The 72,089-nt window shown below is 31.6% G+C and overlaps 1 protein-coding gene and 1 long non-coding RNA gene across 2 annotated transcripts; both read left to right on the top strand.

The window, feature by feature from the left end:
• The first annotated feature begins 11,473 nt into the window (after positions 1-11,473).
• Positions 11,474-18,261, top strand: LOC143046935 (uncharacterized). Its single transcript, XR_012969317.1, has 3 exons — positions 11,474-11,726; positions 13,676-13,932; positions 18,005-18,261. It is a non-coding gene; the product is annotated as an uncharacterized LOC143046935 (long non-coding RNA).
• An 11,446-nt stretch (positions 18,262-29,707) lies between these two features.
• On the top strand, positions 29,708-71,071 carry LOC143045186 (neuropeptide FF receptor 2-like). Its single transcript, XM_076217527.1, has 3 exons — positions 29,708-30,068; positions 67,276-67,375; positions 69,754-71,071. The coding sequence occupies exons 1-3, from the start codon at positions 29,717-29,719 to the stop codon at positions 70,508-70,510; spliced, it is 1,209 nt and encodes a 402-aa protein (XP_076073642.1). The 5' UTR covers positions 29,708-29,716; the 3' UTR covers positions 70,511-71,071.
• The last annotated feature ends 1,018 nt before the right edge of the window (positions 71,072-72,089 follow it).

Below are 72,089 nucleotides of genomic sequence, written 5' to 3'. Positions count from 1 at the left end.
TTATTTTAATTAATGTTTAAAGGTTTTCGGAAGAATGGAAGTATAGTTTTTTTGTTGTTTTTTTTTTTACTGTGGTGCAATACATTAGCTTTCTCCAGTCCTTCAACGGGCGTTGTAATATGTGTAGGTGTAAGACGCGAAGTACACACATTTTACTTTCTTATTTTAGGAGAAGGGACTTCCGGTTCTTGGCGAGGTAGCAGCACAAAATTCCGCTCTTCCGAATACGCAATACTCTTGTGCTAAAACTATTTTTTGTATACAGAAAACTTGCTTGGATGCAACTGTATGAACATTTCACATATCGGTAAGAAAATTTTTGCAAACAATTGCTTAGAAAATGCTTTTTCCAACAAGTTTAAAATAGTTTATCAACTTTGCTACATGTGCCACTGAGTGTTGCCATAACGCAACGTCATAGATAAAAAAGAACAATACAGAACAAAGGAAACAGATAGCAACCGCCCAAAGAAAACAAAATGAACGATATAACCGAAATATTCGATCTACAAAAGATTAAGTCAACATTAGTAGGAAACACTGATCAGATCGATACAAAAACGGTGATGATTGCAATACTGAATACTTTACTTCATCTTAACGAAAAAATCGAAGTAATCGAAACAGATGTAAAGAAAATAGAAGACATCAACACAAAAATGTTATCGGTAATAGCAAGAGTATCGGAACACGAAGAGCTGTTAAATGACATCCAAATCAACAGCAAAGTAGTAGAGGAAAGTGTAGAAAGTATAGGGAAAATAATCAATACTGCACTGAACCATTGTGACAGAAATACAGACTCGATTGAGAACATTGAAGAAAGAATCCAGGCTATAGAAAACGGAGGCAAATCAGCACAAAAAGAAACAATCAAACAAATGCAAGACACGATCACGGATTTGAAATGCAGAAGCATGAAAAATAATTTAATCTTTTCCGGACTAGATTTCCAACAAAATGAAATATGTGATGCAAAAATTCAAAACTTCTTAGAAGCGGAACTAGGCATAAACTACCGCGTATCATTTGGAAATGTTCACCGCTTCGGCAAACCAGGCCTAAATGGAGTCCGCCCTATAGTGACACGCTTTATTTATCGAAGAGAAATGGAACACGTCCTCAGCCGAACTTATAAGTTAAAAGGCAAAAAATTTGGTATTAGCGAACAGTTCCCACCAGAAATTGAAAATAAAAGAAAAGATCTCTACCCAATTATGAAAAAGGCAAAAAGTGAGGGCAAAAAAGTGAAGCTTGTCCGAGACAAGCTTTATATAAATGGAAAACTATAACACAACAGCCTCCAACGACCAAACAAAAGAATATAGGGATGTTCTTCTCAGCAAAAACCCTCCTCGAACAATTACTGGATCCCCGCCAATACCACCACGTCGATTTAAACGCTCGAGAAATGACTCTGTCGAAGATGAAAACAAGGAAATTACTTTGTCAACCCATATGTAGAATGAATCGAGAGAATCCTTGAATGAGGAATTCCATATAGAAAATGAGCAGAACATTTTAAATATACTGTGTATTAACTGTTGTGGTCTAAAATCAAGAATCAATTATCCCGAATTTAGTGAACTAATTTACAAAAATGACATTGCTTGCTTTGTAGAAACTAAAACTGATGATTTGGATGACATTCGGCTTAAAGGGTATAACTTTATTTTGAAAAATAGGAAAAAAGTAAGTAGAATAAAGTCCGGGGGTATAGCTCTGTGTTTTAAAGAACACCTTCATGAAAATATTGAGGTTATAAAAACTGATTGCAAATTTGTTTTGTGGTGTAAAATATCAAAAATTATATGTTCTAACCAAGATGTTATACTAGGTATTATCTATATACCACCGGAATACACATCATACTCTTCGTCAAGTGCTCTCGATGAAATTGAAAACGAATATTTAGATCTCTCAAGCAAATTTGAAAAAGTATTTTTTATCGGTGACTTTAACGCGAGAACAGCAGAAGACAGAGATTTTATTTATGTTAATGAAAATGAAATATGTACTTATGATGAGGGTGTGACTGTAAACATGGTGTGTGAATTAAACGAAAAAAACTTGACCCGGAAAAGGAATAATAAAGACAAATGCAAAAACCGTTTTGGGAATCAGTTATTAGATTTCTGTAAAGGTAATAATCTTTTTATCATGAATGGCAGAACAACAAAAGATAGGGAAGGTAAATTAACATGTCGAAATGCTAGCGTAGTCGATTATTGCATCAGTAATGTATCTTTTTTACAAAATTTTTTAAACTTTGAAATTTTAGATTTTTCCAGTTTATATTCCGACGTTCATTCCCCTTTACTGCTATCAATTAAGTGCTTAATTTTAGATAAGGAAACACATAATGGCATTGATAATGGCAAAGATGAGAAAATAAAGAAATGGGACCCTTCAAAATCATTGCTTTTCCAAGAAAATATTGATACTGAAATGATAGCTATCTTAACGAAAGAAATTGAAGACACTAAGAACTTGACCCAATTAAGTATAAACTCAATGGTACATAAAATAGGAAATAGTCTATTAGATTCGGCTAAAAAGACTTTTGGCACTAAAAAAACTGTTTCTAAAGCTAGTATTATAACAAAATCGCAACGAGGCACGCAAAACAAACCTTGGTTTGATTTAGATTGCTCAAAGGCAAGACAACAATTTCGGAAATTTAAACGCAGAAAAAATCTGTCTACACATTACTGCAACCTCGCAAAAAGCAATATAAAAAAGTAATGAATAAAGCGCAAAAGAAATACAGGAAAGAAATCAGAAATAAAATGAATTCACTGAAAACTAATGATACGAAAGAATACTGGAAAATTTTGAATAACCGTGATGGCACAGTACAACCAAAAATAGATTTTGAAAATTTACTTACATTTTTTAAAGAACTAAATACAGCCAAAGACAATATAAACGATACAAAAGACACTTCTCAAGCTCATTGCGATTTCGATAATAACATCAATGAAAACCTTAATGTGCCGATAACTGAAGATGAAATTTTAAAGTGCGTAAAAAAGCTGAAAAACAACAAAGCCTGTTCAGATGATAAAATTATCAACGAATACATAAAATCTTCGCTTGGTCAGTATATGGAACTTTATGTCAAATTGTTCAATCTTATCTTTGAATCGGGGACAATTCCTGAATCATGGGTAATTGGGACCATTAAACCATTTTACAAAAATAAAGGTGATAAATACAACCCTAAAAATTATCGCCCGATTACAATTAAGAGAGTCCAAAATAAAAAAGGAAAATCCAAGAATGTCCTTTTTAGAGGTCGAAATTCGCTGTTATTGTGAATATACCTAATTCTGCAATTTCATATGCTAATATTCTGCTTTTGATTGGTATTTTTTTGCAAACAAACAGAGTTAGAAGAAATTTCTTCTCTGGCAAAGGAAACACATGGAGAAAAAAACATCATTAGTATGATTATTTTATTGGATATATATATATTAAATTTGCATTCATATTTTACAAAACATTAAAATCACAATGAAATGAAGAACAGTAACCTATAAATTAATAAAATGGAAAGCAATATTCGTTCTCTATATTTTTTCATAAAACTTTCCTGTCTTCTTGGAAGAAATTTCTTCCAACAAATTAGAAAATGTATCTCATTCCAATAAAATATACAATTTTAGTTAATAAACTCAACTTGTTCACTTCATTTTCATCCTCTCTCAAGTTGGAAAAAATTTCTTCCAAGTAATATCAAACATTCAAAATTTCTCCCATCAAATATAGAAACATGTAATACATCTACATATTAATTTCAATTTGTTTAACACAGATAGTTCACTTCATTTAATGTTCCTTCTTGGAAGAAATTTCTTCCAACTAATTAAAAAACTCATTTCTAATAAAGTGGGCAATTTTTGTTAATAAACTCAACTTGTTCACTTCATTTTCATCCTCTTTCAAGTTGGAAGAAATTTCTTCCAAGTAATATCAAATCTTTCAAAATTTTTTCCAACAAATATAAAATTAAAACTTGTAATATATTTACAATTTTTCTCATTTGTTAAACACAGAAAGTTCACTTCATTTAATGTTCCTTCTTGGAGGAAATTTCTTCCAACAAATAAAAAAATATAATTCATTACTTATAAAATTTAATGCAATTATAGTTAATAATCTCAACTTGTTCACTTCATTTTTTATCCGCCTATCCTCAATCAATGCTACAGTCTACGAATCTCCCCCAGTGTATTGCCAGACCCTCCTATTATGCGATTGCAGAGTATGAATCCTTCAGTTTGTTGCGTAACCCTCCTATTTCCTTGATGCAGGCTATGAATTATCCAGTTGATCATATTTCGTTTGTACACTACATTTACAAAATTCCAAGCTCTTTCACGATGACAGTCTGTCTTGTAATTATTAAAAAAAAAACACACAATATAAAAGTTATTCACAGTGTTCAATTTTTTTTTTCTTTTATCTAAATAATTTGTAATGGAATTAACAATTGACAATTTCTGTTCCTCGGGTAATAATATTTTACCATTTTAACATGTCCTTTAAATTCGGATATCAAATAATTTTAAATATTTCAAGAACATCATTGCTGTCCAGCTGAAGAGATGAATCTAACATTTTCTTCTTGCACAGCTGGTTGGTCAGCTTGCCAAGTTTTGATATAGCTAATGTCATGGTCTTTTCTCTTATTGTTCCCAAATAAACGGTCAAGTTATTGTATTCTAAACTTAAAGTGTCATTGCCACTGCCACTGCCACTGTCACTGCCACCTGCAAAAGAAATATATACATAAAATTGAGAATGGAAATGGGGAATGTGTCAAAGAAACAACAACCCGATTATAGAGCAGACAACAGCAGAAGATCACCAACAGGTCGTCAATGCAGCGAGAAATTCCCGCATTCGGAGGCGTCCTTCAACTGGCCCCTAAACAAATAATTACTAGTTCAGTGACAATGAACGCCATACTAATTTGAAACTCTAAATTGTACACAAGAAACTAAAATTAAAAATTACAAGAGTAACAAAAGCAAGAGGCTCCTGACTTGGGACAGACGCATGAATGCGGCGGGGCTAAACATTTATATGAGATCTCAACCCTCCCCTATACCTCTAGCCAATGCAGAAAAGTAAACGCATAACAATCCAATACGCACATTAAAATTCAGTTCAAGAGAAGTCCGAGAGAATGTCAGATGATGTAACCAAATAACCATGAAAAGAGGTCAAGATCAAATAACACCAGCCATGGCCAGTTAGAGATGTACACCTTTCAATCATTGGATACCATTGCTCAAAGTATCTGAGAAATAGACTTGACAACGAAAAATTAACCATATTCACTGATCCATGAAATGACGTAAAGGTGTAGTGAAAACAGTCTGGCGGGCATGAGGACCTTTAATGTATGCATAAACCAAATATAGTTATATATTTATAAAATGATATTACTAACAAGAATGCGTCCATAGTACACGGATGCCCCACCCGCAATATATTTTTCGATGTTTAGTTGACCGTGAAATTGGGTAAAACACTTATTTGGCATTTAGAGTAGAGAGATCATAGCATAATCACTAGGGAACGTGTGCACTAAGTTTCAAGTTGAATAGACTTCAACTTCATAAAAAAAACTTAGCTACCTTGACCAAAAACTGAAGCGGGACAGGCGAGCGGACGAACAAACAGACACACAGACTCGAAAAAAAATAACGTGCGTTAAGTGAAGCATTATAAGAGGGGCACATTAAGTCTTTAACTTTTTTCAAGTAGTCAATGAAACATGAAAACGAGGTCAAGGACAATAGATACCTAAGACTGACAGATGGACACTTTATAACACAAGGCATCTATATATAAAGTATTAAGGCTTCTACCTTCTGAAATATTAAGTTTTTGATAAGTTTTATTAAACCGCTACCGCCGAAGCCGCCAGATTACTTTATCCATATGTCAAGCTTTCTGGGACAGAAGTTACAGGCTCGATAAAAAATGGTGTGATTCAAGTGTTAGTGCTCTTGTCATAAGACAAGTTCATTGAAAGCAGCAGGTAATGGTTTGATCCTTGCCCATGTAAAATTAAAAACACGAAAAATTGGTATTTGCTGCCTTTCCGCCAATTCGAGCAGACCAACATGGTGTCAAGGCAAGTTATTCGTATCTTCTAACTTCTGTTACCTTGTGAAAAAGCATGTCAAATATCTGGCTCATGATGCCAGTTAAGTATAAAGCATGGCTTATATTTAGATATCATAACAGCTCTTCTATAGAAATATGCAAAAAAAAGACTTTGATCAACTTGCTTGCTATGTTTGCTTGGATGTAAACAATAGGTAGGTGGAGTTTCAATATATACTGGGATTTGATTGGACATGAATTGAATTTAATGTTTACTGCCCAATCAAATTCCAGTATATAGTAAACACACTACATACCTGTTGTTTACAAACATCCAAAAAAATACAGCAAGCAAATTGATCAATGGTTTGCTTTGCATGCTTTTATAGAAGAGCTCTAACATGTTCTCATTCTTTCATATTCATGCAATATTTGTCAATGAAGTTTACATACTTATCAGTCATCATAAATCTTAGAAGAGAAAAACTGTGACGGAGAGATCTGGCTAAAAAAATACATTTATTGTTCTTCACAAATAGATGTGTGTCCAAATTGACTGACTATCTTATGTAACAATATATATATTGAACAGGGTTGGCAAGTATTACGAAGTCCAGAGGGAAATATTATATGTACTCAGAAAACCAGGGTTTTAGTAATAAATACAGAATAATATTAAATATTAATATGAAGAGGAATCAGCGAGCATTTAGAAACGCACTGATAAATATACAATTTCTTATATGTACATGTATGTATATGACATAATAATCTTATTTTTGAGAGAATATATCTAAAGAGTATAAACTGGAAAAAGTAAAGATTCAGCAGCTCTTGAGACATACACAAAGACATGTGCGAGGGGGCGGGCGTACTTGAGGTTCCTCTTGTTTAAAACGGTTTTCTTGGTCTTATGCACTGAGCCGTTACATTCTTTCTTAATTTAATCAGGATTATTGATTTAGAAGAATAATTAAGAAAAATTCTTTTACTTAGGCACGACATTTTTTTGTATTTTTCATAATTCTATTACTAAATCAAAGAATGGAAGTATTATATTGACAGGAACTCCAACGAAACACTGGCACATTCGCATCCCCCTGATTTCTTTAAGAAAATTTAAGGTTTCGACTAAGTTTTTCTAGTACGTGCTAACTCCTTTGTGGGGTATCTGCGATGCCGCCTTCGCCTGTTCTGTTAACTGAAGCTAGTCTTATCTACATACCAATGTAAATAAACACGGAAACTCCCGTGGTCATTTGTGAATCGCCACATGAATAACGACATCTGTTTTTATTTTATAAACATGTCCAAACGTATTTGATGTTTGGGAATAACTAATTAATGGATATATTCAAAAGTTCAAATTTAATTTAAATACAGTCTTATTTGGGATATTAGAAAAAAAATTGTGGAGGTAATAACAAAAATGCAATGTAAACAAGTAAATATAGTAGCCTTAAAAAATTATCTAAAAGAAAATTTGTTAATTGTTTTTTTTATATATAAAAACAAACCATTGTGCACAAAGAGCGTACGACTGCTGGAATCCCTGCCACTATTAATAAAATGGCTATACAAGTATTTTTTTACGTAGTAAAACTATCTACCTAATCAATGCTGCCTAGGTTAGCTTTTCTTTTTATACGATCACAATTATTTACTTATAAGTTTGTCAAATGATTAAAAATATCAACCAAATGAACTCTTCTCGATTTTGCTATATATACGATATGGACTTAATACTTACTATGAGTATTTATACATATAGTTTTTGACAATAGGTCCGAGACCACAATTGTCGTCCCTTGATTATCGCAAATATAGTCCCTAGTGTTGACAGTGGGTAACTTGCCATTAATTTTCATACCTCTTCCAAATTTATTTCTCCATGTTTAATGCCTCAAATTGCAAGTAAGGGGGCGGGGAGGGGGGGGGGGGGTGGTGAAATTACACTGTAAAAAATTGGGTTCAGAATTTTAAAGGAAAGTAGTGATTTGGTCCAGCTGAAAAAGGTTGAAAATTAGCACTTCGGAAGCTTTCAAAAGATTTTAAGACGCACTAAACATAAAATTGTCCATATTTTGAGTTAGAGCCGATGAAGTTTTCTATAATTTTGATATAATTTGTCCCAAAAGTAGTACAACACTGTAAAAATTTCATTGAGAAAGCGCAGGTTGGAATTTTTTTAAATTTTCGTTAATCTTCTGAAAGAAATTTATGCACTACGAAATAATTGTGGTCTCGGACCAATAAACACAAAGCACAAAAAACACTGTACAGAATCGTGGGATCGCTGAGTTAAAAATTAAGGTTGTACATTTTTATCGAATTTTACAAGAATATATTATAAGGTTGATAATATTATATGCACGTGATATTAAACCTCTTCATAGCGTGTATCTGGTTACGAGACAGATGAATTGTTACACCTGTTATAATAAAAATCTGAGACTATTATACTCAGTAAAAGCTGAAAAGTTAAAACCCACTTTCAACCTTTAACTTTATTCCGAGATTGCTCGAACTAACGTCTGAAAAAAAATTTTTTTTGTTTTTTTTTGGGGGTGGGGGGGGGGGGGTATGAATTGTTTCTTCAAAGTTGTTGAATTGTATGAAATATTTGCCATTAGACTTCTGTTAACAATTAAAATTTCTGAAATAAAGGTTCTTCCGTTTTTTTTTGTTAAGGGGTCGTTATCGTAAAAATTAACATATTGTCATTTAGTGAAATGGTCCCTTGATAATAAAGTAATGTAACACATCCGGTTATTTCGATATATTCCGTAATTACGATCAATTACGAAGTTAAAAAAAATGATTGAAAGAAATCTTGATTTATTCGCCTGCTTATTATGATTTTCATTTTCATTCAAAGTGTACGTAGTTAAGGAAATTAGGTAGAGCCACACTTACATTGAAACGTGTTAATTAAGAAAGAATCGTGTTACGCTCGTAAATGCTTAAGTTGATGCAAAGAGTTCTTACTAAAAACCAAACAATTAAGATGTTTTCGAGTTATCTGAATTGATAAGGGAATGCAAAGAATTCCCTTAAATCCGTAAGAAACTGAAAATTGTCTTTAGGGTTGGTAATCATTCTAAGTGCCTTTTGTTACACTCTTAGTCACTAAGACAGTATTAAGATACTAAAAGTTAAATTAATTAAAACATGTATTAAATATTAGACAGTTTCGGCGATCAGTGCAATGTTGTCATGGTAGTCAAGAGAAATTCACGGAAAGTTGAAAGTATGACTTAACTTAAAGTAAAATATTCTGAATGTCCAAGCTTGGACTGAAACTTTTATCTATTGTAAGTTCCAGGTCTAAGATTCTAAGCTAGTGATTTTGCCTACTCCAATAATCTAATATTTTCTTTTGAACTTTTCCTTCTCTTTTCAAAATCATTAGATTGATAAATAAGTTCTCGTGTCATAATGAGACAAAAATACAATAGCATGTCGTAATAATTTTTACGAATATGTGAATGTTTAATATGAAAAACGGCATCATTGACCCCTCGGAGCTTGACTCCTATAATTTATCCATCTATTTAAATTATTGATTTAACGACTATTTGTTTGACTACATGTATATATTCTAAAGCTACGTGTGTTTACATACCTCTACACGTCTAAGTTTCGAAGATTCCTTCAAACATTGTATATTGCTATCTTCAGAGTTTTGATGTTTTACCAAGTGTCCTTCAATTTTCCACGAAACCATTGATATTGTAAATTCTCTAAATTCTTGTGAATGATCAAATAACACAACTGATTAAAGTCTTATAAATCAATTATTCATAACACCAAATCCAGTGGCCAAGTCTCAAGATATCACTCAGCTTGACGCTTAGATTTTATAATTTACGACATGTCAATATGCGACTTTGATGTACATATTCTAACCATGGGTGTACAAATTTTTTTATACACCTATGTTCTAATTTAATTAGACGAGTACGGAGATCAGAACAGCAAAAAAATAAAATAGAATTGCTGGGTATCGGGTTAGGTTAATTTATTTTTGTTTAATGCAAACTGCTGTTGATATTTAAGGGTTGTACGAATTATTTATCTGCTTTCAGTAGATATTAACAAAATTCGATGTTAATTTAAGAGATATATAAACGGAATTCATTCCGACGAAATCTTTATATAACAGTAATTAAAACAAATCGATCATAGTATTACATTGACATTGCAAAATAGTGCTTGGAATCGGAAGCGACAATGTGTCTCCTTTACAAAATTATTCCCCTATTTTTTTTTTATTTTTTTTTTTTGATAACTGAAGTAATAGATATAAACATGTAAAGCCTGGGGTCCTGGCTAATCTTGTCCTTACGACGCGCAGCTAGATATCGGGCCGGGATACCAGGCTATAAACATGTAATGAGAGAAAGTCTAGATAAAAGCCAAAATGCATTCTTTCAAGGTCGTCGGATCTTTAGGAAAACACGTACAAGATGAGCTTATAAAAAATAAACAGATACCGGATACATAATTGCGTGCGGCCAAGCAGCTGACAAGCTTTTAGTACAATGCCGAACGTCTGATAGCAAAAGTATTCTTTCAAATAAAAATAATGGCTCGCCTTTACTTTTCAAACTTCGCTTCAAAAAATTTGCAAAATTATTTTTTATTATATTAAAAATTTCAAATCGTTCGCTCGCTCTCCCCAATTTTTGGAGTCGAAAAATTCCGTAGATGTTCAACATGAAATTTAATTTTTGTGACCTTATCTATAATTTGTAGACATGTCTTTTTATGAAATAGATGATCGTAACAAACTCATGAATATGATTTACTTGTGGCCAAACCATTAATTACTTGTGGGTAAATTAATTATTTTTGAATATATATAGACAAAAGATCCAGAATTTGTTGTTTATAATACGGCCATCGTGCATGCAAACAAATGGAAGTTTTTAATGACCTTGACTGGCTAAACAGCCCTTGCACGGTCTGTTAATCCGTGCATGCATGACACTTATACGAGCATGTTTGACTTTCATCTTTAAGTTTCTTTATACCAATTAAAGAAATTTCATATCTCTTCTATTGTCATATAGCCAGTCAGATTTTGATTCGTTTATTCAACGGAAAACATCAACGTAATGTGTATAAATGAAATTCACGAGTTTGGTTATGCCGTATGGACAGTTTTACTTAGATGATAAGGATTTGATTTTGTCAGATTTGTCAAGTATGACAAGGAGATGAAGACATATATTACTTAATAATTATTTTAATAACAATGGGAAATGCATGCCCTTTTTTGTTACATATTAACAGAACTAATATGTTAATTGACCCTAAGCTAGTCTTATCATCAAACGCATCACACTGTGCGCAAAACACATCACACTGGGTGCACAACATGCGTCCTAACTGTATTTGTTTCATTTAATAGTCGGGTGGTATGAAACAGTCCATTTGTAAGCAATATTTAATTATTAACACATCATATGTTTGAACAGAAATATTTAAAATTTAAAATTTGTGTTAAAAATCGGGTGTTTCTTTTTATTGAGGAGAATATATCATCGTTTCTGGACGTGGCTATGAACGCACTTGTGGTTGCACCATATACTGACTCGGTGAGTAGAAATTTCAAAAACAATTGGATACAAATAATATCTAAAGTATTGTTTATTTTGTATGCGTACGTAACATCTGGGAACCATATATCTAACATATAAATACAGTGTATGTTCCTGGTAACATGGATATGTTCCTCACGTCGTAACTACAATCCCCTTCCCTTTCATGAATTTGACCTACCGAATTAGACTATTTACCGGATTTGTAATCACATAAGCAACACGACGGGTGCCGCATGTGGAGCAGGATCTGCTTACCCTTCCGGAGCACCTGAGATCACCCCTAGTTTTTGGTGGGGTTCGTGTTGTTTATTCTTTAGTTTTCTATGTTGTGTCATGTGTACTATTGTTTTTCTGTTTGTCTTTTTCATTTTTAGCCATGGCGTTGTCAGTTTGTTTTAGATTTATGAGTTTGACTGTCCCTTTGGTATCTTTCGTCCCTCTTTTATCACATTTCAACTGAATGCGATATATGGTCGTTATAGTTTTAATTCTCGACTAAGAAGCATCAGATCGATTATTCATGTCATTCATGTCGGATTATATTTTTTAATTAAATTATTTAAAAAAAAACATGTTCACGATTTTGACCGGGCTTTTTTTTTTTTGGTAAATTTAATTCAAAGTTGAAATTTTGACTTCATCTTTATATTAAACAAGGAAGACTTCCGGTCAATTCCCCCCCCCCCCCCCCCCCGGTCAATTTTTAACCCTTTTTACGTAATGTAAATACATATTATACATTGTATATTTCTTTATATCATATTATTTTACATAAAATTATCTTTAAAATCATTTTCCAGATTTTGATCAGGTCATATGCTTTGATAAATTCGTGAAATTAAGATTTAATTAAGGTTCCAAAACGAATTGCTATGGTCACGCTAAGAGAGACTAATTCCGGTCAACTTTTCGGTGAAAATGCATACCATTTTTTCCGCGTTTTCCACTTCCGTGTTTTAGGCCCTGAGGGCTCCCCTTTTTATACCTGTTACCTAGTCTTTATCTCCCTCCTCTAGCAGGAGCTTCGATTCTAAAGCGTACTTCTTATTTGCACCCTAACCCTTACACACGGGGCACTCATAAAATCAGTTATGCAATATTGTACACGCTCGTATACGTAGTTATTAATATATTAACAGTAACATATATAGAGCACCTTAAGGATGTACTTAGGTGAGGTTAGGTGAAAATTAATAAATTAAGAAATTAAAATTGATACTATAAGTTGGTAGAGCATTCTTGAAGGATGATAATAAGCTAAAAATATTGATATGTCATGGACCTCCTTTTCGAGATATTTGAGATTTAAAATATGGCGGGAAAAGTCTGACTCAGATAACCTTATATTTGCATTGGTATTATTTGGGTCTCAAAACAAAAGAAAGAAAATCAAGAATCTTCTTAAATTTTGGAAAATGACCTTTCATGAGCTATAAAGTCTTGTATGAAAAAATAAATGGGTGTTATGGGACAAAATACCTTGTATTGTATGGAAAAACACCAAGGAGTCCGAACATTTGACACAAATTCCAAAACTTCACCTTAGTACATCCTTAATACCGTTGTATATTTAGGTTAATTAAAGGATTTCAGATCATGAGCAAAGCAATGCAAAATAACATTTAGGTCCATACCTCTTAACAGTTTAAGCATTTCACTTATAAAACATTTTTGTCAAATAGAAAAGGGCATAACCCCAATTACTGCATAAGTAATTTGACATATCAAATTTTCTTTTTTGTTTTATCAAATTGATAAATTGTTATATCAAATAATTATAATCTGTTATATCAAATTGATAATCTATTATATCAATTAAACAGATAATTTGTTATATCAAATTGTAAATAAAGTAAATAAGCACGACGCTAAAAGGCTTCCGTAAAAAATAAATGAAATAAAATATTTTGTCTCTAAAAGTAAAACAAAAATGATTTTTTTAGGTGGAAATGCTAGAAGAAAAGAAAAGGACGAAAGCACACTGACAAGAGAAACGGAAACCAGCCGCCTTAAATGGCCCATCATGCTCATCTGGAAGGAAAAAACACAAAAAAAAGCATCCTCAAAGAATAAAACCAAGCAAAACAGTACTTTAAAAGTTAACAAAGATCTTGGAAAGAAACCAACACATCAGCATAGGAAAATAGTTTCTAAATCAAAAAGAAATGGAAAAAACCGAGCAGCTCAAGAAAAGATTCTGGTAGGAATATAATTATTCTTTTTTTTATATTTTATATAATGATCTGATTTTTAGCTCACCTGGCCCTATGAGCCAAGTCAACTTTTCTCATCACTAGGTGTTCGTCGTCCGGCGTCTTTCGTCCGTCGTCCGTCAACTTTTACAAAAATCTTCCCTGATGAAACTTCTGAGCCAAAATTTAAGCAAACTTGGCCACAATCAACATTGGGGTATCTAGTTTAAGAAATATGTCCAATGATCTGAACAACCAACCAAGATGACCACCATCGCTAAAAATAGAACAAATGGGGGGGGGGGGGGGGATTTTGGCTTATATCTCTGAATCCAAATCATTTAGATCAAATTTGACAAGAAACAATTGGTTTTCATGTCTAGATCTATCTGTCCTGAAATTTCAGACGATCAGACAAGCTGTAAATTGCTTGGTTTTTGTCCCTGAATAAATAATTTTAAGGACATTTTAGTTATTATCTTGAATATTATTATTGATAGAGATAGAACTGTAAACAGCAATAATGGTCAGCAAAGTAAGATCTACAAATGAGTCAAATGACCAAAATGACTAATTGACCCCATAAGGAGTTATTGCTCTTTAAAGTCAAATTTTATATATTTTTTTCGAAATCTTTAACAAAAGTCTTCTCCTGAAATAACTGAGACAAATTTAATCAAACTGGCCAAAATCAGCATTTTGGTATATAGTTTTAAAAAAAATGTGTCCGACGACCCTGCTAACCAACCAACATGGCAGACATGGCTAAGAATAGACAATAGGGGGAAATGAAGCTCTTGACTTGTATCTCTGAAATTAAAGCAAAAGTTACAACGGTTGCATTACTTCATGCATCAATTGTAAATAAAAATCTCAATGTGAGCAATGGAGCATCTTGTTCTATCTTACAATCACCTTTTACTAAGTGTTCCGAGCGACTGAACCGAACCCATCTGGTTGAGTTGGATTCCTCAATAGATGTCCTCTATACTGTCTGTTTTAGCAGTATTGACTCAACACATGGAAATATTTTGCAATAATACTTCAAAGAAACTGGTCCGTAACGGAATTTCACACTTCATTTACACCTTAAATGCTGGTTTACCTTTCTACAAACACAATTCATATAAATTGATTCCCTACGAAATCAACAGTTGCTGTTATTAAAAAAAGTTACACTTGTTTTTATTTAGATTGATATTTTATAGTGTGTGTTTCTAGGTTGTGATGTTATGCTACTGTTTCTGAAAAGGGAGAAGATTTGGTACCATTAAAACGTTTAAACCATGAATCTGGAATCTGATGTTAAGTGGTTGACGTTTATGTATGTGGTACATTTCTAGTTTTTCTTTCTAATAAGACCACAAAAGAAATTGGGATCGTATAATACTATGATGTTGTCGTCAACGTGGTGGTCGTCGTCCGAAGACACAATGGTTTCCGGACAATAACTTTAGTTTACGTAAAAGGATCTTTATGATTTTTGTTAGAAGGTTCAATATCACAAAAAAAAGCCTGTGATAAACTTTGGGCATTAGTGTCCCAACCGTTTAGGAATAAGAGGCCGAAAAGGGTCCTAAACAAGCATTTTTCTAGTTTCAGGATAATAACTTGTGTATGAATATTTCTATTGGTTTGAAATTGTACCAAAATGTTAAATACCACAAGTAGAAGGTTAGGATTCTGTTTAGAGGTTATGGGACCAACCATTTAAGAATGAAGGGGTCCAAAACCAGTCTTTTCTAGTTTCCAAATAATAACTTGTGTGTAAGTGTATGGATCTCTCAAAGAGAATGATAAGATTGAGTTTGGGGTTTATTGCCCCAAACATGAAGGAATTAGGGGCAAAAAGGACCAAAAAGAAGAATTTTTCTAGTTTCAGACAATAACTTGTGTTAAAGTATATGGATCTCGCTGAAATTGTACAGTAAGGTTCCAGATGAAATCTTCAATTTGCACACTGACAGTAACGAGCAATAGCTATAGATTTGCAAGATTTTTGACCAAATTTATTTTGTGTCAAAACCTATATTATGTCAAACATTTGACCACATTCCAATTTCAGACAGTACCAAGCTTGAATGTTGTGTCCATACTTGCCCAACTGTTCAGGGTTCGACCTTTGCGGTCGTATAAAGCTGCACCCTGCGGAGCATCTAGTTTATGTTTTTACACCAGTAATTTTTGGGCCCTTTATACCTTGCTGTTCGGTGTGAGCCTAAGCTCTGTGTTGAAGACCTTACCTTGACCTATAATGATTTACTTTTATAACTTGTGACGTGGATGGAGCGTTGTCTCATTGTCTCATTGTCACTTATACCACATCTTCCTATATTTATTATCATTTTACATTACTGTGTTATTAATGATTCGATTCATGCATAATTTTGATTTTTTTGTCTGTTGTTTCTTACACTTTATCATCTTCGCTTGACAATGGTTACAATGTTATGCCCATTTCAACTACACAGCGATTTCTTTTAAGATGGTACTCTGACTAAAATCTTGTATAGGTTCTAATTGGACGATACAGGATTGCAATTACTTCTTATTGAAAGCTTATCCAATTTGGTGTAAAAAAATCCAGAAAATCAAAATAACATTTTACAAATTATATAAAATATGTTTAAAAATCTTCACCTCAAGGTCATTAAAATTTACTTTTTTAAGTAACTGAAAGATTACATGTAGTCGATGTTTTAAGCAGCATTTTAATATCACCGTACGGCCTTCAACAATGAGCAAACCCATACCTAATAGTCGATCAGCTATACAAGGCCACGAAATGACAAGTTTAAATCAATTCTAACAAGAAAACCAACGGCCAAATTCATGTACAAAACAATTAACTAAAACAAAATAAAAATATGTATCGCATCAACAAACGACAATCTCTGAATTACAGGCTTCTGACTTGGGACAGGCACATACATACAGAATGTGGCGGGGTTAAAAAGTAAAATCACAAAAATATAAAACTCTGAGGAAAATTCAATCGGGGAGTCCCTAATCACATGACAAAATCAAATGACAAAACACATCACAAACGAATGGACAACAACTGTCATATTTCTGACCTGGTACAAGCGTTTTAAGTGTAGAAAATGGTGTATTGAACTTGGTTTTATAGCGCTTAACCTCTCACCTAAACATGTTAGCGGGATCCAAACCTCTCATAACCTGGGAAAGTGGCACAACAGTACAACATACATTTGTAAGAACGAACTATAAATTCAGTTGAAAAAGCCTAACTCATCAGGTGGATAAATAGAAATACATATAACAAAAACACACTGTGGACGTGGCCGGTTACTTGTATATCCCAGCAACAAAAAAGACGCTATCCATTTTTGCTGCATACCATGTATATGGCTTTGATTGTTATGCAACACGGACATATCTAGTAACAGGAAATACTACCTATTTTTCCTGTATTGTCTTCGATGAGAAAAAATGAAGAATATACCACTGGTACCCTATGGGAATTGCTTTATAGGAATAATATTGTTCTTTTGTAACATTCTTGACCAACGGAAACACTTGCACTCTCTGAAGTGTTGAGGTTTTAAAAATGATTTTGTCCACTAGTATAACATACATTCCTGGAAGCAGGAACCAGAAGGATACGTTGATATTCAAACATTTGCGTGTGAAATTAACATATAGGAACTTCAATTCGTTGATTAAGAACTTTCAAATTGTCACTCATTGTTGTCTTATAATGTTTTTGGGTTTCAGACTTGATGCATAATCACCACATGGCAATCGTTTATTATTTTTTCTACATTCACACATGCTCATTAAACATGTTAAAGACTCTTCGAATCATTTTAATTGAATGCTGCAAGTTACAAATGGGACCAATATAATCATTACCTCACTGATACAAACTTCTATCTTAAACAGCATAGAGTGGAGAGGATGGGACTTGGTCATATCCCTTAGCCAGATTATATAACTTAAAATAAATTTATTTTGTTTTTATGAATATTGGTGTATTATTTGAGTTAAGTTCATGCTATTGATACATCTTCATGTTTTAGACAGAGAACATAATTATGCGGTACTTTATTTTTTCAGATAAAAACAAAGGCAACAAAGAAACAGAAACAAAGTACATTCTTGTGTGAACTAATAATACTATTACCAGAGAACTGCAAAAAGAGACAAACTAAGAAATTTCTTAGAACTAATTTTGGTTTTTGAACTTAATATTATGTTTTGTTGATATTGTATTGCAATGCATTTATCTGTTGTAGAATTATTATTTGTGTTCAATTAATTGATCATATTTCATCTTGAAGTGACTTTACATAGTCTAATTACTACTGTTATTACCGGAGAAAGGAATTGCTTTGTTTAACAATATGCCAAAACCAGCTAATAGTAGTGTACTGTTAAACATTCTAGTTAGTGGTTGTGGTGCATAAGGTAACAATTAGTACCTATTTTGTAAAATCACATTCTCTTACTTTTGAAACCTCTATGTTAAAAAAAGTCGAACAAATATGTAAGCTTCAAATCTATGGCCAGCCTCAAATCTGTTTTCTATAGGAATAAAATATACTGTGGGAAAAAAATGACGAAATAAAAAAGATATTCCAAGAAATGACGAAGCCTTTATAGGAAACGAAATGACAATTTTTCTCATGGCTATAAATGCACTTGGAAGAAATTTCTTCCAACCTGTATCACTGACAACAAATTTGTACACTAAACAAACAAACAAATTCTTACGGGTGTAAATGAACTTGGAAGAAATTTCTTCCAAGTAGTGGTGGAGACTTTATACAGAATGGAATGATTTTTTTCTATCTGCTGTAAAAGTTCTTGGAAGAAATTTCTTCCAAGATTGAGTCTTGAAATGGAGTGACTTATTTGTTTTATAATATAAATACCAAATATAAATATGTTTCTTTGTTTAATATGTTAAAAATTATGTTGAATAATTAATAATGTATTGGCAATTTTTTGCTGTTGCTAAATTCAATTGAAACTTCTGCAGTGCACTGTGGAAATATATTTTATTTAATCTTTAAAGAAATTTCTTACTGTTGTAAAAGTAATTGGAAGAAATTTCTTCCAAGAAGGAACATTGAATAAGTGAACTATCTGTGTTGAACAAATGGACAATAATTTGTTAAAATATTACATGTTTCTATATTTGTTGGAACAAGTTTTGGATGATTTAAATTTACTTGGAAGAAATTTCTTCCAACTTGTCAGGGGATACAAAATGAAGTAAAAAAGTTGAGTTTATGAACTAAAATTGTACGATACTTTATTGGAAATGAAATAAATTTTCTAATTTGTTGGAAGAAATTTCTTCCAAGGAGACGGGAAATTTATATGAACAAGATTTATTGAACAAATTATGGCTTTCCATTTTATTAATTTATAGGTTACTGTTCCTTCATTTCATTGTAATTTGAATGTTTTGTAAATTATGAATAGTAATTTAATATATATATCCAATAAAATTGTCATACTAATGATGTTTTTTTCTCCATGTGTTCCCTTTGCCAGAGAAGAAATTTCTTCTAACACTGTTTATTTGCAAAAAATACTCATCAAAAGCAGAATATTAGCATATGAAATTGCAGAATTAGGAATTTTCACAATAACAGCAAATTTCGACCTGTAAAAAGGACATTCTTAGATTTTCCTTTTTTATTTTGGACTCTCTTAATTGTTAGCTGTTTTGGAAAACTATTTACTTCAATCTTAAATGCAAGACTAATAAAATTTTCGGAAGAAAAATTGTTGATTAAGGAAAATCAATTTGGTTTTCGTGAAGGTTATTCAACAACTGATTGTATGTTCGTTTTGCATTCATTTTTTGAAATTCTAAGAAATAAGAAAAAGAAGCTCTTTTGTGCATTTGTTGATTTTGAGAAGGCATTTGACACTGTTCGACGGGATGCACTGTGGTATAAAATGCTTTCAAGTAATATAAGTGGCAAAATGTACAACATTATCTTTAATATGTATCAAAATATCAAATCATGTTTAATATTGTAAAAAGTCTGATTTTTTCCCATGCGTAAATGGTGTTCGACAGGGTGAAATTCTATCACCCTTTTTATTTTCACTTTTTTTAAATGACTTAGAAGATTTTCTATGTCAAGAAAATGTGATTGGTCTACAAACAGTAAGCAAAGACATTGAAACACAGTTAGATATTTATTTAAATTTATTTGCTATACTTTATGCTGATGACACGATCATACTTGCCGAAACGGCGACTGATCTCCAGGCCTCCTTAAATAAATTCAATACGTATTGTAACATATGGGGACTCAAGGTGAACGTTGAAAAAACAAAGATAGTAGTTTTTACAAAGGGAAGATTACAAAAGAATTTAATGTTTAAATACAATAACTCAAATATCGATATTGTTAAAGACTTTAATTATTTAGGGGTATATTTTTCAAGAACTGGGAGTTTTAAAACGGGCAAACTTCATTTGGCAGAAAAGGCTACTAACGCAATGTACGATGTCTTACGAAAAGGAAGAAAACATAACCTTTCTATTAGCTGTCAACTTGATCTTTTTGACAAACTTGTTAAACCAATTCTTTTATATGGCTGTGAAATATGGGGATATGAAAATATTGATATCCTGGAAAAAGTTCATTTAAAATTTTGTAAACTCCTTCTCCATTTGAAACCTACTACACCTAACTATGTTATATATGGGGAACTCGGTCGATACCCTCTTAATATTGATATAAAAATCAGAATGATATCATATTGGATAAGAATATTAAAAGGCAAACAAGAAAAACTATGCTTCATTGTGTTTAAATTACTGCTGAAATTAGAAAATGATTCCACTTTAAGATCTTCATGGCTAAATTATATTTCCAACATTTTTAATGAATGTGGTCTCTCCTATTATGGAGTTATCAAAATTTTTACAATTATGATTGGCTAAAACATACGATTAGAACTAGTCTCCAAGACCAATTTATTCAAACTTGGAGTTCAAATATTAATAACAGTCCTAAAACGGTTAACTATTGCATTTATAAAGAAAGTTTTGCCTTCGAGAACTATATCAACAAGCTAGACGATAAAGACGTTTTCACTCTTTGTAGATTTAGAACCGTAAATCACAAGCTCCCAATAGAATCTGGTAGATGGAAAAACATACCCAGAGAAAATCGAACTTGTAACTTATGTAATAGTAATGAAATTGGAGATGAATTTCACTATATTTTAGAATGTACATATTTTTCCGAAGAAAGGAAAGAATGTATAGATGAAAAATTCTGTACCAACATTAATACTCTAAAGTTTAAAGCAGTTATGAATTTTTCAAAACAATCAAAACTTAAAAAGCTGTGTAAGCTCATTAGAATCATTAATACAAAAATGGATTCTCTCTGATAAAATGGAATCCTCCAAACCTATGCATTCTTTTCTTCTCTATTTGCTGTAACCTCACCATGTTTTATAGTATTATTATGTATGTCTATGTATTTCTGTATACCATTGTATCAACATAGGTTCTTCAGAATAAAAAATATATATATATATATCCTTTACTTATATAAAAAAAAAACACCTATCAATTAAATCATGTAAGTATTAGTTACAAATTGAAATAAAAAATTATCAAAAAAATATATCAGACAATATGTCTCAAATATAAGGTCATGTGAACTAATATCTTTTTTTCCTTTTTTTCCTTTTTTTTTTTTTTTTTTTGTCTTAAAATAAATATTACTTTATTTAAGGAATGACTGTGATATTTTTTCTCTCTATGAAGAAATAACATTAAAAATTTGGTGCACACTGAATAACGCGCGTAGCGGGTTATTTAACAGTGTGCACCACATTTTTTATGTTATTTCGAATAGACAGAAAAAATATTACAGTCATTTCTTATAATTTAATGCTAAATTCCATTTTAAACCGCAGAAAACCACGAAAAAACGTTGATGACGTCATGGTCACATGACTAAATTATGTCTATGGGCTCATAACAAAATAACGTTAGCCAATCAGAAAACGCGTTACATCCAAAATTAAATTATTAAATTGTGTACATTTGTACGCAGATCTTTTTTCAAAAAATTTTATCATATCAAAAAACTGCAAAATTGCAACAATACTTGGATTGTGGATTGTCTGATACAAAAAAAAAATGATTACTTATCGGGGGAAGTAATATGGACACCATTTATCATAACTCTGCGTGATCTGACAATAAATCAGACAAAGTCACACGTAATCAGACAATATCACACGTTTTGCTTCATCTAACGAATGATTTCTTGCCTTAAAGGGACATAATTATAAAATGAAAATAGCTACAGTTTAGTTTAACCTCATAAAAGATTGACCCTCTCCTTCTCCGTTTCAAATCAAATCAAAATGAAATCAAATACGACAAACACAAACAAAAAAAAACAGAATAACTAATTTTTATCAATAATAGATTATTTTGAAATGCGTCGTTCTAATAAAATAAAATGAAAGTTCGCATACAATTAGTTAAAATCAAATCTTGAAAAATAGATTTCCTTATCTTATTATAATCCCCATTTGACTAGAACAATCTGCAATTTTTATTTAATTTCCTGTAAATTTTGAAATTTAGCATTCGTCCGCAACTATCATCATTCTTGTCATCTTATCATTTCATCAGCATGTTTTACACGAGGTTAATCAGAGGTGAATTTGTATGATAATATTTCCATGTGCATTCTCCGTGTAAATAAATAACTTGTCATAAGGAAAGGTAAAACCTGTTCAGCTGTTTCCGATCATGCAAACAGAAGATGTGTATTCCACCTGTAAGGGAGGGTACTAAGCTAATATCTGAGAATAAAACTGGACAGTTTAAAAACATTGTTGATAGATAAAACGGTTATTAAAGATTGGCGATAAATGTGATACCGTGTGTGTTTCGTTTCTCGTTACCTCGTTAGTGATAAGAATAAATAGAGAATATTAAGATTGTGAACTTGGGTGTTCAGATTTTAAACTTTTGAACTTCCAAATCTATAAGTTTTTTGTTGTTGTTAAATTATATTTAAGTCTGGTTATTTGTTAATCAAAACACGAATTTGATTCATAATGGAAAAAATGTATTATATCTATCGGTGATTCCCATTCAAGAGCAAATTTAAACTCTATTACAAATGTATGTCTATATGCAATGCAAAAAGGTTCTCTTGTGGACCAGAGGCGGATTTAAGGGGGGGCAGGGGGCCCGGGCCCCCCTTTTTTGGAAAAAAATTGGTTGCTTATATAGGGAATCATTGAAGCCTGACTGGAGCGGGACCCCTCTTAGGTCAGTCAGTGGGCCCCCACTTATGAAAATTTCTGGATCCGCCACTGTGGACAGTTGTCTCTTTGGCAATCATACCACATCTTCTTTTTTTATATTAAATGCTACGAAACACCTAGAGCAAACACAAAACACGTACTGCAAATCAATGCCCCATTAGAGGAGAGACAAAAGGCAACATTCTACACACTGTACGTTGAAATTCATTACACTCATTCGTGGTGTGATTCTCACGTGAACACAGAGTTTGGACATTTCAAAGTAAACTATTTTTTTTTTGTCTAGAATGAAATTGTCTGCACTTGTGTTTAGTCTTGATATTTAAAATATGTCGTACTTGATTATATTTCATAACATATATAATGGTATACACTGAAAACGAATGTGGCTACTTTAATTTTAAACAAAAACGATCTGAAAACTAACATTTCATAGCATATTTGATAGATTTATCATATTTCAGCTTGAATTTGAAAGTCTTCAATGGCCAGATCAGTTCAAAGATTTTACAAAAAAAAAGAATAAATCCACTGACGTAGACACTCTAAAAAAGTGTTTGAAAATGCAAAAAAAAAGGTCTTATCCGATGTACTTCAAATTTAAGGCCAAAAATAGCTCTTACCTGGCATTCGATTGTCGTTGAGGAACAATTGTACCCAATGAACGAGGAATTATTCCATCTTTTACATATTAGCAACATGAATATGAAACGTCAAGTAGACATTCTTAAACTTGTGAAAGTTGTCTATTACAATATATGTCTATCAAATCCAGTTTACAAAATTGTCGAATATTACAATTGTTTGTACCAGACATAAGCAAAGAGGTGGTAAACTTCACGCTTACCAGTCTTCATCATTTACGAGCACATTCAATTTAAATATTTTATTGGTAATGTCTAGTCTGCAATAAACAACACATTGTCAAAACTCGTATAGCATCAATTAATGTTACGATATCAATACAATTTAATAAATTTAAAGCTCTGAATCGCTTTGGCAACAATTCATGTGGAATCAGAATCTGTTACAACAGAACTAGGGAAACGTTATCTTTGAATTAGTTAAAAACACATTAAAGTAAAATTACACATACGAAATAGCTTATTTGCTTTATCTATATTAAAAAAGAGAAATGCAAATAGCTACATGTACCTATGGTCTTTTGCGTTTCACAAATTAACATTTACATGTTGCTCCTTGTCTCTTGATAAATACAAACAATTAAGAGATTTGGTATTGTCACCATTGAGAAAAGTATCTACCATCCCAAGAAATAGGAATGTAAACAATTATACTGGTTTTCGACAAACAAACTGGAAATATCAGTTGGAGGCGTTTGACAATAACTTAACCCCCGTAAACATCGTTTATATTCTCGTTGGAAACATAAGTTGACATATTAAAAATACTCGTTTCTTTTGTTTTGTTTAGATAAAACGATCTTTATTTGTTTTCTATTTTACTCTGATCATAAAGTCACTATTCATATGTGCTATAATGTTCTGTACCGGATTTTTCCTTTCTTTCGGAAATGGTGTTTTATTTTTATAGTCGATTCGTTCATTTTGTAAATGTCATCCTAGAAAATTGTTATCTTAATTTAATATAAGTTTCTTCTTTTCGATAAGGTATAATTATAAATCATTTAATAACATTTATCATTGATTGCTGATTATCTTTACGACTTTGCGTTTGCGACATATCATACGCATAGTACATGACGAATCGTTTATAAAGATAAAGTGAATACAAAATTAAATTATTATTTTATGTCATATTAATCGACGCTTTATACATGGATATAGTAGTATTATATTGTCCAAGGTCGGCCGTGCATGAACCCTAGACAGGTGAAGGAATTAAACTGATGAGCGCTGAGTGCATGTAAGGATATAAGTATTATTAGGCACCCACATTTTCACATATTTAATGTAAAATGACGGTGGACATGGCTACTATAAACCAGCTCCGTATGCAGATGTCATGCTACTACTTCTACTATTTGACTTGAAAGGCTATCATAAACAAGCATTATTTGAAGATGTCATATACATGCTTCGTTTTGTACCATTTGACTTCAATTTTAAAGTAATGATATCACACATAACTATTTTGTCATATTTTTTTTATAAAATAAAATGTACGTCTAGAAAATGTTAGGATTGGTGACTATGGAATGATAAAAACTACCGTTTTCCCTACACACCCATTCCCTTTTTATTATCATTTTCAATACTGTATTTTGTTCCGAGGTTAACCGAAATTTTATTTAATTTGATGGTGCAACTGATAGTTCTTTATAATGTGATATATTATGTACTGTAGTTAATAATAGTATTGGAGCCAAAACTTTCATTAAATTGATAAATTGTACATAACAACTTCAAACCGGATTTGATTATTATAATTTGATATCTTTAAAACTTTTTTTGCCAAATTAAAATAATATATAATGTACACCTGTCGAGATGCTAAGATAAACTCGCATGTGATAATTATTCGTCTAAGTTTAAATACAATTATAGTATACTAAGTGAAACTAAATATGTATCAAATTGTTATATAACATCACGTTTAAAGTGCAAATGAAACCAAATTATGTATTATATAATAATTTACAATAAGGAAGTATAAAAGGATTACATCTGCGATATATTTCATAAGAAAGCCTCTAAACTTTCAGATAATTGAGTTTGAATGATACGCCGTCATAAATGTTATGACAATCTCTTCCTCAGTACAAAAATCATAAAAAATAAACATGATAACTTATTCGTTACACAAAACAAATTATAGATTCAAATTCGTAATTTTAGATAGCACTGAAGCTTTGTTTGATTTCCTAGTTAAAAGTCGAAATAATTACTCGGTTGTCAGGTCATGAGTACCAAGTTCTTGATCGAATTTCATGATTGGAATTGTTTTCAGATGTTTGATCGGTTTATTGTTGCCTCATTGCGTAATACTTTTAAAATATTTAAGAAAGGAAACTATTACAATTAATGCAATGTATATAAGGTTTATGCAGCGTAATAAGACACTCGAGACGAAGTGCATAGAATGTGGACTGCTGCTAGGAAGTGAGTGTATGTTGGATAGAGACCGCATGTTGCCTTGCGAAGAGCCATCTATCCAGCTACCGACCCTCAAAGAGTTTTCGCAGTGAAGATTATTTCAGACAGTTAGTCTTCTCCTGTGCATTATTTTGCATTCATTTGTCATGGTGAGGCTTTTTTTAGCTTACCTGGCCCAAAGGGCCAAGTGAGCTTTTCTCATCACTTGGCGTCCGTCGTCCGTCATCGTTAACTTTTACAAAAATCTTCTCCTCTGAAACTACTGGGTCAGATTTAACCAAACTTGACCACAATCATCATTGGGGTATCTAGTTTACAAAAATATGTCCGGTGACCCGGCCTATCAACCAAGATGGCCGCCATGACAAAAAAAAATATAACATAGGGGTAAAATGCAGATTTTGGCTTATAACTCTGAAACCAAAGCATTCTGAGCAAATCTGACATAGGGTAAATTTGTTTATCAAGAAGAATGAAGATCTATCTGCTCTGAAATTTTCAAATGAATCGGACCGGTTGATTCGAAACCGGTTGTTGGGTTGTTCCTCTTGAATTGGTAATTTTAAAGAAATTTTGTCGTTTTTTTATTATTATCTTGAATACTATTATAGACAGAGATAAACTGTAAACAGCAATAAAGTTCAGCAAAGTAAGATCTACAAATAAGTCAAATGACCGAAATTGTCAGTTGACCCCTTAAGGAGTTATTGCCCTTTATAGTCAATTTTTAACAATTTTTATTAATTTGGTAAATTTTTGTAAAATAAAAATTTCCTCTGTTACTAATGGGCAAAGTTCATTATAGATATAGATAATTGTAAGTAGCAAGAACGTGCTGTGAAGTAAGAACTTCAAACACATCACCATCACCAAAACACAATTTTGTCATTAATCCATCTGTGTCCTTTGTTTAATGTGCACATAGACCAAGATGAGCGACACAGGATCTTAAGAGCCTCAAGTGGTTTTTTTTTGCTTGCTACACTGTATGTGGTATGGGTTAAACTCATTGTCAAAGTCAGGACGGTGACCTATAGTTGCCAACATTAACATCATTTGATCTCTGGTGGAGAGATACATATTTTCTACAGAACCTTGGTACAGTCTCTACTTAAAACATACAAGTTAACATGCCCGTTCTGACTGGAGAAAGAGAGTGTAAATGTATACATCCCATACGCCCATTGTTTGAAAGGGTCTTTCTCTTAGTCGGAAGATGGTCAAGATGATCATATGTATATGCCTCCGACACCCTTAAGGGCTTCAGATGTTTTATGTTCTTATTGTAATGTAAAGCCAGGTTTGGTAAAATAGGTTATTGGAAAATATGTATACCAAAGTTATTTATTATTTGTTGTTTATTGCCCTATTAGCACTATTATATATATTTGGTGGCGGTTAGTTTCATTAATAGAAAACACCTGAGTGTCCATAGAAAACCATTGACCTTCGGCAGGAAAATACTAGTCAATTAAGATTGAAGTCGAAAGCACCTGCCTTGTGTGGGGTTCCAACTCGCAACCGCAGTGATGACAGATTAGTGATACAGTAGTTGAACTAATAAGACCAATTGGCCACCGAGCTCCCAAGATACCAAAATAATAATCTACCTCAATTATAAACATCTGAATAACGTCGCCATTATTAAATAAAAAATAACTTACTATATATTGTAGATCTTTTTAAAGGATTATATATATAGGAAAGAGTTTATTTGGTAAATAAAACGATAGCAAACAATCACAGAGAACAAATTAAAGCAACATGATACAATTTTGTGCGCAAAGCTTGTTTCGTTAGTAACCTTTACCAGAAAAAAATTGAAAACAACAAGTTTAATAATTTCTTGCGTCCGAATCGCTTTTCATAAACCTTCGTTATTTGAAGTATGGAAAGAAACAAACAAGTTTAATGCTTAAACGTATAGCAATTAGCACAAAAGACATACATTATAACTATCATGCCATAAGTCTACTCGGTTTGAGAGAATTGCAACTTTGTTTTGAGGTAATAAATTTACATAATTCTAAAGGAAAATGTGTTTTCAAACATGAAGCATTATCAATGCAAAGTTGGTTTTTTTTTTAAATCTAACGTGATATCTTATTTTGCTGCAAGATCTTGTTTACACTAAATTGTGCTTATTTTTTATATTTTTTTTTTTTTGTTTTTTTTTTTTTGGTATCAACGTTTAAACCTCGATTTTTTTTACACACCTATAGATGCAATCACACGTACTAGTACACACGCAGACAATCGTGTCCATATATGGCGTCATTCCTCAACTACATTCCACATTTATCTTAAACGTATAGCTACAACATGCTATTAATCCCATGATGTTTTGGGTTCAAAAAGCTTATTTATTGTTTACAGTTCTTTTCATTTTAGGTTAACATGGTTTATACATTCCCTCTGATATGGCGCCTGCCATACAAATTATCGCAATGGATGCTTTGTGTTGTTTTCAATTAAAAGTGTTGTGTCACCAAGCACTTACCCAAAACGGCCTTTAATTACCTGGCCACAATAATGATGATGCAATACTCAACAGTGAACATGCGTATGACTAAGCAAAAAATATAGTTTCGTAAATAGCTGTGGTTACAAAAATACACGATCTTAATTTTATATATAGTATTTGTTTTACAAGTGATTGCAATTATGTAGAATTATAAACATTTTTAGCTAAGAGAGCGGAAATATGTGGTGTATTAAAACATCAATATAATGCTAGTTTTTCAAACTGAGAGAAAATCATATTTTGCTGTCTCATGTATACCACATGTATCCTTTTATTGATTTGGACCAGTAATTTCATCTTTAATTAGGTGGAAACACTTAATTAGCTGTTTAAATATTGAAATATTAAACTATTAAACTTTTCCGTCCTGATTCTTTAAGTTTAATGGTAAAATATCAACACTATTTAATATGTATACTCATTATGTATAAGATTTATTTACAACTTGGCAAATGTAGAGATTTGTTATACAAGAAAAAAACATAATTATATCAATAAAGTTAGATATGAAAAGGAAACAACACTGTAATTATTGAGATATGTGTGGTGTAGGTAAAAATAAAATAATCATTGTGGGATGGATGAATGGGCTGGCTGTTCGGGACAATCCAATCAGAAGAATTGATCGATAAATCTAGACGACGCGAACAAACGAACTTTCAAAATATTAACCTAACACGAAACATCATCAAGAAATTGTAAGGAGAAAAAAGTATATGAAATTGATAGTTTCTGTAGTTTTTGTAAAATTTACTTCGCTGTTTCACTATAGTTTTTACTGCAATGTAGGATGTTTGAACTTTTATTAATTAAAACGAAATTTCACACCTGAAGAAAATATAATTAATATTGGATTTTTATTGATAGTATTTGTTCCGAACTCTGCAGAAAATGTCATTTTTTTATAATGCAAGTGGAAAGAATAATGACTATGAAATAAACATGGTGAATATCGAGAATTCATACGCACAGGACAATAGTGGACTAAGCATAAACGACACTCAAAATTCTAGCTACGGATCCGAATTTAAACATCCTCCCGGTGTACTTGCAATTTACATCATAGCTTACAGCACTGCTTTCTTATTCGCACTTTTCGGTAACTTAGTTGTAATTGTTGTAGTACTGAAATACAAATGGATGCATACAGTGACAAATTTCTTCATCGTCAACTTGGCTATAGCTGATATACTTGTAGCGATATTTTGTGTTCCAATCACGCTGCTGACACATATATTTATTGGTGAGTACCATTTTGTTATCCTATTCATTTTGTTTGCGAAATGACTGCGTTAGTTACACTAGGGTTTTTGATTGAATGTGGTATTGAATTCTTAAAACTTTTGTATCACCCCCCTCCCCCTTTTTTTGTCATTTCTACTTCCCTCAGTGGTGATATACCGTGTGCTGCTTCTTATCGAGTGTACACGTTTTAGGTTGCTCGTTGTATACTTTAACTCCAACGTCTCATATTTAAAATTTTCTAATCTATGGTCATGGTATTTATATTATATATATGTTGTTACATTCATGATATAGAAAAACGAAATCGAAAACTTGCAAGTCACAAATATATGATTTTTCTTTCGGAATATGATTCCATCTTATATTACATTATTGTTGAAAGCAACACGTTGAGATCTTTTAATTTTTCTAAATTAGATGATTCAGTGAAAACAATTACTATGATTGTTATAATGTTTGATCATCTATTGAATATGGTGTTTTTGGAGTAATATCAATTCTACCAGTCTTTAGTTTGAAACGAGACTCAAATTCTATTTTTTCTGCATTTAAATTCAATAATCTTTCGGGAACGAACATCATCGTGCATAAATATTGGTGAAATGTACAGTCGCCTTCATGGTTTGGTTGGTATGTAGCATAAATTCTTAGCAGCGGGTTAAGAATTTATCGCATTTGAGCGTGTTTAACGTAAGGGAAAGCATCCTTTGATACGGTGTCAAATAACTTGATACAATGTTTTGTCGTCTGCGAATTGTTCTGTTACAGAATTTAATTTAGAACGCACTCTCTTGGTAAGCCTGTGCCAAACTTAATGCATGTTCGTAAAAAAAAGAGGGAATGCAATGTATCTGTACTTTACAGAGACATCACAACATGTTCGTGTGCACTTCTATAATCAAGATTTGTGTTGGGGTTGTCCGAAGTTAGAATTAAATGTTTTCTCATTTTGATAGATGGGTGTTGAAGTCAGATCTATAATAGATTATGTTAAGTTTGGTGATTTGTTGGACTTATACCTCGAAGACTGCATATTGACCTTGAGACATCTTTGGATTATTTTCAGTGTTGGGAAGCTGTTCCAAAGACGTTTACCAAAGTTAACATTCATTTCATTCATATCGTTTTTATTTGAAACATTTCTTTACACATGTTTACATGAAATGTACTAATGCATCGTGTTGCTTTTACTAAAAGAGAAGGATATTTTTACTATAATGGAGTCTAAATTTGGTTTCCATAAATAGTATTATAGTTGTAGTACAATTGGCCGAGTAATATGTGCATATGAACCATTAAATTGAACAAAAAGGCTTAAAAAGGTATAGGGGGAGGGTTGAGATCTCATAAACATGTTTAACCCCGCCATAAATGTTGCGCCTGTCCCAAGTCAGGAGCGTCTGGCCTGTGTTAGTCTTGTATGATTTTTAATTTTAGTTTCTTGTGTATTATTCGAAGTTTAGTATACTAGTATACATATTTTTTAAGGGGCCAGCTGAAGGACACCTACGGGTGCGGGAGTTTCTCGCTACATTGAAGACCCATTGTATTGGTGGCCTTCGGCTGTTGTCTGCTCTATGGTCGAGTTGTTGTCGCTTTTCCCCCATTTCCTTTCTCAATTTTATTAAAAGCCAGAAAGGAAAAATCAATCAACCTGGTACTGCTAACGGGTTAAAAAAATCATAGTTATAATTGATTCGAAAAATTATGAAGTTATAAATTTAAGCCTCAGTAAAATTACTGACAACAGAGAGATAACATTAATTTTCATAGAAAACTTAATATCCTCTGAGAAGGGTTACATTTAGATCATGGAATTTAAAACGTATCTTTTATAACAAATATTCTAACACTTAGTGTTATCTTTTAGGACGAATACTCCAAAACTTAGTTTTTGTTTCTTTTATATTTTTCAGAAATATTTTATAACTGTTACAGTTATTTGCCATACAATTACTATTTCTAAGAGATATAACTTTTGTGTTTTGTTGGTCGACTTTAATAGAATTGTAATGTGAGAGTGATTCAAAGACTTGGCCAACGTGTATGCCCGGTATTGATATGCCTCCCGCACCAGTTACTGAATTTCTGTAAACTAAAATTCTGTTTCGATAGGGTTTTTAAAGATACTGCTGTAAATAATACCGCAGTGCTAGTTAAGTAAACTTAAAACATGTACATAGACATTTAATGACAAGATGAGGTTGTAATATATTTTAAAGTTAAAATATTGTCTTATTCTAGAAGTCAGAGTGGATTTACATTGCCATCCTGTAATTTGGTTAAGCATGGGAGAATAATTAAAAAGATTATTAAAAATGAAACGGAAATGTATATTGACCTTTTTAGTGTTATATTTAATGTTTTTCTTAATGGCTCACAACTTATCAAATATGACACATAAATACAGTCGAAAACCAGGTTGAAATAGAACAAAAGAATCGAAGCTCTTTGTTAGAGAAGGCGATAAATGTTTACTGTATTGTTTACTATAGTGACAAAATTTTTAAAAGTTAATAGAAACAAACAAAATTGCAATTTTCTTCTCAATTGCGATGTGTTTTATTTTAAAAACACCATTTGCATAAGTTTTCAATTTATCTAGTACAAAGTTAAGCAGAACAATTAGATATCAAGTCGACGACATGGGTATCTTTCAAGTTGGATGAAAAAAATGCATAACCTTCGATTTTTATGAAAAAATTATCACGGACGGAAAACATATCAATCTATTAGTTCAGTAATTTTCGTGTCTGCCCTTCCATTATGTGACTGAAGAAAAAATTCCAAAAAATGGGTAACAATTGTATCAAAAAGAGAAAATCGAGTGCACCTTTTTATGTTAGGGCGTGTTTGAGATGAGTATTTTGTCTTGATATCGTACAAAGTAAGAATATTTCATACATCGTCTCGCTTCAGATTCTATCATTTTTATATATTAAAGCTACAGGTTGACTTTATAACACAAAAAAATCACAGTACTAAAAGATGAAATATATGGGTCAAGTGAAATACCTATCTAATGAGTCACAAAAACAGAGAAGGTGTGTTCGAATAGCTATTTTTTACTGAAAGTACTTGACGACAGTCTTTCAAGTTGGATGATGAAAATGCATATCTTCGAAAAATTCTAATTTTTTGTGTGTGATTACTAGGGGAAGGTATCAGGGTACTCTCCTAAATGACAGAACTTGTACTCGTTGTAACTCCGGAGATGTGGAGGATGAATATCATTTTTTATTCCAATGTGTTAAATTTAATGATGACCGCAATCATCTATTTCAAGAGATAACTAAAAGTTGCCCCAACTTTTTAACTCTTAACGCAAGAGATAAACTGATATGGCTTATGAACACAGAAGATAAGTCTATTCTCACTGCTGCATGTAAATTTATTTCGAAAAATTGTTAATTATGTGGCTTTCTTGTCTGCTTCAGACACGAGGAGGACTGTGTAAATACCACAGCTCCTTGAGTACCGCCCCTTGGTGTCTGTTGCAGTAGGGAAACCTACACTATTCTCAATACCTGTTTACTGCAGTATATGTTATTTGCTGTGAATAAACATAAACTTTTTTCATTTGTGTTTGTTTTTCTGCATCAGATACGAGGAGGATTGTTAGAGCTTTTAAGATCACAATCCTAGAGCATCGTCCCTTGGTGTCTGTTGCAGCTAAACAATCATTTTTTTTTATATTTTATATTTATACATTTTCAGCAAAATATTATAAAATCAAGTGAGAAAAAAAAGTAAATAAATAAATGGGGTTTGCCACATCTCTGGAGTAGCAACTCTCAAATACTTTTTTATTTAACAAATAATACCTGTATGACTATTTCAATAGTTTATTTTACAATGTTATATGTAAAATACTGTATGTTGTATCAATCATATATGTTATGTGTATATGCCCCCCTGGGGACCTAATTTGGAAAATAAAATTTATCTTATCTTATCTTATCTATAGTCTTCATTCACTAAAAAAATCTAGTCTGCCCTTCCACGAAATATTTAATTAGAATTTTTTTAAATGTTTATGAATTTTCGAAAATTCCACCTGACAACCGATCAGACAATAGTTTTAAGTTGAATCAATGCAGACAAGATTATTAACTGATGCTCATTAGCTAGTTGATACATTTGTCTTTTAAAATACAACTTACATATAAGGATCGTAATAGTGCAATGTGGATAAATTTATCGGTTTCCAAGAGCAATATTGGTAGCGCGTCATCCCTACAATGGCTTCCATTTCTACGATTGTGAAAATGAACTGGCGTAATGGGGAGATAATTTTGACGAAGTAGACTCCTGACTGAATAAGATGGTCTTTAATTAAAGTTATTTGGCTAGAATATGCAATTAAAATAAGCTCGTTGCAAATTGTAGTGGTAGTAAATATTTATTTATTACGCTGTATGATATACGAATCTTCCATCCGATAACATATTTTAAGTACGATATTAGTTTACTCTATTTAAGACAGATACTTTACAAAATATTTCAAATAATATGGTTTTATATTGCACATACATGTATATCGAACATGACTTTGTGCATTTCAAATTTTGGTAGAATTGGGATTATTTCATCCTTTTTTGTCACAGTCTCATCTTTTTACAGATTTGCGCTATTTTAACCCAGAACAGTTTAATATGCAAATCATTGAAATAATGTTAATAACAGTTTTCAAATAATCCTTCTAAATTGTTTCAGAAAATTAACCAACAATAGTTTAAAGTTCAAATTGTTTAAGATTTTTCCTTTTGTATTCACGTGTTGGTATTTTTATATCTTTACCCACTGCAATAACAGTGTCATGTGCCTCAAAATAAACAGCCATGAAAAAAACAAAAATATTATTCATACTGAAGATTTTTTACGAGGATACCAATATTGACAAAAACAATAACATTTCTATCAAAAATAAATACCATATATGGTTTATACTGTCTCAGCTGACAAACATCCATACATGTCTTTATACATGACATAATGAGACTGTCCTTTATTTTTATAGTTTTTGTCAGGTTCAATCTACAATCTTCATCATGCCATCTTGACAGCTTCTTAAACAAAATAATGTTACATTTAGGATAATTATGAATGTTGACACAATGTTACTAAGGCTTTCAACATGTCAACGATAAAGAAATAAAACGCTCCCAGCATGGTATGAAAGACATTTCGATTAATTAACTCAAATTTCATTTTAGTTAGAATATGGGGCAAAAGGCACTTCCGGTGATATTGTAATGCGTTGACATAGAATATAATACCAAATCTAATTATCCCTTTACTATCAATAGAGAGTTTATGGGCATTGTCGTTGTTTCTGTCTGTCTGTTTCATGTTTTATGCCGTTAACTCTTTTCTCATTTAATTGAATCTGTTTTCTCTTGCATGACATGCTATGATTCAATATTGAGATACCATCTGAAAATGGACAATTACAGAGTGTTACATTGCATTACATTTTGTCTACAGGATTTTAAATTAATAATGAAAAGGGTACCTTGTGTTAAAGAAGTCCTTACATATTTTGTTTTGATGGTTTATGGTTTGATCTCTTATTTTCTTTTGAAGTAAACGTGCATAAAAACATACATGTACTTCACGTAGTTACATTGTTTGGTGTTGTAAAGGTACAAAACAGTGATGTCGATATCATGGCTGATACAGCACGATTACATTTGTTGTATTACATAAACACTCTACATGCATTTCTTATATAATAAATGTAAGTTATCGTAACCTCAGTCAAAGCTACGTGACGAAATTCGAACAGAAAAAGGCTTTAATATTTCAAAGTATGATTGAGATTCACAGTTTTCATTGCTTCATGTTATAATGCAATGATTTCAGCAAGGGACTGGATTATCTCATCAACAGATGTGCAATTCTGCTTAAAAGTTTTAAAATACATGCAATGCATTTTTAGTTTGAGGGTATAAAAGTGTCAGAAGAAAATAAATATTACATAAATGTCTAATATAATTGTGTTATGGAAATATGGAATTCTCAATTTACATAGATTAATTTGTAGTATGTCCTAGTGTGCAATGAAGTTTCAGATCTAGAATAATTGGCTCAAATCAAAACATCAACACGAAATTGAAAAGACCCTCAAGTTGAAGATTAAAATGTTAACTTGTTTTGCACACCATGTTGAGTTTGCGTTTATGCTGAAGGAGGAATCAACATAATTGTAATGTTGTTAAAAACAATGGCTTATTAGTATTTATTGCTGATTTATATGACTTTTTCTTGAAATGTTTGTGTGTACTGCGGTCATCGAGTCTTACGCTAGACAGTTAAAAAAGTATTAATCTTTATAACATCTATCACAAAAGAAAATAAGAAAAAAAAAACAAACAGATATTCAAAGGTTCGTGGAATAATATTAATTCTTCTTCAATAATTGATCATTGTTCATATATCTGTTGATGTTTTCTTTTGTCTATATATTATATTATTCTACATTCAATAATTCCAAGTAATTGTCCATTTTATTTATTGTTCTTATCACATAAAACATGTGTTGTAATGTCGAACGGTTGTAGGCCGTTACATGCTTGTTGATCTTTTCCATTAATTTTAGAGACAAATCATTCCTTGCCACATTATTTATTACCTTCATAAAACGATATAAACTTCCAGACAAAAGCCCATTTACACGACAAAGATGTGTTTTTCTTTACTGACATAACATATCTAGTATCTTCAACAGATATAAATTGTCTTTTATAACATTCAAAACATTCCGTAACATGATGTACTACTCAGGTAAACTTGATCGTTCTAAGCAATAACATAAAATTTGCAAAATTTTCCGTTTATGTCTGATTAGAAAAGAAAGTTTGGTGTGGATTGCTGTTTTTTTTTTTTTTTTTTTTTTCGATAGTTCACTGAGGTTCATTTTGCATTAAGAGCAAAATCGGCAAATACATCAAACGATTTCGGGAAACAATTACGCATGTTACAGATTATAGTTTTTTGTCGTCCATCTGTATCAATATCGGAGAAATTTTAAAGATCAATATATGAAGTAGATTGTCGTGTTTCGGTAGTAAATAAAGGCAACAGTAGTATAACGCTGTTCAAAATTCATAAATCGATAGAAAAAAAACAACTCCGGGTTACAAACTAAATCTGAGGGAAACGTATCAAATATAAGATAACTACGACACAACAGAGACACAACAACGAAATGTAACACACACAGAAACGAACTATAATGTAACAATGGCCATTTTCCTGACTTGGTACAGGGTATTTTATGAAGAAAAAAAAAAAACACAAAACCGTCAATAAACTAGTACAGGTGTACAATTGGTATCCATTGGCATACCGAAAAAGAACATGTATTTGCAAGACATATGCACACATTTGAGAACCATCGTAAAACAGTTTAACATGTTTAAGGTGGGGAAAAAATTCATTCAAATGTCACTTTTTAAAAGAATTAAGTGTTCAAATACATGTATCTATAATGGTATATAAAATTTAATCAGACCATTTTATTTATGTTTTACGTTTAAGTTCCAATATCAACTTTTGAAATTTTATGTTTCGGGAAAGGATTAGGTGTTTTTCATTCAGTCAATGGTTTTGATTTGAAAACATAACTCTTTGAAATATAAGAAAACAAGTAAAAGCACAAAGTACTGAATTTCGTGAAGAATTCAAAAAAGAAAATCACTTAGATTAATTGGTATATCTTTAGATTGGTACCGTGTTTCAAATGTCATTTTTTATGGAAGACACACTTCTTTGGAGCGTTTCTTTTATTGTCTAGCATGTCTAAAAGTGAGATCGTTACAAATAAGCGACGTTATCATTAATTTTTTTTAGTTTTTATTTAGGTCATCGACTTAATTAAATGTCAAGAGTCAGTATGTATTCGGTATTAATCATCATTCCAATTTTTTAAGACTAAACTATCGCTGCTTTCATATTATGAAAGATGTCATCTCAAGGCATACAAACCGTGCAATGAAGTAATTACATTGGCACTCCTGATATCTGGTAATAATCAAATGTCGTTGGAATGATAAATTACTGAATTACCTGTAGGGCGCTTTTCGTTTTACGCTATTAATTGATAAGAAGATACAAGTGCCAATAAGATGGATGTTTTAGGTCAATTAACATATTCAGTTATGAAAACTATACGAATCGTGCCATAAATAGTTACGTTAATGCTCTCAAGAGAAGAGCGCTCATTAGTATTCCGATCGCAGTGCATGCCGTCTATGGGACAGAGAAAACGATCGGAGAGACCTAGTTGTTTTATGAGGTCACACTGATGAAAATGTCAAGTTGTTATTTTAAATAACAAAACAAATATTCCATTGTGACCGATATGTTCAGACTAACAAAAGATTTAACAGTAGTTTACCGATGTTCGATAGTAGTCTGAAAATACAAAAAAGGAGAACACAAAAAAAATCTAAAAGAATAGCATGTGCATCAAATCTAGCGAAACGGGTTCGCGCGGATATTATATCATGTTATGTATACAAATATCATTAAAATTTACTCTGAACAAGAAGTCAAGAAATACTACACAATAGGCGAAGTGACAGATCACACGACTATAACAATGTCTTCAAAACAAAGATCTTGCTACATGTGACAAAAATACTTTGGTTTGGCCAATCAATCTTGCACAGGAAATTTTGGCGAACCTTTTGGAACTACTAGAGGATATTTTAGCTCAGATGTGATAGCCGTTTTTCGCATAGGATTAATCCTGGCGCCTGTATTTTCGATAGCAATTTTTAGCGCAAACTTATCTGGTTAAATAATATTCGACACACTTAATTCATGGGCAGAAGTTAAAGCTGGTTTTATGTTCAGTTGTTTGAATTTATTTTTCGGAGCATGAAAACAAATGGTGTTGAAACTAACAGAGGAAAGAAAATAATATCGATTTTGGATAGACAGAATACATGTATCTGACCGATTAACAGTAACTGAAGATTATATATATCCACCGTAGCTTTGGCAGAAGTTCCTATGTAATTTAAAGAGAACAGCACATTGTCTTCAGTCGTTCCATGTCCATTACTTTTCTAGTAATAAGCAAATTTACAGTTGTCACCGAACCATTTTGCGTTTTTCTAGATACTATCATCAAATTGAAAACAGCAACATTTATCATAAAAGTGTAGATAAATGTGCACATAATTCTAACAAGATAAAGAAAAGAAATTCATACTGTAATTTTATAATTAGTACTACACAGTGGGTATATCAAAAGTTCCCTCATTGTTGTAACCTTTATGATATCCTTTGAGACTTATGATGCTGTATTGTAATGAACAGAATATTTTTTATATTGTGCTTTATTGATGCTATTAAAATTCATTATTTATCACTTGTAATTTCTGTCGCTTTAAATCGCCTTAATAATTTCACTGTTCCTAAAAAAAAGAGGTAAAAAATACTACCGCTTAAATGAACATTTATCAATAGTTTTTTTCGCTAATATGAGTTACACTCATGCGCTAAACTTGGTTTTACTTTGGCGCTAAAACGTCTGACTTTTACTCTTAAGTGCTCTATCAATGTACTAGAATGCCTTCGCCGTACTTGATAGGGTCGAATTGGGTTTGTTTACTTTTTAATGGTGATATTAATATTACCGTTCAGTATACGTCCAAATACACAACATAAGTAAACTGAAAATTATATCATTTATGATATAGGTAAAAGAGGGGCGAAAAATACCAGAGCGACAGTCAAACTCATTGTATCCATCACTAAAATATCCATCATTGAAAGATAAAAAAAAAACCACTTTTATATTAACAAAAAGGGTCCCGATATAAATTAAAGAAAAACCGAAACATTACAGATCTTAGAAAATCAAAACAACAATACGGCGACACAATGCGTCAGCAGGAGAAACAACAGTGACACAACTCTGTACTGCCAGATGCTATCGTTTATTCCGTTGGTTGATATAGTATAACGTTGATTGCGTCAATTTCAGATATGTTCCTTACGTCGTAACTACAATCCCCTTCCCTTTCATGAATGTGACCTACCGAATTAGACTATTTACCACATTTGTTATCACATAAGCAACACGACGGGTGCCGCATGTGGAGCAGGATCTGCTTACCCTTCCGGAGCACCTGAGATCACCCCTAGTTTTTCGGTGGGGTTCGTGATGTTTATTCTTTAGTTTTCTATGTTGTGTCGTGTGTGTTGTTGTTTGTTTGTCTTTTTCATTTTTAGCCATGGCGTTGTCAGTTTGTTTTAGATTCACGAGTTTGACTGACTGTCCCTGTGGTATCTTTCGTCCCTCTTTTTCAATGATTTTCTTGTTTTTTTAATTTTCCTTTGACGTGTTGGAATTTTCGTATTTTTATAAATACTTTTTTTCCTAAAACATCAAATAAACTCATCATAGATACCAGGATTAAAATTGTATATTTACGCCAGACGCGCGTTTCGTCTACTAAAGACTCATCAGTGACGCTTTAATTCAAAAAAGTTGAAAACGCCAAATAAAGTACGAAGTTGAAGAGCATTGAGGACCAAACATTCCTAAAAAGTTTGCAAAACGACACACTTCATTAATAAAGCACTATACATAAAAGACTCAGGAACCGAACCCAAACATAGCTGCGGTTAATAACAGTCGCAGAAAAAGGGCAATCTGATACTGCTCCACTATTATACCCTTGTCGGGTTGCTTAAAATGATAAAATAAGATGTATAAATTAAAAGATGAAACACATCAAACAAACAAATAACAACTGTCATTTATTTGACTCGGTACAGACATTTTCTTATGAAGAAACTGGTGAATTAAACATGTCTTTTTTAGCTAGATTTACCTCTAACTTGTATGACAGTCGCTTAAAATTCCAATTTATTTTCATTATATTTTGTAAACAAAACTAAAAGACAGGTAAAATGTAAAAAAAAATAAGGGTACAACAGTCAACATAGTGTTATAAACTTAATCTCTATCAAAACAAACAAATATGTCTACAAAGACAAACTAAGTGGAGTGTCTTCCTTAAAAAAAATCATCTGTATAAAATTACATGAAGTGATGAATAGTTATCAAATTTTTTTACCAATTGTATAAAATTAGAGTTTGAAATGTATATCTAGTTAAGTAAACCTTACAAAGCTCATATACATGTAACAAAAGACTTTTCTAATTACATAAGATACCCCGAATACATTACTGGTCAAAATTTATGTTTTAATGTGGCGTTTAATAAAAAGTCATTACATTAATACTTTCAAGGTCATTCAGATGGATGAGGTGAAGTCTATTAGTCAATTCTACTTCTCAATTTTAATGTGGACAACTGCTAAAGTACTGAAAACTATAAAAGTCCCATCACCCTTAAAATATTAGTTACTCCTGCAGTAGGTTATCAAATTAGAATCTGTTGACTGTTACAAGAGTAAAAGATTTTTTCTCCTCTCAGTGTTTTTGCTTTTATCCCCGGTATTCATAATTCTCTGGTTTTATCCATGAAGTGCCTTTAAAGTTTTGCCTGTTAATCCCTACTTTTCTTTTCAAAATTTTATTTCAATTAGTTTAAATAGTCATATATTAATTTTATAAATTGTTACTTGGATGGAGAGTTGTCTCAATGGTACTCATACCACATCTTCCTATAGATTTGAAAATCATATAAAGTTCCTGTTATATATCATAGATTTTCAGAGGTGCCAATGATAAATGTATGAACAATCTAGGAAGAATTTTGTTTGCAAACTTTTCAATGGCTTACATCTCGAAAACAATCATAGAGAACTAAATGCTTTTTATACGCCCGTCAAAATTTTGACGGGACGTATTATGGTATACAAATGTCCGGCGTCCGTCTGCCCGCCCGGTGTAAACATGTCGCACCGTAACTTGAGAACGACTTATCCAAATTTCACTTTTGAGTTACCGGTCATTGTAACTAAAACAGGGGTGTGTGTTTTCCCATATCACGCCGTGTCTCAAAAACAATTTATGATAATTTATTAAAACTTTACACACTTCTCAGTTATATTAATCTTAAGATCTGTATACTTTTTGGTGATGATCCAAAATTTTATAAATGAGTTATTGAGTATTTTGTAAACAAAGGGGGAGGGTTTTTTGTACATGTCGCTCCGTATCTCAAAAACAATTTATGATTATTGCTTAAAACTTTACACATTTTTTAGTTATATTAATGTTAAGATCTGTATACTTTTTGGTTTTGATTCAAAATTGTTATTTTAGAGATATTGAGTTTTGTAATAAAAGGTGGGGGTCACATGTCGCGCCGTATCTCAAAAACGATTAATGTTTATTGCTTTAAACTTTACACACTTCTTAGTTATATTAGTCTTAAATATCTGTATACTTTTTGGTGATGATTCAAAATTATATTTAAGAGTTATTGAGGTTTTTTTTTGTTAAAAAAGGTGTGTTTTCACATGTCGCACTGTATCTCAAAAACAATATATGATTATTACTTAAAACTTTACACACTTCTTAGTTATACTAATATTAAGATCTGTATACTTTTTGGCCATGATTCCAATGTTTATTTAAGAGTTATTGAGTTTTTTGTTAAAAAAGATGGGTTGTAACATGTCACACTGTATCTCAGAAACTATTTATGATTATTGCATAAAAAAAGACGGGCGTATGATCCGCTCATGACCTAGCTGTTTATTTTGTTCTTACATTTGTATACTATCACTTAATGACAGTCTTTTGAAAGCTCGTTTTTTCGAAACAAAGTAGCGAACATCATTAAGTTAAGAATTGCAATGACTTAAAAGCACTGACTTACAAGTTATAATTGAGTTTAACGACAAAAACAATAATCAAATTTGTACATTCCTGATCTGCTTTGAATGTTTACAATTACGTCATGAAATATTAGCTTTTGTCTACAAACATATCTGAAGAAACCCCTCAAGTACTAGCTAATTAATGTTTATACTTATTAAGTCTGGAAGATTAAGAGGAGAATGACAGCAGATTATACATTAGTAATTCCATCCGCTACATGATTCTAGCTGCTTCCGGTAATCTACGATTCTGAGCGTTTCATTTAATTAGATATATAGCCTTCTGAACAAACAAGTTTCCGTCTTATAATAAACAGTTTGCCATCATGTAATTTTAAACTGTAACAAGAGATATCAGAAGTATACTGTATTTTTTTTTTTAATTAATTACGCCTGATTTACTTCCAACTATAGTGATTGTTTAAGAATAACTAAATAATTGTAAAGTTTTGACTTGTTAGGTAAAGTGTATCTTTTGAGTGATTGATTTGAAAATGTTACAAACTGTTGATTATGTCATACTGGACATGTATTTTTTTTAATTTTTTTTGTTGTTGTCAATTCAAACACCGAAACTCTTTAACCATCTATCAATCAACGCTATAACTTCCGACATTATGTCAGCCGTTTTAAAAAAAAAATGTTTTTATATCGAGTTCTTAATACAACTACATTTCAAAATGAATATAATGATATGTTACTACCACTAAGATATTGACAATCTATATACCTTTGACATAAAACAAAATGGTTATCAGAAGGCATTTAAAATCGCGTTTTGTTTTATAAATCTGTCATCTGTATTTATTTCTTAGAAACGAACTCCAAGGGTAAACATCGCCTGATATGCATACATCACCAGCAATGTTAATACATATTCTTTGCAAATATGATAGTTGTCTTTCTGGCATTGCACTATCCAAGATGTATAATTCCTGATAATGAATAATTTTGTTTGCATTTGGTGCAACCGAGTAGTTTTCCCCTTTTCAACATACAGATATGTATTCTTTAATACAATCTAAGCATCATTCAAGATTTTCTTATACATGCATGCATGTTAAATGATACACTGTTTGAAAACGTTTCTCGTTGTTGTGATGAGTCAAATCCAAGAAATCTAAACAGTGTTACGCCGTCATAGTAAAATGTCAACAGTTTAAAAAAAAATAAACCATTAACCTTTTTGTTAAAATGAAATGGACGTATCATAAAAAACATCATAAAATGTTAGACTTTGCTCTTTCCATTATACACTGATAGCCAGCGGTGAATGAGAGTTTGATGTTTTTCTAACCTGTTGGGACATGCAAGATAATGCAATCGAATAGAAAAGATAAAAGGATTAACGAATGGCATTGTATAAGAACGTTTTATTACCATCGAGACGCCATACAATTTAATTAAGTGGCATTTTGCAAGTGTAGAGTTTATAGATCATAAAACTCCATCATTATATTACCCAGAAAAAACAAAGTAACAGATATGGTTTGCTGACACGTTAATCTTTTCCTGGTACTTGAGGATGAGAAATGAGCTTATTGTACTTTCCATAACTCCAATTTGCGTTTCGCATTTAAGTCAATTACTCCATAGCGTTAATAATTTAATGTTTTTATTAAAAACTTTATAAATTTATCTTGGTATGACTGGGTGATTAGATTCGGTAACATATCTCTAGAAAATGCACACTTCTATTAAATCGTTTTTACCAGGGATTTTTATAGTAAGGCTAGACTATACAAATCCTTGTTTTTCGGATAAACATATTGCATAGATCATTTATAACATACAGATTTAATTTTCTCTATGACGAATTTCACATATGTTCATTTTCCCTTTACGTTTCAAATGTTGCTAAAGAGGGGCGAAAGATGCCAGAGGGACAGTCAAACTCATAGTTCGAAAATAAACTGACAACGCCATGCCAAAAAAACGAAAAAAGACATACAGTCAAAAAAATAGTACACAAGACACAGGAATCTAAAGACTAAACACCACCAAAAACTTGGGGTGATCGCAGTTGAGCCGGAAGGGTAATCAGATCCTGCTCCACATTTGGCACCTATCGTGTTGATCATGTTATAACAAACCCGGCAAATAGTCTAATTCGAGAGGTCACATTCTTGAAAAGGGATGGGTATTGTAGTTTCGACATAAGGAACATATCCGATATCATCTGCGAATCGGTTATTCCATAATGGTCAACCAAATCGTGATGGCGTTCGTAAAATTTACGAATGGATGATTTCAACTTCCCTTTTTAGAACTTTTGCTTTAATAGCTTCTTTGTGAGCAGTAACCCTCAGAAAATCATGATAGGAAAATTATTCCATGGCTTGCATTTCCTTAGCCATGGAATATTGCATCAATTTGGAGATATTTACTCCATATGCAGGCGCTGCTGGAATGTTGCTACATAGAAATGGAAATTTCACAATCATGTAGCTGAAGTCATCTCTTTTGTCGTAAAGTTTGGTTTTCAATCCACCCTCTTTGTCAATTTCTAGATGTAAGTCAAGATATGTGGTAGACTTTGTTTTTGTCGATATGATGAGTTAAGCCTTTTTCAAGTGATTTTTATAGTTCGTTCTTATGTTGTACTGGTATACCAATGTCCCAAATTAGGGGAGGATCGGGATCCCACTAACATGTTTAACCCCGCCACATTATGTATGTGTGTGCCTGTCCCAAGTCAGGAGCCTGTAATTCAGTGGTTGTCGTATGTTCAAGTGTTGCATATTTGTTTTTCGTTCATTTTTTAGATAAATAAGGTCGTTAGTTTTCTCGTTTGAATTGTTTTAAATTGTCATTTCGGGGCCTTTTATAGCTGACTATCCGGTATGGGCTTTGCTCATTGTTGAAGGCCTTATAGTGACCTATAGTTGTTAATTTCTGTGTCATTTTGGTCTTTTGTGGACGGTTGTTTCATTGTCAATCATACCACATCTTCCTTTTTTTTTAATTGTCAATTTAAAACCACAAAAAGTGAAAATACGTTTGCGAAGTTACATGGTTATTAATTGTATCTGTTGTATATTTTCTCATAACAACCAAAAACAGTGGAACTACAATATGACTTAAAAGGACCGTAAAAATAGAACCCATCTAAGTTTAACTTCGCCTGAGGGAGTAGAAATCTTAGTTTCTTAATAACATTTTTTATAAAACAGACCATTTAAGAATATTTGGTTTTAAATCTGCCAGAACTTTGGTTCTGCCATTGAGCTGATGGTACATGTATCTTCGGGGATTGAAATTCCACCAGTAGCGGTATCGCCTCAGTGCTGTAAAAACTATAAACTTTCATACATTTCATTCGACAGAAGCGCTTTTTCTGGATTTACTTACAACATGAACGCTCCACTCAAAGCTGAGTATTTGAAAGCAAAGAATTTATACGAATAGTTTCATGCTTTATAAACAGACAAATTCAGATATAACTCATGTCAGTATCAAAGTACTGATGACTACTGAGCTAGTGCAGATAACACTGATGGACATATGAAACATTATAAAAACGGTCAACAGTCAAACCCGTCTTCGGTGATATTCGACTGAGGCAGTTACAGATTTTAAAAGTTTTACTGGAAATTTACAGTGATTTTTAATATCTTAACATTCAATGAATAATATATTGAACAACACATGCAATTCCATTTTTATTATAAGTGTTCAACAATAAAAACTGTTTCCATATATTACCTATTGGAGCCTGTAATTCAGTGGTTGTCGTTTGTTTATATGTTACACATTTGTTTTTCGTTCATTTTTTGTACATAAATAAGGCCGTTAGTTTTCTCGTTTGAATTGATTTACATTGTCATTTCGGGGCCTTTTATATCTGACTATGCGGTATGGGCTTTGCTCATTGGTGAAAGCAGTACGCATACCTATAGTTGTTCATTTCTGTGTCATTTTGGTGTCTGGCGGAGAGTTTTCTCATTGGCAATCATACCACATCTTTCTTGTTTTTAAATTGTCAACTTATAACCACAAAAAGTGAAAATACGTTTGCGAAGTTACATGGTTATGCTTTGATTTATAAAAAGGAACATTTTAAAGCTTTTATTACTTCTCATATTTCGGGGTATCAGTATGATGGATACAGTACATAGGATTTATGTTTCAAATTGCTCTACGCAATCTTGTACAGATTTTGGTCTGCCTTTTTTGTTTCAATTTGCAATGGTGTACAGCAAATTTTGATATGTGTCATCAATTCCAGCTTTGAAGGATAAGATATGATGTCTGCACAATTAAGTCTCTGCGATCACTAAATAAATCTTTTCTAGTTTAATTTAAGTGTCATCAAAGTATGTTTTTATCATTTTATAGTGAATTACGAGAAAAGACTGAATTACGAGAAAAGACTGGCAATTATATCACATCTTTTTTTTCATATATTCATACTCCATAATATCATGTCGTATGCTTTCATTATATCAGATAAGGGAGGTAAGTCTCGATGTCTTAAATGAGCATAAAACATGTACGTGAATTCGCTATATATATAACAATTTATATAACATAAGATCAATTGTCTTTGAAATTTGTTTTATTATCATTTATACAATTACAATACTTCATTTTTGAACTACTCCATGATTTCAAGAAGCTCACTACATTAAATGTTTTTATCATTTTTCACAGATCAGTGGTAAAATAAAATCAGGCTGATGCTATCTTTCATGCCTGAAGCTTATTTTGCAATAATACGAAAACATAAATTAATTAAAAAATGTGCATATGTTAATATGACTAAATAAATAGTTTGTTCGTATTAAAATTATTATCGTTGTCGCGTAAATAGCTTAAAGATTCAATAATTTATTTATAAAAAAGCAATTTAAAAATGTACTTTCACTTTATAAATTAGGTAATGTTTTTCAAAGAAAATACGTTCTTCCTACACAGAACCTGAAATATCCTCTAAATACGGTTTGATAACATCGCGATTGTCAAAAAATAAAACTTCTTAAACTTAAACAGGGAACACTGCCTGAGTGTTATCAGGTACTTTAGGAGGATAATGTGAAAAAAAAACAATATGTGATTTGAACGTGAATCCGAGAACAAACAAAAAAAGGGAACGAAATATATATATTGAGTGGTGTCTTGTATTATATGTACTATATGAAAAAAGTGAAATCACAAAAATAGTGAACTCCAAGGAAATTTCCGATAAGAAAGTTCCTAATCTAATGGCAAAATCAAATAACAAATCACATCAAACGAATGGACAACTGTCATATCCTGACTTGGTACAGATATTTTCAAATGTAAAACATGGTGGATTGAACCTGGTTTTATAGCGCTAAACCTCTTACTTGTATGAAAGTCTCATCAAACTTTATTATAATTACAACGATGCGTGACCAACACAGTATTAAAAGGTAAAGTTGTCAAAACAGGGGTACAACAGTCATCACTGTGTCGAAATCTCAATTAGAACAAAAACAAACAAATATATATCAAAGAAACACAAAAAGCATTCATAAATTTAACAACCACAGAAGTTTTGTATGCATTGATTAAATCAATTAAGCATAGTAAGCAAAAAGAGATAACCACAACCAGTTCAGCAAATTGGCGGCGATTTCAAAATTTCGTTTCATCTAAGTGTGTGTAATGATTGACACTAAAACATTAAATTAACTTGCTTTGATTATAAATTTATTCATTATAACCTCAACAACCTCTCCAAATTGTCTTTCTTTTTGCTTTCTTTTGAAGATATTTCATCATTTATTAAGTCACATTCCATTTGCAATGTTTTACATACAGTGACTTTGAGGGTCGTAATAGCTTCACAAGTTTAACAGATCGCTGAGAAAACACGATTCATCAGAGCTTCATCTTTCATGTTCTTCACTTATTTTGAAATAATACATGCTAAAACACGCAATAACTGAATGGAGTTAATGAAAATGTGTTAGATTGCGTATAATTAATGGAAACATTGAACTTATTATTACAAGTATGTTATGTATTGTGATCTCTCTTCAATTATTGTTTCTTGTCAAGGGAAATATATTGCGTTAATGTAACACTTCATGCACATTTAATAAATAACGATGTTGACTCTATCAGAAATTACTATACACTGGATATAGTGTATTGGGCCCTACTACAATATTTACAAAGAAAAATATGTTACAATATCTAATAGATGTAACACTCTATTTGAAGAGTTTGGTTATAAATATAATAGAAAATTAAAAACTGAAAACTACACGTTATATAAATTTCACGCGTACGAAGTGTCAGTCTGCCCTTTATATTTGAAAAGACAGGAAACAATTGAAAAGCTATATGACTAAATATAACCTAATAAAATAGCCAATCTATCTTAGGCCAACCTTGCCTTAGGAAGTTGAAACATAAATTTCTTTATATTCAAAATGTGTAAACAGACAATTTTAGAAAGAATTGTTATAAATCATGTCAGTACCTAGGAACTATATGTAACTTCTTTCCCGTAGGGACTGATAGTGTACTAGCAGAGGCATTGACCCAGTCATGTAAAAATGAAAACAACACGTTAAATAAATGTCATGCGTCCAAAATAAACTCAGCATAATTACGAGGATTAAAATTTCGTATTTGCGCCAGACGCGGGTTTCGTCTAAAACAGACACATCAGTGAAGCTCGAATAAAAAACATTTATAAAATGCTAAATAAAGTACAAAATTGAAGAGCATTTAGGAACCAAATTTCTTAAAGTGTTGCCAAATACAGTTAAGGCTATTTATTCCTTAGAAAGATAAGTCTTGGTATTTTAAAAAAAGTCAAATTTGTGTAAACAGTTAATTTATAGTTATGATTATTCATGTCTAAACAGAAGTGCTGACTGGATTAACCTTCATTAGCACCACTCGAAACCATACACTAGTATTTGAAAGCCAAGAACCGAAACAATTGAAGAGCTTTATGACCAACAACAACATAATAAAATAATGTCGGTGGATCTTTTGGGACCCGCACTATTCACACTTAACCACTATTATATACATGTAACACTTAGAGCTAACACATTTTTAGTTGATTTTCTTAGACATGAAAGATGCAATGTGTAAGACTTATCATGTATGATTAGAGTAAAATACACGATCAAACAAATATCGTTTCATTCATCGGTCAATTTATTACATAACAAAAAGAAAATTCATTTTACTAATTGATCTTTAAATACTCCTTTCGCACCTAACTTTAAACTATATTGACAATTTTTATCACTTAGTTTTGGTTCGCATCGTGGTTAACTTCAAACAACTTTCTCTAGAATTTATTGAACCTGCAAAAAATAGCGTTAAACATTCTCGGGCATCGGCAATCAAACAAAATAGACTAAAAACACTAAATGGAAAGTGAAAGAAGAGGTGATGCATAAGTAAATGAAGTAGTGGGCGAACGACAAGAATCACTATAAGTTATCTAGGTAGGAATACATTGCTTTCAATAATTGTTCTTTATTCTTTCAAACTCTTTCGCTATGACTGGGTCCGTGATTATCATTCAGACTTCAAAGAACGTGCACAGTTTGTTCCTTAGAGACAACTTATTATAGAGGCATTAGATTAGTTTAATGGATATATTATGGTGTCAATTTAACAAAAACATATTCTCTTTAAATTGAATTAACATAATTCGGTTTTAGGGTGTATGTAAAAAAATGCTGTACATTGCATAATTTGTTCCTTAATAGAGACAGCTTATTTTTAGATGCATTTGACTAATTTCATTTGACATAGTATGATGCCAATTTAACAAAAAGTATTCCCTTTAAATTGAATTAACCCAATGCGGTTTTAAGGTGAATGTATTCAGGGGTTTACATTAATGCGTTCAGTCTCGTGGTAAGATAACTAACTTGATTTGAACGTGTGTGAAGTATTTTTATATTATTATATCTTTTTCATTTTAATTCCTGTGTGTATTCCTTCTTTACGAAAGATGATACAAGTGCAAGCTTTTAGAGATAAAATTGTTAAAACAACTACTAAATAAAATGAAAACAATTAATCTAATTTGTACGACGCTAGTACAATGAACATGTATATAATTCAAATTGAATTTCAAATTAAAACATATAAATATGCGATATAAATCTACATTGTATAATATCACTGAATTTTCATCAGCATAAAATGTTTGAAGAAGACATTGATGTTTATATCAGCAATAGTTAAATTGGCTTTCAAAGAATACTCAATTTGTGTTACAATAATTTTAATTGTAGAATTCATGGTTAGAATTGTATTGTTAAATTTATTTCACAGTAACAATGACGCTCGTATTAATCAGAAGTACAAACAGTATTACGTTTCAAAGCTGTTAATGACATTTGGACATATCTAGTGCTAATATTTTACCCATTTTAGCGCCAACGTTTTGGCCACTTTAGAGAAATGGACTATCAAAAATGCAGGTGAGCGCTACGTTTTAAAGCATTAAACCTGTACATTGAATAAAAATAAAACCAGGAATTATCTACAATATTCGACAGTTTAACAAACAAAACATACTCTTTATTCATCGTTGGGTTTTGTTGATTATAACGAGGCTGAAACTAACACGTCAGTTTGGAAAGTTTGAAACTTTATAAACTCTTCAACACCCATATTCAAAACACAAATTTCTAATCAATGGAAGTTCGATTCTGTAATACATCTATTCGTTTTGATTGCATGCTGTACATAGTGAAAAGCAAAGCAATCACAAAATTACATCGTTGTCAATATAATGTAAATTTCTACGACTGTCATATTAGTGTGAGGTTTAGATAGATATAAAACCAGGTTGAAGCCACCATTTTCTATAGAAGATATTGTTTGTACCAATTTATGAATATGACAGTTGTCAACTGTTCGTATGATATGTTATGTTTTTGATATTGCCATTTGCTTTTATCGGACCACAGATGAATTATCACGTTGTGATTGGTTAAACGCCGTCACGTGGTGACCCCCTATGAGACCGTATGGGGTTAGTAAGTTTCATATGGGGTTCATGACGCGTTAATGGCGACGTCATCCATTAATGTTGTTGTTTATTTTTCAACAAAACGCCGCAGAAAAAGTCCAGCGTCCGATAAATTCGTTATACGGTTAACTACTGACCCCCTAAGGATCCATAGAGGGTGAATAAAATGCATAGGAGACTCGGCCTCCGGCCTCACCCCCTATGGATTTTACTAACCCTCTATGGATCCGTATGGGATCAGTAGCGAACCATATAACTTATAATGGTCTATCCATTTAGAATTTTCCTAGAAGCTCGGTATTTTTGTTATTTTTTTTTTCATATGTAAATAAAAGTGTTAATGCCAAACATTCACGATTATTTTGATAAGATATCCGACTACATGAAATCGTGTATATATTGCATAAAAAATTCGGAGTTATGTTTTTATATATATATATATCACTAGTAGTTTTGAATATGAACTTCTTTTCATAGATATGTCACTCTAGTTCAACTCTGGATTTGTGTATGCAACAACGAAAAAATATTCTATGAAGTCGTTCATATATTTTGCAAGTGTTAGTTTCGTTTTAAATGAATTTACTAAATAAGTGTGAACAATTACGTAGGTGGTATATAACACTAAAGACAGATATTGTTAAGGAAATATTTAAAGAGTAGCGAAAGATACCAGGGGAACAGTCAAACTCATAGATCGAAAATAAATTGACAACGCCATGGCTAAATATAAAACGACAAACAGACAAAAAATAGTACAAAAGACACATCTTAGAAAACTAAAGACTAAGCAACAGGAACCCCACAAAAAGCTTGAGGAGATTTCCGGTGAACCTGAAGGATAAGGTTCTCAATGATCAAATTTGTTGTTTAACTTAGTCAAAATAAAAAATTTCTGAAAAATTGTGCGGTTGAAGTTTTTTTTTTCAAAGGGTCATAGTAACATGAGTAAATATTTTGTCAAAATTTCATGAGTTTATGAAAATTAAACGATTCAAATTAATTTAAGTGAATGTGTTAGGTATTTCCTCAAAATAATTATTATTATGGTTGTTTTGCTGAGATATTCTTGTTTCACTATAATTGATCAAAATGGTGGTTGATGGGACAAAACAATCGGAAACACGTGTCCATTTATCTGGGGCATAAATGGCTGTTTTATGGGTTTTTTTAATAATTGTTTGTTATTTTATTAGGTCTTCGATCGTTTTTTAATATTTCCTAATTCAAAGATTGTAAAGCGTCAAACGATTAGACCTTGCTATTTATATTTTGTATTGGTTTGTTTATCAGGTTATAGTACCGTGTATATTGATCAAAAACCTGTCAATGAAAAAAACAGAATCTATCAATTACCATTCGTATTAAGTCCAAGATAAACACTGCAATATAATGAAATCCGTCGACACTAATTTAGTCCATCTGGGAAAACTAACATTGTAAGAGCGTATTATCTTGTCGTTTTCGTGTCAAAAAGATTTTCACAGTAGGAAATTAAAAGCTTGAAAGTATGTTTGTTCTCAGTTCAAGTCTGAATAGTAAGTCTGTAAAGAATATCCTGCTAACTTATTGATTAACGGAAGTTACAAATATGCGAATAAAGTGGGGAAAAAACAAATATTTTATGTCAGTAAATTAAAAGGGATTTCCTGTTAAGATTTTACAATCAGGCAACATAACAACCATTTATATAGTGTAATGAACCGGTGTTTCCGTATGTTACATCATAAAGCATTTTAAATGCTTCTTAATGCTATCAGCATATTTCTTTTTAGAACAATGATAATATTAAGCTGTAAAATCCTATAAACAGTTTCCGTAAGTGTGCATGTTCATCTTTTTTCTCTATATAAAATCGAATCGCTCATAGATATGATGCCATCATTTGTTTTGTTGTGAAAACATCATATTAACCTTGAAAACGGAAGTTATGAGTTTTGTAGTTCCATTAATGATGTAAGCGACATGTCAGGTCTTCCGTCCGTTCTGTTGTTATTTGTCGATTTATTTTACTGTTATTTTTACAAGTTATTGAATTCCACATAAAACACATAAAATAATACTTTATGTTTCATAATTGGTCTTGTTACTTTTTAGACTTAATGGAACAATGGCTTTTGATGTCCTTACATCAACTTAGGACCAATCTTCTAATTTACAAAGTACATTAGAACATATTCTGGCCGTTGATTGGTCCAATGAAAGCAAACAGTGCACATAAAGCACACAATAGTTTTTGATTCTCAAATCAAATTAAACTTAACAATGCTGTAAAATTATTTACAAGCCTTTCTATTTACAAAAACAGTGGGTTGAAATTTGTAGCAACTTATTCTGGGACAGTTATTACCAATTAAATGTATTTATGCCTTTAAAGTTGTACTTCAATTAGTTAAAAATGTTCTTATATAAAAGCAATGTGGGACCACCCATTTTTACTATCTTCAATCGGGTTTTTTAACAAAAGTGATTTAGTAAACATCTAAATGAGAGCACTCTGATCATAATTAAAGACATAAAAGATATTACAAATATAAACAAGAAAATTTGGTGTGAATGTCAATGAAACAACTTTCCATCTAAGTCACAATGTACAACAAGTGAACAATTATAGGTTTAAAAAAAATGCCTTCAACACGCAGCCATCCCACACTTAAACATGAAGTAAACAACGTTCCTTATGTATTGAATGTATACCAAAAGATTGTTCTAGACAAACGAATATCATGGAGTTCAATCTAAGTTAAAATGTACCTTTCCTGCTCTTTGTGTAAGATGTATCATTTACAAGGTAATTCTATTCGACTATGTTGTAAATCCATTTTGTTTCTGTGCATGTGTCTGTATGTCTGTGTTTTTATTAATTTGTCTTGTAATTGCAACTACTGCGTCACGGCTAAAAAATGTTGTTAAAACTTTCTAAATCAATAGAAGAGTATCTTAGGATATATAAGAGAGGGACGAAAGATACCAAAGGGACAAATATATCTTGGTCCAACACGTTTAACAGGAGATAATCAAATTTAATTACTACATTCTTTCTGTCAGTCTGTAAATGTGCCTTGGAGATTCAGATTCAGATTCAATATTTTATTATAGTCTCACCACATACAAACATAAAATGAGATTCACATACATAGATTTAAAACATTAAAACATTTGCATTGCATGTACCAATCTTAAAAAGATTTATGAGAGACTTTTAAGATATACTATATACATATAAACTTATTTTTACACATTTAGAATTAAAAATTCTGACATAATATACATTTTTACTAAATGATATTAAAACATCTGTTTCTTTAAAAACTAGTGAAATAAAATACTATTTCTTCTTAATAAAATGTTGTTGCAGGTTTTGGCAACTATAGCAGCAACATTGTCATTACTAAATAAAAATATAAATTTTTCATTATCTGATAAAAGGTTAAAATGTTCATTAAAATGTAAAGCTTCATGTATCATTATTTGTCTTAGATCCACATATAATGGGCATTTTAAAATGACATGCATTTCATCTTCAACAATAGAGCTACAGTTAAAACATGTCCTCTCGTGGACTTCTTTCTTTTCATATCTTCCAGTTTCTAGTTTTAGTGGAGCTACCCCACATCTAAATTTAGCAAATGAACTTCTGTTCTTTAAAGATATAATATTTTGCAAATAATTTTCAGTACAATAGTTATTTTTAAACAATTTGTAAGTTCTTAATTTACTTCCCTCTGCATATGCAGCAACTCTTGTACACCAGTTTGATTTAAAATTATCAAATACATCCTCCTCAATTTGTTTAATACAATTTTTGTTTAATACATTTGATTCAAAATTACAATATTGCTCATAATTATACAATTTTAACATTTCTATAACTCTAAAACTCCAGTTTTTAATTCTAGTATTACACTTTCGTATAGACCACTTAAAAATTTTAAAATTTATCCTGTGTGGGTCCATTATGGAACACCTAGCCCAATGTCTCAAGACACTTGACCATTGTTTAACGCATGGAGGTTTCCAGCCCATATCACCAGCTATGGCATCATTTGGTGTGTATTTGCCAACACCCATGAAAAATCTCATGGCCCTGTTTTGGACTGCATTTATGCAGGAAAAGTCTCTTGTTCCCCAAATACCTGCGCCATAACTAATAACTGACCATACCATTGTATCATACAGTTTTGAAAAAATTTTGTGCTGGAAACCACCATGCATTTTACTCTTTACAATTAATAATCCTAATGCTCTACTGGCTGACTTCGCTACTGCCTTAGCCATTAACTGATAATCTAAATATTCAGTAAGTAATAAGCCTAAATATTGATAACTTTTTACACATTCTATACTATTACCACCAATAGAAAAAATACATTTAGTTTGTAAAACAGCTGGATTTCTAAAATGTATGATCTTAGATTTATTTATATTAACTGTCAGCTCATTATTGAGACACCATGTATTAAGTACATTCAACATTTTTTGTAAATCTTCTTCATTCTCTGCCATTAAAATAACATCATCAGCATATAACAATATAGCTAATTTTTCTTCATCTATGTTAATACCAATATTCAAAGCATTAATGTCATCAACCAAATTATTTATATATATATTAAACATTATAGATGATAAAACACAACCTTGTTTCAATCCAGAATCAACATTAAACCAGTCAGTCATTTTACCATTAATACGTACACTACATTCTACATTAGAGTATAAAGCTTTTAAAGAATACATAAACTTTGAACTTATACCTAGATTTTCTAGTTTGTTGAACAAAAAAACTCTATTAATTGAGTCATATGCTTTCTTAAAGTCTATAAAAGCTACATATGTTGATAATTTACACTTTTTCCTGGTTTCTATTATTGATGTTATAGTGCTTATATGATCAATTGTACTTTTGCCTTTCATAAAACCGTTTTGCTCGTCATTGATTATCTCCCTTTCATCTAACCATTTGACTAATCTTTCATTTAAAATACTACAATACATCTTGTATGTGAATGGAGCTAGAGTTATGCCCCTATACTACCTATATGGAGTATGCTCAATTCATACACACTTACTGATGAAACGGTTGTAAACACTGCATGAACATTTAGATGATGAATTAAAATGTAAGGTCAAGGGACAATAAACGAACTTTACTCACTTTAATATACATATAGCTTGGGGGTACATCATAGTTGTTATCAAGTCTTAAAGTCAATTTCATATCTTTAGATGACACATTATCTATTACTATTTTATATACTTTATAATCAGACCATGAAAGATCCTCATGGGTAGTCCAGCACACCAAAAAAAAAACTCGTTTTCACCTGTGAATTTAAGTATAAAGTTTAATTGTAAATATTGTTTTTCGTGCGACCTGAGCGCTTCTTTGGATTTGTCATTATCAGGAACTAAAATCTACATATTTGAAAGCTAGTGATGTATAAATATGTAGAAACGTTAGAAGTGCTATGACCGAAAGGGACCGTAAAGTTTGTACAAATGTAACATGTTTCTCTCACATATTCTATAATCGATTTTTGACACATGCTAATTATTCAAAAGTCAGGTACACGAATTCTTTTCGGAATTCGGTAGAATATTAACAATTATGTTCCTTGTTTATATTTTCTATTGCGTTCCTTTTAATATTTTCAAAGGCTTTGCACAAGGGTATATACCATTCGGGGACTTCCAAATAAGATCTATATCACATGCAAGTTGCTCAAAGGTCAGGTACCATAATTCTGTTTTCAGAATTCGGTAGGCCATTTACAATTGTGTTCCTTATATTTTCAAAAGATTTCTCTTAGTCGGTACAGCTATTTTAAGAGTTTAATCCTACACATTATTTTGTTTCTCTCTGTTGCTAATTGATAAATATTTTTTCTTATAAATAGTAAAACTCAAATGCAGTTTTGAAAACTACTTTTTTCACAATAGACTTTTTTTTTAATCATTATGTAAAATCAATCATTTTATATGCAGTCTCTACAGCAGTATGTACGAACTCATTCATCTATGAAATTGTAAAAATCACAAAACATTGAAGTTTATATACAAACAGATGAATAATAAAAAGCAGCAGCTCTTAGCAAGATGACAACATATTTATCAATTCAACATATATGTAACCGACGTAAACAAATGAGTTTTTAAAATATAAAATTATTTTACTAAGCAGTTTGTTAAAGTTTCCTGGAATCGTCTAAATTTTGAATTATAGTAGATTTTTTCATTGCAATTGCATAACTTTCAGATTTGTTTGTACAAATTATCCCACGTGTCAAACATATAGAAAACAGGCGAAACACGTTGAGCATGTTGCTTGATTAAGGAGAATAGAGAAAATATGTAGTGAAAATAATGTAAAGAATCTCTATTTACCTTCTTATTGGAAGACACTAAGTTGAAATTAGATGTTTGTTTATTTTGCTAATCACTTGTTATCTTTGATAATTGTTTTTTTAACTATATTGAGAAGACATGAAAAATTGCTTCGTTAACTATGCAAATATATTGAAGAAATCTCCAAAAAATTTAAACGAAATGTCCTTAATGATATATTATCACCCAGTATTTTATAGAAGTAAAGCTTTGTAGTGTCGTGCATGTACAAATGAAGGCAACTGTTCAAAAGTGATAAATCAATACGGGTTACAAACTAAAACATAGGGCACACATTAACCATAGGAAGGAAATAATAGAAAAACTGAAGTTCAACAAGAACAAACGACAATGCAACACATATAGAAACGAATAATTATAAGATAATTACTGGCATATTCAACGAATATAACAACGAATACCTAAAATTTATGTGGAACAGTACACAAAAACAGCATAAAAAATTACAAGCCACATGCGTTTCAAAAATAACTATATTGTTTAGACATTCAACATCAAATTGTAGCTAAAAAACATGAAATGTGTAAATTTTATAGAGACTTTATGTTTATGGCATCAACATTTTACTTTTAAAATTCCTGCAAGATGTGAAAACTTTTTTTGTTAAAAAGATTTTGAAGCTCTAACATTAATGTGAACTTGGCCCTATTACTGTCTAACTGAACACGATAAATAGACAGCTGTACTTTTGACTTCTTATATGAGTGTTTTTTCAGTAAATCTAGGTAACCGTCAAATCTATCTTGAATTGAGTGATTTATATATTATTATACATAAACAGTTATAGATACTGCATTTGCATAATTTTACTAAAAGGAATTTGGTTTACAAGAATAAACACTAACTGGGAACTCATGTCACCGGCGGTAATATTCTATAAAAGACTTGTATTTATCAAAGGACAATCAAGGTTTTGCCTTCAAATTGACTTTTATTTGCCACAATTGTTTTTATTGCCCATAATACTATAATACTGTATTTTGTTAATACTCTTTGGTATACAATAAAAGCAACACCGAGTAAAATCCAATAAAATCGTGAAAAAAATGACGTTTGGGATTTTACATTTTATTTTATAATTTTATATTTGAACTGATATTTATCAAAAACACTGTCCAAATATAATAATATTGTATTAAGATTTTGTATGTTCTGTTAAATACTGGATGTAAAGATCAATCAGTTATATTTTTTTTTTTTCAAGTATCCTTTTGATGACGATAACATTGCGTTGGAAAATGCCATTTTACTTAAACCGTATTTGATGTACTTAAATGTACTTCGCTATTATAAAGCAAACATTAAGCAATTAACTTCTTTGAAAAGTGTATTTTATGTTTAATCCCTAGCTGTTAAATATCGTTCATGAATTAATTAATTTCGTAAGCAAATATGAATTCCACATATCGATAGCACTTGACTTCGATACTTTGGATACTGGGTAGTCGTTACATTGTCAAAGATTAGAAACATTGGTGTCGTTAAAATATTTACAACTCATCTTGCAAATCGCTAAATATGTAGGTTCCAGGTCAATGCAGTAAAAGCTACCTTCAGTTGGTCAACTTTTTTGCTCACCTGACCTGAAAGGTCAAGTGAGCTTTTCTCATCACTTTGCGTCCGTCGTCCGTAAACTTTTACAAAAATCTTCTCCTCTGAAACTACTGAGCCAAATTTAACCAAACTTGGCCACAATCATCCTTGGGGTATCAAGTTTTAAAAATGTGTCCGTTGACCTGGCCATCATACCAAGATGGCCGCCATGGCTAAAAATAGAACACAGGGGTAAAATGCAGTTTTTGTCTTATAACTCAAAAACCAAAGCATTTAGAGCAAATCTGACAAAATAAAATTGATCATCAGGTCAAGATCTATCTGCCCTGAAATTTTCAGATGAATTGGACAACCCGTTGTTGGGTTGCTGCCCCTGAATTGGTAATTTTAAGGAAATTTTGCGGTTTTTGGTTATTATCTTGAATATTATTATAGATAGAGATAAACTGTAAACAGCAATAATGTTCAGCAAAGTCAGATTTACAAATAAGTCCACATGACTGAAATGGTCAGTTGACCCCTTTAGGAGTTATTGCCTTTTATAGTCAATTTTTAATCATTTTTCGTAAATCTTAGTAATCTTTTATAAAAATCTTCTCCTCTAAAACTACTGGGCCAAATTTAACCAAACTTGGCAACAATCATCTTTGGGGTATCTAGTTTAAAAAAATGTGTCCGGTGACCCCGCCATCCAACCAAGATGGCCGCCACAGCTAAAAATAGAACATATGGGTAAAATGCAGTTTTTGACTTATAACTCAAAAACCAAAACATTTAGAGCAAATCTGACGAAGTTTAATTGTTTATCAGGTCAAGATCTATATGCCCTAAAATTTTCAGATGGATCGGACAACTGGTTGTTGGGTTGCTGCCCCTGAATTGGTAATTTTAAGGAAATTTTGCAGTTTTTGGTTATTATCTTGAATTTTATTATAGATAGAGATAAACTGTAAACAGCAATAATGTTTAGCAAAGTAAGATCTACAAATAAGTCAACATGACTAAAATTGTCAGAGAACTCCTTAAGGAGTTATTGTCCTTTATAGTCAATATTGAACAACTTTTCGTCATTTTGGTAACTTGTACAAAAATCTTCTTTTCTAAAACTATGGGCCAAATTTAACCAAACTTGGCCACAATCATTACAAGGGTATCTATTTTTAAAAAAAGTGTCTAATGACCCTGCCTGCCAACCAAGATGGCCGACATCAGTAAAAACAGTAACAGGTAGCGACACAGGCTCTTGAGAGCCTCTAGTTTGTCATTCTTTTCAGTGAATGATTTTATCAATTCTTTTTAAAAAGAATGTGTGATATCTTTTATTCTTTAAACCATTTTTTTGTATAATAAATTCCATACTCTTTACTGAAAAAACTTGAAACAGGATTTGATCACCATTTCAAGAGCACCTAAAATAAAACCGGTTTGGAAGAGTGTCTGTTACTCAGCCTTAAGTTTTGTATGTTTTCTATGTTGTATTTTGCAAACTGTTGTTAGTCATTTGTTAATTTTTGCCAAGACATTGTCAGTTTGTTTTTGACAGTTTGAATGTCCTTTTGATATATTTCGACTCTCTTACTTCAGAGTATTGTCTCTGTCCCGATTTAACGTAGAAAGATGTTGCCCGTATGTTTCAAAAAGCAGCTGATCTTATTTAAATTGCTGTGTCACTGTCATAATTTGAGATTCAAAGACAGACGAGATGTAATAATAAAAGAAAATCTGTATTCCATATACGGTACAACATTTGTGCTCGAAACTGAAAGTTCATATTTTGAATGCTGTAAATGAATAATTTTGAAGTATAAATCAAAAAAATAGAAAAAGACTACTATACGCGTTATACATGTAGTTGCAGACCAAAAAATGTATTTTTGAAAGTACGACCACCCCTCATATTTGTGAATTAAACTGTTTTGCTATCAAAACACGATATATGCGAAGCAGAACTGTCTTGATAAAAAATAAGATATTAAAAGTTGTGCATGTAACAAAACTCCTACAGGCTGTAAAATTTGTTTTTAATCAAAATGACAAGGTTTGTATGTTTACAAAGAATCAAGAATAGATTTTTTAATCAAAGAGAATTTTTCATTTCATCTTCAACACGTGCCTTCGGAACAAAGACATTAATTATATAATCATTGTAAACACGCATGTGATGTTTCAAATCTTCTTGTTGAAATAGAAGAAAGACAATCAGACAAATGAAAAGATTTTTCTGACATTGACTCAGCTATTTAATTACAGAACTTAATACTTTAAACAGAGGGATCAAAATATGAACTCGTTTTGATTAGGGTTATTTTGAACGCGTATCACATTGCAATTGATTACAACATGTCGTTAAGGTAGTTTATATAAAAAAGAAGATGTGGTATGATTGCCAATGAGACAACGGTTCACAAGAGACCAAAATGACACAGACATTAACAACTATATGTCACCGTACGGCCTTCAACAATGAGCAAAGCCCATACCGCATAGTTACATGTAGCTATAAAAGGCCCCGATAAGACAATGTAAAACGATTCAAACGAGAAAACTAACGGCCTGATTTATATTAACAAAATGAACGAAAAACAAATATGTAACACATTAACAAACGACAACCACTGAATTACAGGCTATAGTATACATGTCGTTCATACGTTACGGTATTTCCCATTTCTCGTTTGTTGTATAGATTTGACAGTTGGGTTTTCCGTTTGAATGATTTTACACATGTGTAATTTTGCTGGGCCCTTTATAGCTTGCTGTTCGGTGTGAGTCAAGGCCCTCGTTGAAGAACGTACGTTGACCTATAATGGTTTATCTTTACAAATTGTGAATTGGATAAAAGAGAGTTGTCTCCTTGGGATTCATACTCCTTATATCTATGTATTTATATTTGTTGGTTTTTTTTTGCATTGCATGATAACATTGTATTGTTTCTTTCTAAAAGGGTATAAATGTAACCAATATCTAATGATATTGTATTTTCTCCGTATTTCTTACGCTTCAAAAAAAATGAATCAGTCATTTTTCAGTACTCTTGTCTCAACTAAAATATTATAGCCAACAATAATTTGCAAAACTAGTATTACACAGTTGGCCAGTTGAGTTGAACAAATAATTTAATTTTCCAATCTATTACAAAAAGAAATGGACATAAACTATCAGCGGTACTTTTTAACTACATACACTAAGATGAGTATCATCGCTAAAGCATTGGCATAATTTGTACATGAAACCTGGCAAAATGGTCATTTGTTTTCATTTCAAGGGTTTTTTTTGGAAAATTTGCATGAGTAAAATGAACTACTTTACCTCTCAAGAGAAAAACTGCCTTTGAGTTGATCATTTCCCCTAAGCTATCTCTTTTATGTTCTTTGTGTAATTAACAAAACATCCATGTATTTATTCTTACTCAGGGCTGTGTACAACAGTACACCTTCTAGGGTGCGCTCGACTTTCGTGACTTAGCACGATTTTTTAAATTTAAAGGTTGTAATGGGACTTTTTGTAAACTTTAAATGCTAGCACATCATAGAAAATCAAGAGAGTAATCTATGCTTAAAATTTTATAACAAAAATATCTGTGGATTTTCTAAAAAAATTCTTTTTTTTTTTGCCACAAAATCCCGTTTAACTTTAAAAATGCAATGAAACTATAAATAATAATGCTTGTTTGAAGTTTCCCCTTTGTATATGTACAAAATGGCCCATCTCTATTATTCATTATCTTTGCTGTTTTTATACTATTGCAGTTTGAAAAATTCGCAATTCAAAGGCAACAGAAGGATATTTACGCCGTGATTGTACCATTGTAAAATAAATACACATAACTGTATTTTAAATGAACTGAGTAATTGATTGAAATAAAATTGGCAATTCAAAGACACCTACAACATGCTTGTGAATCAATAAATTTTAAATTTAGATTGAAAACTTATTTTTAAACTGACTTGTAAAACTAGTTTTACAATGTTTATATTCTGTCACTAGTTCTGATTGGTTCCCTGTTTAACTATTGACTCCACCCACAGGCTTGTGTACATTGCCTAATAATGATTTCATGGTTGAGCTAGCAAGGAAGCTAACCAAACAATCTATATATAGCTTCATACTCGTTGGAATCTGCTGTAAAATCGGTTCGATTTACATTAATCTTTTTTAAGAATATAATTATCTTTTACCTTTTTTTAGGAGCACCTTGAGACAAAGGTAAAATAATCAGACATGTGTAAAAGCGATGCTTTCTGATAACGGACTACATTAAGCATTAAGCATTGTTGCGTAATAATGCCGATAATATTTTTACTATCAACTATTATAATATTGATATACATGACATGGTGTAATTGAATTTGATATTTGCAACACTCTAATGTTTGCAATCACGTCAAAGCAACATCCTTTCTGCCTACCTCAGGAATACAGCATATGTCACCACCCGACTGATTAAAGGAAATGAAACACCTAGTGTAAAATCATCTGACTCTAATTAAATCGTTAAGATAATTATTATAAATGATAAACGCACCTTGTAAAAGATCCTCACAAAAGATCAATGTCTGTTTCTTTTGATGAAATTAACGATGATGACTCAGTAATCGTACCAACTATATTGGAGGGTTTATAACCGTTTTATATCAGTTATCATTATTCATAAAATTGATATAAAACAGAGCAACTAATACAAATTATATGGCAGAGGTCGTATTACTTATTAATAGTTCTATAGCTTTACACTTGGCTTGTAGATATGTATACAATACATGTAAAATGTATAAACTGACAAAAAATGCCAAACAAGATTTCATTTCGGTCTATACTTAATCATCAAACAGTATTTCAATAACCTCATCATGATAGATATCTGGCTTTTAATTTTGTTCGTCAGATTACAAAAAGACTTAGTGACGCTCGAATCTTAAAAATGTTGTTTTTTTTAAAGCCAAATATCGTCAAGTGTAGTATTTCGAATTAGTAGTAAGCAAATATCAAAAGGTTGAAAAAAGCTCCTATTTATAATATTATCTGAGACAGACAAATGCAAGGAATTGCTTTTAATCTATTTCTCAGTGACTGTTATACGTTTATTCATTTCTGATAAAGATACAAAACTTTTTAACGATCGCACTCGAACTGGAACTTCAAATGCACTTTTGTTGTCATAGACAATTAGTTTCAGGTAAAATCGAAAGGCAACGCTTTTTCTTCAGTGTCACAAAAGCTTTTATCATAAAGTGATTAATTGTTCTTATATCCGTTGGACGAATGCAACTCATGTCTGTCCACCGTAATGAGCCTCAAACGTCACTTGTTACACGGTAGATATTGAACCACAGGTACTCAATCGTAAAAAATGAAGTAATTCTTCGCTACCATTTGAATGCCATCATGACTTAACTGACCTTTATGGGCTGCCTATGACAAAGAAGACTGTATATAACTATCTTAGAAACCATTGCATCCTCTTTGAACGTTGATGTAATGGCCAAATCAGAGCAAAGTAAACACCATGATATGTAATCGACTGTCATCAGTATCAAAAGGGGGATTGCCCGGGATGCAGGAACTCCTCACTCTTTGCTTTTTGTATCCGAAGTTTGGAATTAAATGCATGTGGCAAGGATACATCTACAATAAAAAAAATCGATTTTAACGAAACAGTCGCACAGTTAGAAACATAACGTTTTATTTAAATAAATAATTTTGCCAAGTTTTATGTAACAGTTATTTACAGTTTTAAACATTTCGATACATTTATGTTGATGTTTTCGAGTAACCCTAATAGTATGTCTAAATTCGCGGTCAAAGGTGACCATTTACTAGAAAAAGAATAACATTCAACATTATCAACGGACAAAGATGTCACTAACAGCTGTTACATACTTGTTTAACATCTATGATGAGTTTATTTGCTACTTCCAATGGGAATGTTAAACGTTGATATTTACTAGATTGAGATATCGTATCAAAGCAAAAGAAAGATAGATACGGAGTTGACATCTAAAACCCAAAATAACATAACTAAAAGAAAAGTCGTGAAACAAATTAAGACGTAGCGAATCATTGCCTGACTTCTTAACGGTACTTTATTGTTACGGTTAATGTAAATATTATTTGAATCCTTTGTATATGTAGCTGTCACTCTCAGTAGATTTATAAATTGTTTCCTATATTGCAAATTTGTAAATATGACTTTTGTTATGATTGGCGAACACATCTTTATATGATACAAATGTTATATTGTAACTAATCTATGTACTAATTATGCGAATTCGGACGGATTGCCTTAAAAAACGTAATATGCGTTTATAAAATCAAAAAGATAAATGTGAATTCGAATTAACTCAATCGAGAAGAGAAGTACTCCTAACTAAAAGTACACTTTATCCCCATTATTCCATACTAGGGCACACTTTAACTTAATTTATGAGTGTTAATTAATGAAATTCTTGTTCCTGTAATGATCTTAGAACACTAAATCACTGTTTATGTGTCCCTGCATGAGAGATTTGTCATTGGTAATATGTAACAAGACTTAGTTTTACAGCACATAATTTCCAACAGTGGGAATGGCCTGCAATTAACGGTTAACATTAAAATTTAAAAAGGCAGAACGTGAGTCATTTGAATTTAAAAACCTGCGCGATGCTAATTGTTCAATCTGTAATGATACTTTACCTGACAGATAAATGCATTTAAAATGGTCATAAACATTCATATTTTATTCTTTTGTCAATAATTGTTGCCATTTATAAACAATAGTTACATTTGATTGCGTCCATCCTTTTGTATGTACATGTATGCATCGTGGAAGATTATCACAACAGTACCTAATGTTAATGAGTTTGAATAGCTACTTCCGTTTCAAACGCTGTAACGAACATGTACACGTATGATATAAACGCATCCTACCAATTTCCGTTTTCCGGAATAAGAGATTGAAACAAGAAAAGACGAGAGTATCGATTTACAATTCTAATGTTTTGTATTCTTACTAAATATGTAGAAATGTTGCTTATATCTGGTTGTTATGTGTGTATTTTCAAGTCTTTTTAATTGTTTTAATTGTAGTAATAAATGTGTACCAAAATACGTCAGAGAACAAACGAAGTATAAGTGAATTTGAATCCTTCATATCTTTTTTTGTAATACCATCTAACTTTCTCGTCACCTCAAATTATCGTTGTAATTTTCTAATGTCTTTCCTTTAATCACAACCCAACCTTCAACTATCGAAAATAACTAATATTATAATTGTTCTTTGACTGAATAAACTTATTCAAAATCTTGTATGACAGTGAATAAAGAATAGTGTTTCATGCTGTGCCTTCCTGTGTATCCGAATCTCTTTTCATTCTCTACCAAACCAGATAAAAAGTTGACATGTGTCTTTATTCTTATTGAGTCACGCGATTATTGACACTATGCATTTCCTATGTTATAGAATGGCGATATGGAGCTGTGATGTGTAAGGTTACTCCGTACCTTCAAGCTGTGTCTGTCTGTGCATCTGTGAACACACTGGCAGCAATAGCTGTAGACAGGTAAAATATTCTATATTGATTGGTTATACAAAACAATATACCTATTGAGCATTGTCCTTCGACAGAACCTATACTATCGTTTGTTACGAATATGATAACTTAAACCTAAATTCAGTAAATCGTGTATAAATCCAACAAAATACATTAAGCCTGAAATGGTGTCTAATTTAGTATAATATTTTTATTCTCAATTCATCTGTTACATGTACAGATACCAAGTAAATGATGCATGTACTTTGTTTAATCTGTTGCATCAATAGCCTGTCAACATTGAGGTTATGAGTTCAATTCCTGCACGTGATATGTGCGTTCATCTGCAATCTTAATTGACTAGGATTTTTATGTCAAATGTTGGTGGTTTTCTTTGATCATTATGGCTTCCTCTACCAATAAAACATGACCACTGAGCAAAACAAGAAATAGTGCTCAAAGTTGTGTTTAACACCCACAATTAATCACTCAATCATGTAAATTATATCGAAGAAGTATTTTGGTGCAAATGAAAAAAATGGATGTGGTATGATTGCTTATAACACAACTCTTCACAAGAGACGAAATGACACCGAAATTAACAACTTTAAATCATCTTACTGCCTTCAACAATGAGCAAAGCCCATACCGCATAGTCAGCTATAAAAAGGTCCAAAAATGACAAATTTAAAACAATTCAAACGAGATAAAACTACCGACTTAATTTATGTTTAATCAAAAACGTGAACTAAAAACAAAAATTTACACAGTAACAACGGCAGATACTGAATTACTGACTGAAGATTTGGGAAAGGCACATACAGAATGTGGATTGGTTAAACATGTAAGTGAGCGCAACTCCCATCTAATCCTTGGGCAGTGGTGCAACAGAAGAATTCAATAACAATAAACAATAAACAAATATGATCAACAGCAACACACAACCACCATTCAATTACAGGACCATGCCATGGCTTTGTACAGGCACATATAGAATATGGCGGAGTTAAACATGTTGCCCTAAATAAACAATATGGTTTCTTTCATTGCTTTTTGATTTTATGTCCTCCATTAGGTTCACTCTGTCCATTCTTGCTGACGTTCACAGTGATGAATATAGTAGCATGTGGCCAAATCACATATCATAATTATAATTATCTGAAATTAATCAAATCGAAATAGAAGTGTTAATGACATATGAAATCATGTAAAACACAAAGCGAGATTCATTTGATGAATCAAATAGAACATTTAGAGCATGTTGATATTTGACATAGAAACAAATTATATCATCAAATGTATAACTCAAAGTAAAGTCATATGCCATCAATACTAGAAGAAAACGACAATAATATAATTACAATATGACGGTATTATTATCTACTTAAGAATAGTTGTTTTTCAATCATCACTCCCCCATTATTACTGTTATCATTATGAAGGGATTGATTAATTTAGATATCAATATGTAAAACTATACTATACTGTCTCTTCTTATCCGATTTAATAAAAAAAAATATTAACAACTATCTATCATCGACAAGTAAATGCAAGAACATGCATATTACATTAAATTAGATATTAGAAATAGGGAATGCGTCAAAGAGACAACAACACATCTAAAGACCAAAAAAAAAACCAATATTTGGTTTTGAAATGAAAGACCGTTGACGACATTTCATAAAAGCAAAACACAGTTAAAATAAATGGAAAATTGCTACACAACTGGCGACAACCATAACATGCGTATTCAGTATCATACTTAACAAGTTTGCTTTAAGAAAAGTGCTATCATTCCTAGTTCTAGATCTTCCTAATTCGCTCTTATTCTTGAATTGGTCACAAATTCAAAATTTTACATCACGCGAAAAAAAAGGCTGTACAAAAAATCAAACAAAAACTAAGAATTAAAAATCAGTAGGAATTAGATATGCGAAGATGTGGTATGAGTGTCAATGAGACAACTCTCCATACAAGTCACAATTTATAAAAAAACACACAAAAAAACACACACACATTATAGATCAAAGTATGGTCTTCAACACGGAGCCTTAGCTCACACCGAAATATCAATGTAATAGCTCAAAAGGAGTAGAATTAATTACCGTTATTAGATGTGAGAACTGACAGGGTGGGACCGCCAAATATACAAAAATGTAGCACAAAAACATAATTCGACACTTCCATGCTTAACAGTATGTTTCGCATAGAAATACAAATGATAAAATGAAGGTTTTGGGGATCAACATAATTGACATACTATATTTTCATACCGCAACGAAACGGTCTTATTACAGCATGTACATGTATATTCGAAAATAAATAGATCAAGTTACAAATATGGTGATTTGTTTTTCAACGGGTTAAAATTTTAAAAATATATCCATCTTTTTTAAATTTTATTTCAGGTACTTAGCCATTTGCTATACATTCAACTATAAAATGAAGTGGAAAACATCCAAATGTATCATGTTTGCTATATGGATATTTTCCCTCATTATCTCCATACCAATGGCTTTGTTTTATCAGCGATATGTACAAAGTGGTAGCCTACTGTATGTTTGTGGTGAAAATTGGGAGAATAAGTTTCTAGAAAAAATATACTTTGTTGGAATTTGTATCTGCTGTTATGCTGTGCCATTAGTTCTGATTATTATCTGCTATTCCTTGATCGGATTTCGTGTTTGGAATAGGAACGCCCCTGGTGTATACAAGTCCAATGGAGTAATTCATAAGTCGAAAGTCAAAGCAGTGAAAATGTTAACGGTTGTTGTTGTACTGTTTCTGTTTTCCTGGCTACCGCTTTATATCATAAAATTCTTAATATATTTCCAAATGGATGAATATGATAACCTCGACTTTGTCCGTTTACTCAATAATTACATTGTACCTATTGCTCAATGGCTTGGACTGTCTAATAGTGGAATAAATCCAATTATATATTGCTTATTCAGCAGAAAAATTCGGATTCGGATTAAAATGATGGTTAAATGTTGTAGATATAGATTTTATGATGATAATGCAGCACTTGAAATAAACAAACAAACGAAGAGATTTTCCAGCACACGTTACTTTTCTGTTGACTATACAAATGGCCAGGTTGTATTAAGACCACACAAACATCGGAAGTCAGGCTCAAAGAAACAAACTAATATATATGATTAGATCATAATAAGAACATCTTGTAATTTCTATGATATACCTTAAATAAACTAGTACCCTAATTGCTTTTAATTATATATTTGGATTCTGATCTGCTTAATACTATGATGATGGAAGTTTTAAAAGACCTTGACTTGCTACATGTATACAGCAAGTCGCGGTCGGCTCCCTGCATAATACAATAATTTACAAACTTCCTTTAGATAATAGTAGGAAGGTGTTACGTTATATTGCTATACATGTATCAGGTATAATTTCACACGAAACGAACTCGAGTATGGTAGTCTGACATTACATAAATGCCGAATAAAACAGTAAAGTATATATGTATTATACTAACTGCCTACATGTATATAGGGTGGTATATGTCGACTTATGGTGTAAAGGTCCTGAACATGCTATAGCGTTCCTTTGTTAAGCACTCTAGTTTCTAATGTACCATGTGTGAAACAGCCAGTGAACTACTGCATAACTCAGGAAATAAATATAAAATATAATAGATTGATATTTTCGTTTGTTTGTGTATTACGTAAATTGGTGAACATCCTTGTAAATTATTGAACAAATACGGTAATTGTCTTCAAAATGACTTGCTTATGTTTACTGTCCTCGCATAGGATTTGGCTATTTATCGGACATTTTAGTACTTTTAACACTTTTTTAAATTGACAAATCTTCCAAAGAGATATCAGTGTATATAAAGTGCGAATCCAGCTAGTTCATTTTTACTGTTATATGCGGGTATGTCTATTGTAGAATAAAGGATCATGGGAAAACTGTATTTGTTTACGTTTTGAAAATATCAAGTTAAAGGATTTTAAGTAAAGTTTTAACATATTTTCATTGTGATATGTCTTTATAATATACAAACATAGCATTAAAGTTCAAATAAGTGTTACAAAAGCATCATAATATAGCATATCGATTATTGAAAGCGATCCATTTTAACTATAGATGCGATGAATTATCACTGTTAGTGCAGTCATTATTAATGTAGAATTTTCAAAGATGCAAGGAATTTTTATTGTAGAATTATGTGATGAATGCACTTGCAACAAATGAAAAAAAACTTAGTTGATGACTTTAGGATTTATGATACATGTATTTTCAAATTGAAATACAAACTCCTCATTCATTCCTCATCAAATATATAGCTTTTCAAACTTGTAACAAAAGCGATTCTCAAAATGTCATATTGTATTCTTACGATTACGTTTCTCCTTGATTTTAACTTATATAGGCAATCACTGGAGCGTGACAGCAGGGGGCCCTCTTAGGCAGTCAGTGGGCCCTACTTATGAAAAATTCTAGATCCGCGAATGGATACTACCGCAGAGGTAAAACCATGCACATTTGGGTTATTGTACACGAAATGCATGCTACAATTCATTTTTGTTGATTTTAGACCCTTTGGAACTCTATGTGGGCTATTTCAGCAACTAGGCAAACAATCCCCAAACTAGATACACGGTTAGATTCAGCATGTCAACGAATTCCATATATCCATATTAAAGGACTTTTGTCTATAAATTTGGACCCCACAAAATTGAAAAAGGGACCAAAAATATAAAAAAAATGCATG

The sequence above is a fragment of the Mytilus galloprovincialis genome, chromosome 9 (assembly GCF_965363235.1).
Source record: "Mytilus galloprovincialis chromosome 9, xbMytGall1.hap1.1, whole genome shotgun sequence".
In the NCBI taxonomy this organism is placed as follows: Eukaryota; Metazoa; Mollusca; class Bivalvia; order Mytilida; family Mytilidae; genus Mytilus; species Mytilus galloprovincialis.
This window is presented reverse-complemented; position numbering and strand designations above follow the sequence as displayed.

Bases quoted from the DNA above. Each gene is read 5' to 3' on its own strand.
- LOC143045186 (XM_076217527.1), top strand. From the start codon at position 29,717: ATGTCATTTTTTTATAATGCAAGTGGAAAGAATAATGACTATGAAATA. The intron at 30,069-67,275 runs GTGAGTACCATT...CCTATGTTATAG, and splicing joins GCTGACACATATATTTATTG to AATGGCGATATGGAGCTGTG. The intron at 67,376-69,753 runs GTAAAATATTCT...ATTTTATTTCAG, and splicing joins GCAGCAATAGCTGTAGACAG to GTACTTAGCCATTTGCTATA.